Raw genomic sequence first — 70,750 nt, 5'->3', positions numbered from 1 at the left:
CTACACAGAGTCTGGATGGACCCCCCCCCCATCTACACAGAGTCTGGATAGACCCCCCCCCCATCTACACAGAGTCTGGATGGACCCCCCCCATCTACACAGAGTCTGGATGGATCCCCCCCCCCATCTACACAGAGTCTGGATGGACCCCCCCCCCCCATCTACACAGAGTCTGGATGGACCCCCCCCCCCCCCATCTACACAGAGTCTGGATGGACCCCCCCCCCCCATCTACACAGAGTCTGGATGGACCCCCCCCCCCATCTACACAGAGTCTGGATGGACCCCCCCCCCCCCATCTACACAGAGTCTGGATGGACCCCCCCCCCCATCTGCACAGAGTCTGGATAGACCCCCCCCCCATCTACACAGAGTCTGGATCCCCCCCCCCCCACCATCTACACAGAGTCTGGATGGACCATCTACACAGAGTCTGGATAGACCCCCCCCCCCCAATCTACACAGAGTCTGGATGGACCCCCCCCCATCTACACAGAGTCTGGATGGATCCCCGCCCCCACCTCTCTGTCTCCCTCTCTCTCTCTCTGCAGTTAGGTGGATGGCCGTGCTAAATTACCCCTTAGTGTCCAAAGATGTGTAGGTTAGGGTGGATTGGCCATGCTAAATTGCCCCTTAGTGTCCAAAGATGTGCAGGTTAGGGTGGATTGGCCGTGCTAAATTGTCCCTTAGTGTCCAAAGATGTGTAGGTTAGGGTGGATTGGCCGTGCTAAATTGTCCCTTAGTGTCCAAAGATGTGTAGGTTAGGGTGGATTGGCCATGCTAAATTGCCCCTTAGTGTCCAAAGATGTGCAGGTTAGGGTGGATTGGCCGTGCTAAATTGTCCCTTAGTGTCCAAAGATGTGTAGGTTAGGTGGATTGGCCGTGCTAAATTGTCCCTTAGTGTCCAAAGATGTGTAGGTTAGGGTGGATTGGCCGTGCTAAATTGTCCTTAGTGTCCAAAGATGTGTAGGTTAGGGTGGATTGGCCGTGCTAAATTGTCCCTTAGTGTCCAAAGATGTGTAGGTTAGGGTGGATTGGCCGTGCTAAATTGTCCCTTAGTGTCCAAAGATGTGTAGGTTAGGGTGGATTGGCCGTGCTAAATTGTCCCTTAGTGTCCAAAGATGTGTAGGTTTAGGGTGGATTGGCCGTGCTAAATTGTCCCTTAGTGTCCAAAGATGTGTAGGTTAGGGTGGATTGGCCGTGCTAAATTGTCCCTTAGTGTCCAAAGATGTGTAGGTTAGGGTGGATTGGCCGTGCTAAATTGTCCCTTAGTGTCCAAAGATGTGTAGGTTAGGGTGGATTGGCCGTGCTAAATTGTCCCTTAGTGTCCAAAGATGTGTAGGTTAGGGTGGATTGGCCGTGCTAAATTGTCCCTTAGTGTCCAAAGATGTGTAGGTTAGGGTGGATTGGCCATGCTAAATTGCCCCTTAGTGTCCAAAGATGTGCAGGTTAGGGTGGATTGGCCGTGCTAAATTGTCCCTTAGTGTCCAAAGATGTGTAGGTTAGGGGATGGATTGGCCGTGCTAAATTGTCCCTTACTGTCCAAAGATGTGTAGGTTAGGGTGGATTGGCCATGCTAAATTGTCCCTTAGTGTCCAAAGATGTGTAGGTTAGGGTGGATTGGCCATGCTAAATTGTCCCTTAGTGTCCAAAGATGTGTAGGTTAGGGTGGATTGGCCGTGCTAAATTGTCCCTTAGTGTCCAAAGATGTGCAGGTTAGGGTGGATTGGCCATGCTAAATTGTCCCTTAGTGTCCAAAGATGTGTAGGTTAGGGTGGATTGGCCGTGCTAAATTGCCCCTTAGTGTCCAAAGGTGTGCAGGTTAGGGTGGATTGGCCGTGCTAAATTGTCCCTTAGTGTCCCAAAGATGTGTAGGTTAGGGTGGATTGGCCGTGCTAAATTGTCCCTTAGTGTCCAAAGATGTGTAGGTTAGGGTGGATTGGCCATGCTAAATTGTCCCTTAGTGTCCAAAGATGTGTAGGTTAGGGTGGATTGGCCATGCTAAATTGTCCCTTAGTGTCCCAAAGATGTGTAGGTTAGGGTGGATTGGCCATGCTAAATTGTCCCTTAGTGTCCAAAGATGTGTAGGTTAGGGTGGATTGGCCATGCTAAATTGTCCCTTAGTGTCCAAAGATGTGTAGGTTAGGGTGGATTGGCTATGCTAAATTGTCCCTTAGTGTCCAAAGATGTGTAGGTTAGGGTGGATTGGCCGTGCTAAATTGTCCCTTAGTGTCCAAAGATGTGTAGGTTAGGGTGGATTGGCCGTGCTAAATTGTCCCTTAGTGTCCAAAGATGTGTAGGTTAGGGTGGATTGGCCGTGCTAAATTGTCCCTTAGTGTCCAAAGATGTGTAGGTTAGGGTGGATTGGCCGTGCTAAATTGTCCCTTAGTGTCAAAAGATGTGTAGGTTAGGGTGGATTGGCCGTGCTAAATTGCCCCCTTAGTGTCCAAAGATGTGTAGGTTAGGGTGGATTGGCCGTGCTAAATTGTCCCTTAGTGTCCAAAGATGTGTAGGTTAGGGTGGATTGGCCGTGCTAAATTGCCCCTTAGCGTCAGGTGGACGAGCTCGGGTAATGCATGGTGTTATGGAGATAGGGATTGTGGTCGGTGCAGACCCGATGGACTGAATGGCCTCCCTTTGCCCTGCAGGGATTCTCTGATCTATGATAGTTCTGGACTCCCCCCACCGTGGGGAACATTCTTTCTGAATCGACCCTGTCTAACCCTGTTCGAATTCGATAAGTTTCTATCAGATCCCCCTCTTCGAAACTCCCGTGAATAGAATCCGAACCCACTCAGTCTCTCCTCGTATTGACGGACCTGCCGTCCCGGGGATCAGCCTGGGAAACCCCTCGCTGTGCTCCCTCTGGAGCGAGGAACATCCTTCCTCAGATAATACGTTCTCTCTCTCTCTGTCTCTCTCTCCCTCTCTCTCTCCTCTCTCTGTCTCTGTGTGTCTCTCTGTCTCTGTCCCTCTCTCTGTTTAGTCCATCCATCACCTTGTCCCACACCCCCTGACAAGAACGTGCGATGGTCCGTCTGTTGCGCTGCACAATAGTACAAAAAAGTGTTTTGCTTTCTCTCACCTTGAACAAGGACAAGAAATGTAATTTAGATCAATGCGAGGTGAAGCATTTTGGAACTGGACAGGGCTTACTCAGTTAATGGTCGGGGAGAGTTACAGAACAGAGAGATCGAGGGGGACAGGTTCATAGCTCCGTGAAAGTGGTGGACAGAGTGGTGAAGAAGGCATTGGGCATGCTTGGTTTCATCGCTCAGAATACAGGAGTTGGGACGTCTTGTTGAAGTTGTATAAGACATTGGTAAGGCCACACTTGGAATACTGTGTACAGTTCTGGTCACCCTATTATAGAAAGGATATTATCAGAACATAAGAACATAAGAACATAAGAAATAGGAGCAGGAGTAGGCCATCTAGCCCTTCGAGCCTGCCCCGCCATTCAATAAGATCATGGCTGATCTGTCGTGGCTCAGTTCCACATTCCCGCCCTCTCCCCATAACCCTTAATCCCCTCTCTTATCAAAAACCCATCAACCCGCTTCTTGAAAATATTTAGCGAGGCAGCCTCCACCACTTCAACGGGCAGAGAATTCCAGAGATTCACCACCCTTTGAGTGAAGAAGTTCCTCCTCAACTCCGTTCTAAAACGCCCCCCCTTTATCTTGAGGCTGTGCCCCCTAGTCCTACTGTCTTTTTTGAGCGGGAAGAGTCTCTCCACCTCTATCCTATCCATCCCATTCATCATCTTATACGTCTCAATGAGATCTCCCCTCATTCTTCTAAACTCTAACGAGTACAAGCCTAGTTTATTCAGCCTCTCCTCATAGCTCAATCCCCTCAACTCCGGTATCAGCCTAGTAAACCTCCTCTGCACTCCCTCCAAGGCCAAAATATCTTTGCGCAGGTGCGGCGCCCAAAACTGCACACAGTACTCCAGCTGCGGCCTCACCAATGCCCTATACAGCTGCAGCAAGACCTCCCTACTTTTATATTCAATCCCCCTCGCTATGAAGGCCAGCATCCCATTCGCCTTCCTGACCACCTGCAGATTTACTAGGATGTTACGGGGACTTGATGGATTGAGGAGAGGCTGGGATAGACTGGGACTTTTTTCTCTGGAGCGTAGAGGGGTGATCTTATAGAGGTCTATAAAATAATGAGGGGCACAGATCAGCGAGATAGTCAATATCTTTTCCCCAAAGGTAGGGGAGTCTAAAACTAAAGGGCAGAGGTTTAAGGTGAGAGGGGAGAGATACAAAAGGGTCCAGAGGGGGCAATTTTTTCACCCAGAGGGTGGTGAGTGTCTGGAACGAGCTGCCAGAGGCAGTAGTAGAGGCAGGTACAATTTTATCTTTTAAAAAACATTTAGACAGCTGCGTGGCTACGATGGGCGAACTCAATTTGATTTGATTTGATTTATTATTGTCACGTGTGTCGGGATACAGTGAAAAGTATTGTTTCTTGCGCACTGTACAGACAAAGCATACCGTTCAGAGAGTACAGAGAAGGAAAAGGATTTGATTTATTATTGTCACGTGTATTGGGATACAGTGAAAAGTATTGTTTCTTGCGCACTGTACAAAGCATACCGTTCATAGAGAAGGAGAGGGTGCAGAATGTAGTGTTACAGTCACAGCGAGGGTGTAGAGAAAGATCAGCTTAATGCGAGGTTCAAAAGTCTGACGGCAGCAGGGAAGAGGCTGTTCTTGAGTACGTGACCTCAGACTTTTGTACCTTTTTCCCCGATGGAAGGAGAGAGAATGTCCGGGCGGGTTGGGGGTTGGGGGGTGGTTCCTTAATTATATTTACACGGGTAAGATGGATATTGAGGGATATGAGCCAAACTTGGGCAACTGGGATAAGCTTAACCTAGAAAGGGGACAGCATGGGCAAGTTGGGCAGAAGGGCCTGTTTGCTCATTGTCAACCTCTCTGACTCGAAGGAGCGAGTCCGAGATGATGTTCCGGCTGCCACACAGTCTCCGCGCTGGATGTGTCACGGATATCTGTGTCATCTCCAGCAACGTTTGCCTGGGTCTGTCTCGCTGCTCTTTGACCTGATGGTCTGGCTGGGTCTCTCAGAGTCCAGAGGCGTGACAGAGGGAACAAGGAGGAAGTGGCCTGTTCCCCAAAATAACATTTCCACTCACCCACTTCCCACAGAGAGTGAGTTCCACATTCTCGATGCCAACTGAGTTGAAGAAATCTCTTCTCCTTTTCTCACTCGGATTTTCGTAAGATAGCCCACTTCACCCGCTCTCCAATCCCCCTCCCTATCTCTGTCACCTCCTCCAGCCCCCCCTCCCTATCTCTGTAACCTCCTCCAGCCCCCCTCCCTATCTCTGTAACCTCCTCCAGCCCCCCTCCCTATCTCTGTAACCTCCTCCAGCCCCCCCCCTATCTCTGTAACCTCCTCCAGCTCCCCCTCCCAATCTCTGTAACCCCTTGCAGCCCCCTACACCCCCTCCCTATCTCTGTAACCTCCTCCAGGCCCCTACACCCCCTCCCTATCTCTGTAACCTCCCCCAGCCCCCTACACCCATCCCTATCTCTGTAACCTCCCCCAGCCCCCTACACCCCCTCCCTATCTCTGTAACCTCCCCCAGCCCCCTACACCCCCTCCCTATCTCTGTAACCTCCCCAGCCCCCTACACCTCCTCCTATCTACACCCTCGCTGTGACTGTAACACTACATTCTGCACTCTCTCCTTTCCTTCTCTATGAATGGTATGCTTTGTCTGTATAGCGTGCAAGAAACAATACTTTTCGCTGTATCCCGATACACGTGACAATAATAGATCAAATCCTTTTCCTTCTCCCCTCTGTACTCTAAGGACAGTATGCTTTGTCAAGAAACAATACTTTTCACTGTATCCTGATACACGCGACAATAATAAATCAAATCAAATATTAAGCTGATCTTTCTCTACACCCTCGCTGTGACTGTAACACTACATCCTACACTCTCCTTTCCTTCTCTATGAACGGTATGCTTTGTCTGTATAGTGGGCAAGAAACAATACTTTTCACTGTATCCCGATACACGTGACAATAATAAATCAAATCAAATATTAAGCTGATCTTTCTCTACACCCTCACTGTGACTGTAACACTACATCCTACACTCTCCTTTCCTTCTCTGTGAACGGTATGCTTTGTCTGTATAGTGGGCAAGAAACAATACTTTCACTGTATCCCGATACACGTGACGATAATAAATCAAATCAAAACCTTCTCTGCTGTACTCTATGAACGGTATGCTTTGTCTGTATAGTGCACAAGAAACAATACTTTTCACTGTATCCCGATACATGTGACAATAATAAATCAAATCAAATATAAGTTGATCTTTCTCTACACCCTCGCTGTGACTGTAACACTACATCCTACACTCTCCTTTCCTTCTCTATGAACGGTATGCTTTGTCTGTGTAGTGTGCAAGAGACAATACTTTTCACTGTATCCCGATACATGTGACGATAATAAATCAAATCAAAACCTTCTCTCCTGTACTCTATGAATGGTATGCTTTGTCTGTATAGTGCACAAGAAACAATACTTTTCACTGTATCCCAATACACGTGACAATAATAAATCAAATCCTTTCCTTCTCCCCTCTGTACTCTATGAACGGTATGTTTTGTCTGTATAGCGCACAAGAAACAATACTTTTCACTGTATCCCGATACACGTGACAATAATAAATCAAATCCTTTTCCTTCTCCCCTCTGTACTCTATGAACGGTATGTTTTGTCTGTATAGCGCACAAGAAACAATACTTTTCACTGTATCCCGATACACGTGACAATAATAAATCAAATCCTTTGTTGCGATTTTTGACCAGTTGACTAATTCCAATATTTTATCCCAGTGCCCTTATTTGCAAGATGGACAAAGGACAAACACATTCATTAATAATAACACTACTAACCCTTAAAGTACCCACATAAAACAAGAGGATCCCCCCAAAATCAGATATACTGCCCGCAAAGATGGTTTGGTTGAAGCTGCAGGCTCGATTCTCTGAGCCTCTCTGGTCCGGCGTCACGGAGGTGAGTCTCGATGGAAGTTCTCCCTCCCTTCCTTCTCTGGTCAGCCTTCCGAATGGCCAAGGGTCACCCTCCTTCACCGAGTCCTCCCTCCTGGTGTCTGCAAGCTCGTCCCCCTGCCTGCTCGCCTTTCCAGAAACTTCTCTGGCTCCCGGCCAACGGGGTCCCAGGTGGGGGTCCCGGTGGGTTTCTTGCTGTCCGCCTGACAGGACACCAGGGTCTGATCCCCAGGGGTGTCCATCCCCGTGCTGCTGCTTACATGGAACCTGGTATCAGATTAAGCTAAAAATATACTTTCCTCATAAAAACCTCAAATAAACCATCGCAAATCTACACGTCTTTGGCTTGCAAACAGTGCGGAATTAAACCTTTTTACAGTTCTATGTATAGAGTCATAACATTTCAAACCTTAAGACTATATCCAAGCCTCAAAAATGACCATGTGCCGTTCTTGCTCAGATTGGCACGCGGGTCGAGGGTGTTCTGCGGTTCCCGGGCCCTCGGTCTGCCCCTGTTAAAAGGCCTTACAGCATGACCTTGGTGACGGAAAGTCTGTCCCGATCCTGGGCTTCGAACAATAGGTTGGTGCAAATCGATGGGCAGCAGTGATCTCCTGCTCAATGTCAGTCGGGTGCCGGGGAGTCAGTCCCAGGCAGGTTTGTCTATTGGACAACTGGCCTGCCCGAGGTTTGACTGTGTTCGATTTTTAATTGAGGATATCTAGTTTTATCAAACTGGGCCCTGTCTGTGTTACACCTTTTCCTTCTCCCCTCTGTACTCTACGAACAGTATGCTTTGTCTGTACAGCGCGCAAGAAACTTTTGAACCTCGCGTTAAGCTGATCTTTCTCTACACCCTCGCTGTGACTGTAACACTACATTCTGCACCCTCTCCTTTCCTTCTCTATGAACGGTATGCTTTGTATAGCGCGCAAGAGACAATACTTTTCACTGTATCCCGATACACGTGACAATAATAAATCAAATCCTTTTCCTTCTCCCCTCTGTACTCTATGAACGGCATGCTTTATCTGTATAACGTGCAAGAAACAATACTTTTCACTGTATCCCGATACACGTGACAATAATAAATCAAATCCTTTTCCTTCTCCCCTCTGTACTCTATGAACGGTATGCTTTGTATAGCGCGCAAGAGACAATACTTTTCACTGTATCCCGATACATGTGACAATAATAAATCAAACCAAATTAATTCAAGACTAGTTACTGCCTGCCATCGCAGAGACGCCCCCTTCTCCTTTCCTCCCCGCTCACCAATCCCCTCTCGCTGCCAATAGCTCTCACCCTTCCCCTCCCCCCATTCCCCGCGACCTGACCCTTCTCCTGTCTTTCCCCCCTCTATCAGTCACCCACCAAACAGTTCAGAATTCCAAATATAACTGGTTTGTAGTTTCCCCTTTTCTATACACAGCTGCTTACATCTTCAACAGTGAAAGCAGCCAAAGGTATTTCCCTATTTGATCGAAAAAAAACAGAGGAGGTTTACCAGGATGCTGCCTGGTATGGAAGGACTGAGCTATAACATAAGAAATAGGAGCAGGAGTAGGACATCTAGCCCCTCGAGCCTGCCCCGCCATTCAATAAGATCATGGCTGATCTGATAGTGGATCAGTTCCACTTTCCCGCCCTCTCCCCATAACCCTTAATTCCCCTGTCTATCAGAAACCTATCTACCCGAGACTTAAATATATTTAGCGAGGCAGCCTCCACCACTTCAACGGGCAGAGAATTCCAGAGATTCACCACCCTTTGAGTGAAGAAGTTCCTCCTCAACTCCGATCTAAACCGCCCCCCCTTATCTTGAGGCTATGCCCTCTAATCCTGCTGTCCTTTCTAAGCGGGAAGAATCTCTCTACCTCTACCCTATCCATCCCCTTCATTATCTTATACGTCTCTGAGAGATTGGGCAAATTGGAGCTGTTCTCCTTAGAAAGACGGAGAATGAGGGGAGATCTGATAGAGGTGTATAAGATTATGAAGGGTATAGATAGAGTGAACAGTAGGTTGGATACAAAAATTACGAGGGGCCATGGGCTTAGGGTGGGGAGGGGGGGATTTAATGTTGGCAAGTGTGAGGTGGTCCACTTTGGTAGGAATAATGGTAGGAAGGATTATTACTTACATGGAGAAAAACTGCAGCAGGCGACGGTGCAGAGGGACCTGGGGGTCCTTGTGCATGAGTCGCAAAAACCCAGCCTGCAGGTGCAGCAGGTGGTCAGGAAGGCGAATGGGATGCTGGCCTTCATAGCGAGGGGGATTGAATATAAAAGTAGGGAGGTCTTGCTGCAGCTGTACAGGGCACTGGTGAGGCCGCAGCTGGAGTACTGTGTGCAGTTTTGGTCGCCGCACTTACGCAAGGATATTTTGGCCTTGGAGGGAGTGCAGAGGAGGTTCACTAGGCTGATATCAGAGTTGAGGGGGTTGAGCTATGAGGAGAGGCTGAATAAACTAGGCTTGCACTCGTTAGAGTTTAGAAGAATGAGGGGAGATCTCATTGAGACGTATAAGATGATGAATGGGATGGATAGGATAGAGGTGGAGAGACTCTTCCTGCTCAGAAAGGACAGTAGGACTAGGGGGCACAGCCTCAAGATAAAGGGGGTGCGGTTTAGAACAGAGTTGAGGAGGAACTTCTTCAAAGGGTGGTGAATCGCTGGAATTCTCTGCCCGTTGAAGTGGTGGAGGCTGCCTTGCTAAATATTTTTAAGACGCGGGTTGATGGGTTTTTGATAAGAGAGGGGATTAAGGGTTATGGGGAGAGGGCGGGAAAGTGGAACTGATCCACGACAGATCAGCCATGATCTTATTGAATGGCGGGGCAGGCTCGAAGGGCTAGATGGCCGACTCCTGCTCCTATTTCTTATGTTCTTATGTATAACTCGGATGTGAGGGGGATGTTTTTCACACAGAGGGTTGTGGGGGTATGGAGTGCGCTGCCAAGTAGGGTGGTGGAGGCAGGCACGCTGGAGTTGTTTAAGGCTTACGTAGGCAGGCACATGAGCGGGATGGAGATGGAGGGATACAGGAGATTGTTTTAAATAAGGATCAAGAGCTTTGGGACGTTCCTGGGAATCAACTGATTCCGATGGACCGTCCAACATATTTCATGGCTCTTACTTCTGTGCTTCTGGGGATTCCCTGACTGTTTGTATAAGCTGTGTATGTTTATTGATGGTTTCTCTTTTAATCCACAGGCGATTCAGTCCGCCTTGTTGTCCAACAAGGGGCATACACGCGGTGGGTCGTGCGAGGGCTGCTCTTGGACGTTGCTTCCAGAGTTGCCTAGTGTTTCACGTCGCTTAAACTGGACCATCTGACGGGCAAGACGACAGCTCAGTGACTATCGCTGCGCGGATACATGGATTTGGGCCGGTGTCTGCAGGAGTTGGCGCATTCTCCCCGTGTCTGCGTGGGTTTTCTCCGGGTGCTCCGGTTTCCTCCCACACCCCAAAGATGTGCCCTTAGGCTGATTGGTGTAACAAATTGTCCCTAAATTAGTCTTCCCCCTCAATCTTCCCCAATAGGCGTAGACAAGGGTCGTGGGTAGAGGAGGGAACTCACAGTGTTAAAATGGGCGGCGTGGGCTCGTTGGGCTGAAGGGCCTGTTTCCCGGGCTGTGTTGTTCTTTGTTCAATGAGCAGAATCTGGGCCTACCCCCAGCAGGTTGTCCTGTCTAATCATCCGCCTGTATCCCCGCCTGTTCATGGCTTATCCGGATAAGTCTCAAATGTGCTGGATGTATCTGCTTTAATCATAGAACATAAGAACATAAGAAATAGGAGCAGGAGTTGGCCATCTAGCCCTTCGAGCCTGCCCCGCCATTCAGTAAGATCATGGCTGATCTGTCGTGACTCAGTTCCACATTCCCGCCCTCTCCCCATAACCCTTAATCCCCTCTCTTATCAAAAACCCATCAACCCGTGTCTTAAAAATATTTAGCGAGGCAGCCTCCACCACTTCAACGGGCAGAGAATTCCAGAGATTCACCACCCTTTGAGTGAAGAAGTTCCTCCTCAACTCCGTTCTAAACCGTCCCCCCTTTATCTTGAGGCTGTGCCCCCTAGTCCTACTATCCTTTCTGAGCGGGAAGAGTCTCTCCACCTCTATCCTATCCATCCCTTTCATCATCTTATACGTCTCAATGAGATCTCCCCTCATTCTTCTAAACGCCAACGAGTACAAGCCTAGTTTATTCTGCCTCTCCTCATAGCTCAACCCCCTCAACTCCGGCATCAGCCTAGTAAACCTCCTCTGCACTCCCTCCAAGGCCAAAATATCCTTGCGTAAGTACGGCGACCAAAACTGCACACAGTACTCCAGCTGCGGCCTCACCAGTGCCCTATACAGCCGCAGCAAGACCTCCCTACTTTTATATTCAATCCCCCTCGCTATGAAGGCCAGCATCCCATTCGCCTTCCTGACCACCTGCTGCACCTGCAGACTGGGTTTTTGTGATTCATGCACAAGGACCCCGAGGTCCCTCTGCACCGTCGCCTGCTGCAGTTTTTCTCCACGTAAGTAATAATCCTTCCTACCATTATTCCTACCAAAGTGGACCACCTCGCACTTGCCAACATTCAATTCCATTTGCCAGTTCCTGGCCCATTCGCCCAAGATCTCTCTGTCCCTTCAAGTTCCTCAGAACCCCAGCTCTGTAATCCGCATTTTGTCAAAGAACAAAGAACAAAAAACAGCCCGGGAAACAGGCCCTTCGGCCCAACGAGCCCGCGCCGCCATTTTAACATTACCAGTCCCCCCTCTCCACCCATGACCCTTATCTAGTGTTTTGTGGCCATCCAGATTGAGGGAAACTAATTTAGGGACAATTTATTCCTGCCAATCAGCCTAAGAGCACATCTTTGGGGTGTGGGAGGAAACCGGAGCGCCCGGAGAAAACCCACGCAAGCACGGGGAGAATGCGCAAACTCCCACAGACACTGGCCCAAATCCATGTGTCTGCACAGCAATCAGTGATAGTCACTGAGCTGTCGTCTTGCCCAGTATCTGGTCCAGTTTAGGCACACACTAACGACATGAAGCACTGGGCCAATCTCGAACATTCAAGAGCAGCCCCAGTACGACCCATCGCGTGTCTGCCCCTCGTTGGACAACAAGGCGGACCGACTTAAAACCTGTGAATGAAAAGAGAAAAAACATTATTATCATACCATATCCATTTACCTTACCAGGGATGTCCCAGTGCTAATGAATCTTATTTAAAACAATCTCCTATATCCTCCCATCTCCAACCCACTCATGTGCCTGTCTAAGTTACTCTTAAACAACTCCAGCGTGCCTGCCTCCACCACCTTACTTGGCAGAGCATTCCATACCCCCACTACCCTCTGTGTGAAAAACATCCCTCTAATATCCGTGTTATACCTCTCCCCCCTCACCTTAAGCCCATGGCCCCTCGTACTGTGTGTCTCTAACATAGGAAATAGCTTACCTCTGTTTACTCTATCTATACCCTTCATAATCTTATATAACCTCTATTAGATCTCCCCTCAGTCGCCGTCTTTCAAGGGAAAACAGCCCCAATTTGCTCAATCTTTCCTCATACCCCAGTCCTTCCATACCAGGCAACATCCTGGTAAACCTCCTCTGCACTCTCTCCAGAGTCTCCACATCCTTCTGGTAGTAAGGTGACCAGAATGAATCACCTTATCAGGGTTAAACTCTGTCCGCCACTTGTTGGCCCAGCTCTGCATCCTATCGCTGTCTCTTTGCAGCCTACAAGAGCCCTGCCACCTCATCTACTATTTCTCCGCATTAAATCCCAACCTCATCAGACAATTTAGCACGGCCAATCCCCCCTAACCTGCACATCTTTGGACACTAAGGGACAATTTAGCATGGCCAATCCACCCTAACCTACACATCTTTGGACACTAAGGGACAATTTAGCATGGCCAATCCACCCTAACCTACACATCTTTGGACACTAAGGGACAATTTAGCACGGCCAATCCACCCTAACCTGCCCATCTTTGGACACTAAGGGACAATTTAGCACGGCCAATCCACCTAACCTGCCCATCTTTGGACACTAAGGGACAATTTAGCATGGCCAATCCACCCTAACCTACACATCTTTGGACACTAAGGGACAATTTAGCACGGCCAATCCACCCTAACCTACACATCTTTGGACACTAAGGGACAATTTAGCATGGCCAATCCACCCTAACCTACACATCTTTGGACACTAAGGGACAATTTAGCACGGCCAATCCACCCTAACCTACACATCTTTGGACACTAAGGGGCAATTTAGCACGGCCAATCCACCCTAACCTACACATCTTTGGACACTAAGGGGCAATTTAGCATGGCCAATCAGTTCTCATCAGGTTCTGATATTCTAATTGCTTCACCAAGCCTTCCCCCCCTATTCATAGATCATGACACTTCTGTAATAACTTTCAGGCTTACTGTCCTGTGTTTCGAGATTTCTAACCCACCCCACACAACTCACTCAGACACTTGCCAGCTGCCAGCATGCTCCCAAACACCACTGAGCTTTGAAAAAGTTTTCTACAAGCCTCAAAGTGCATAAGGAGGCCATTCAGCCCATTGAGTCTGCATTGACCACAATCCCACCTATCCCATAAGGATTTACCCCAGCTAGTCTCCCTGACACTAAGGAGTAATTCACCATGGCCAATCCACCCTAACCTACACATCTTTGGACACTAAGGGACAATTTAGCATGGCCAATCCACCCTAACCTACACATCTTTGGACACTAAGGGACAATTTAGCACGGCCAATCCACCCTAACCTACACATCTTTGGACACTAAGGGGCAATTTAGCAGGCCAATCCACCCTAACCTGCACACCTTTGGACACTAAGGGACAATTTAGCAGGCCAATCCACCTAACCCGCACATCTTTGGACACTAAGGGACAATTTTGTATGACCAATCCCCTAACCTGCACATCTTTCGGACTGTGGGAGGAAACCGGAGCACCCGGAGGAAACCCATGCAGACACGGGGAGAATGTGCAGACTCCACACAGACAGTGACCCGAGCTGGGAATCGAACCCGGGTCCCTGGCGCTGTGAGACAGCAGTGCTAACCCACTGTGCCACTGTGCCGTTTAGCGTTAATGAGTGTAAATGCTATTGTCAATGGCAGAACCCTGAGAAACATACAGAGGGATCTGGGTGTACAGATCCACAGTTCCCCAAAAGTGGCTACGCAAGTGGCAGAGATGATTAAGAAGGCCCGCTTGCCTTCATTGGCCGGGGCATCGAGTACAAGAGTTTGGAAATCATGTTGTAGCTATATAAACCCTTGGTTAGACCACATTTGGAGTATTGCATGCAGTTCTGGTCACCCACACTACCACAAGGAAGCTTTGGAGAGAGAGGGCGAAGAAGGTTCACCAGGATGTTGCCTGGTCTGGAGGGCGATGAGGAGAGGCTGGATAATCTGGGATTGTTTCCATTGAAAAGACGGAGACTGATGGGGAGAGACCTGGTCTACAAAATGATGAGATGCAGAGACACGGGAGGGATAAATCAGAGGCTTTTTCCCCAGGGTGGAAGTATCAATTTCACGGGGGGGGCACGGGTTCAATATGAGGGAAGGGCACTTTTGAAGGAGATGTGCAGGGGGGAGTTTTTCACACAGTGGAATGCAGGAGGTAGTGGAAGCAGGAACAGTTTGGATGAGTGCATGAACAGCGAGGGGATAGCGGGAGATGGATCGAGGAAGGGCAGAAGGGGTTTTTTTGTAGTTTAGTTAGGGCACCACGAACGGCACAGGCTTGGAGGGCTGAAGGGCCTGTTCCTGTGTGCACTGTTCTCCATTCTCCACTGACACGATAACCATCTCGTTCTCAGCATTGGCCTCCCTTCCATCGGAGGTGGGGATGTTGATCGATGACTATTAAGCATCATTCAGGGCTCCTTGGACTCGAACTGGGCTGGGTCCCACTTGGTCAATGGTAACCCGCAGGATGTTGATCGTGTGGGTGGGAGGGAGGTGGGTTTAAAGAACAACGCAGCTTAGAAAAACAGGCCCTCAAATGCATCCGTTTCTATCCCTCTATGCCCAGTCTGTCCATGTGGCTATTGAGGTGAGTCTTAAACGATCCGAGCGTGTCCGCCTCAACAACCTTGCTTGGTGGTTCATTCCAGGCCCCCCACCTGCGTAGAATACGTCCCCCCGCGTATCCGCAATGAACCTTGCACCCCCCCCCAGACACCTTCAACTTGTGACCCCTTGTGTTTGTCCTGGGGAAAAAGCTTCCGACTATCTCTGCCCTTCATAATCTTACCAACTTCCATTTGGTCGCCCCCTCAACCTCTGTCTTTCCGGAGAGGGCCCTAGTTTACTCAGTCTCACTCGTAGCTAATACCAGGGGCAACATCCTGGTAAATCTTTTCTGGGACCCTCTCCAAAGCCTCCGCCTCCTTCCGGTAGTGTGGCGACCAGCACTGGACGCCATATTCCAAATGTGGCCTCACCAGCGTCCTACGTAGCTACGGCATCACGTGCCCACTTGTGTACCCTGTCCAATAAAGGGGAGAGTGCCATACGCCACCTGTGTGCCCCCTCTCCTTATCCGGGGTCCAGATAGGCTGAGCGAGTGGGCGAGGACCTGGCAGATGGAGTATAATGTTAGCAAGTGTGAGGTTATCCACTTTGGCAGGAATAATAGTCGGAGGGATTATTATTTAAAGGGCGAAAAGCTGCAGCATGCGACGGTGCAGAGGGACCTGGGCGTCCTTGTGCATGAGTCGCAAAAACCCAGCTTGCAGGTGCAGCAGGTGGTCAGGAAGGCGAATGGGATGCTGGCCTTCATAGCGAGGGGGATTGAATATAAAAGCAGGGAGGTCTTGCTGCAACTGTACAGGGTACTGGTGAGGCCGCAGCTGGAGTACTGTGTGCAGTTTTGGGCGCCGCACTTACACAAGGATATATTGGCCTTGGAGGGAGTGCAGAGGAGGTTCACTCGGCTGATACCGGAGATGAGGGGGTTGGACTATGAAGAGAGATTGAATAGACTGGGTCTGTACTCGTTGGAGTTTAGAAGGATGAAGGGGGATCTTCTAGAGACGTATAAGATAATGAAGGGGATGGATAGGGTAGAGGTAGAGAGATTCTTCCCGCTTAGAAAGGACAGCAGGACTAGAGGGCACAGCCTCAAGATAAGGGGGGGCAGTTTAGATCAGAGTTGAGGAGGAACTTCTTCACTCAAAGGGTGGTGAATCTCTGGAATTCTCTGCCCGTTGAAGTGGTGGAGGCTGCCTCGCTAAATATATTTAAGACGCGGGTAGATAGGTTTCTGATAGACAGGGGAATTAAGGGTTATGGGGAGAAAGTGGGAAAGTGGAACTGATCCACGACAGATCAGCCATGATCTTATTGAATGGCGGGGCAGGCTCGAAGGGCTAGATGGCCTACTCCTGCTCCTATTTCTTACGTCCTTGCACGCCCAGATCCCTCTACGCTCTTGATGGTTCTGCCATTTATTGCGTAGCGCCCCCACCCACCCCGCGTTAGATCTAAAATCACTCCGCATTTATCCGGATTACATTCCATCTGCCGTTTCTCCGGCCAATTTTCCAGCCTATCTGTATCCTGCTGACACACTTCATCAGTCTCCAGCGATCGGAGACCATTGAATGTTAAGGGTGGGGTCTGGGGGGGGATGGTTAGATTTTGCCTTGGGGACGGGCATGTGTGTGTGGCAAAACACCACTCGTTCTGCCGAAGCCTGGACATGGTCCAGCTCTGGTTGGTGTCAGTATCTGCGGGACCTATGATGGAAGGGAGCTCATCCACGGAGAGCAGGGGATGTTTGGGGCCTGGGACACTCACCCCGAGAGTCTCCCCCAGGGCACAGAAACACAACCTCGTGCAGGAAGAGGGGTCCCCCCCCTCCCCCACCCGATTCCCAGTTTTGCTGGGAGGTCCTCAAGGGAAAACTCAGTGTCTGGGTCTCTCACTCCAAGCCTCCCCTCCGGAGCTCAGCCCCACAGTCCCCGTCTGGAACAAGGCTGTGATGGGGTCAGGGGCAGAGATGCAAGGTCAGGATTCAGAGACAGAGAGAGAGAGAGAGAGAGAGACAGAGAGAGAGAGAGAGAGAGACGGAGAGAGAGAGAGAGAGAGAGAGAGAGACAGAGAGAGACAGAGAGAGGGAGAGACAGACGGAAAGAGAGAGTGAGAGAGAGTTTTAGGCTTCTCAGTTCTGCTTCACTATGATCCGTTCTTTGGAAAGAGGAAATGATTAAATTTACGACCAGAACAACCACAAAAAAAACTTCACGAAATCCAACAGTGAGAAGCGGAACATAACTCACTGCTTACCCCTCCCACAACACTGTTCCCATCAAACACCCCCAGGGCAGAGAGAGAGAGAGAGAGAGGGAGTGTGGGGCGAGCTTTACTCTGTGTCTAACCCCGTGCTGTACCTGTCCTGGGAGTGTTTGATGGGGGACAGTGTAGAGGGAGCTTTACTCTGTATCTAACCCCATGCTGTACCTGTCCTGGGAGTGTTTGATGGGGGACAGTGTAGAGGGAGCTTTACTCTGTATCTAACCCCATGCTGTACCTGTCCTGGGAGTGTTTGATGGGGAACAGTGTAGAGGGAGCTTTACTCTGTATCTAACCCCGTGCTGTACCTGTCCTGGGAGTGTTTGATGGGGGGACAGTGTAGAGGGAGCTTTACTCTGTATCTAACCCCGTGCTGTACCTGTCCTGGGAGTGTTTGATGGGGACAGTGTAGAAGGAGCTTTACTCTGTATCTAACCCCGTGCTGTACCTGTCCTGGGAGTGTTTGATGGAGATAGTGTAGAGGGAGCTTTACTCTGTATCTAACCCTGTACTGTACCTGTCCTGGGAGTGTTTGATGGGGACAGTGTATAGGGAGCTTTACTCTGTATCTAACCCTGTGCTGTACCTGTCCTGGGAGTGTTTGATAGGGGGACAGTGTAGAGGGAGCTTTACTCTGTATCTAACCCCGTTCTGTACCTGTCCTGGGACTGTTTCTATACAGTGTACACTGTACAGTTTCTGTGCACCTTACAGTGTTTACGCAAGTCTAACACCAGCATCTCCACATCAAAGGCAGGAGCCAGAGAGTGGTTGTGGAGAACTGCTTCTCTGAGTGGAGGCCTGTGACAAGTGGTGTGCCGCAGGGATCGATGTTGGGTCCATTTGTCATCTGTATCAATGATCTGGATGATAATGTGGTCAATTGGGTCAGGAAATTTGCTGATGATACAAAGATTGGAAGTGTAGGGGACAGTGAGGAAGGGTTTCAAAGCTTGCAGAGGGTCTTGGACCAACTAGAAAAATGGGCTGAGAAATGGAATTTAACGCAGGCAAGTGTGAGGTATCGCTCTTTGGAAGGACAAAGCAAAGTAGAACGTAGAGGCTAAATGGTAGGACTCTGAAGAGTGCAGTTGAGCAGAGGGATCTGGGAATCCAGGTACAGAATTCCCTAAAAGTGGTGTCACATGTGGATAGGGTCGTAAAGAGGCACATTGGCCTTTATAAATTGGAGTATTGAGTATAAAAGTTGGAGTGTTATGGTGAGGTTGTATAAGACATTGGTGAGGCCAAATTTAGAGTATTGTGTACAGTTTTGGTCACCTAGTTACAGGAAGGATGTAAATAAGGTTGAAAGAGTGCAGAGAAGGATTTTGCTGGGATTTGAGAAGCTGAGTTGCAGAGAGGTTGAATAGGTTAGGGCTTTATTCCCTGGAGAACGAGGGGAGGTTTGATAGAGGTGCATAAGGTGAGATTGGTAAAGATAGAGTGAATGCAAGCTGAGGCTAAGGGGAGAGAAAAACCAGAGGGCATAGGTTAAGGGTGAAAGGAGAAAGGGACTATTGCTGGGGGGGGGAGCTTCTTCACGCAGAGAGTGGAATGAGCTGCTGGATAAAGTGGTAAATAACATTGAAGAAAAACTTGGACAGGTACATGGATGAGAGAGGTGTGGAGGGATATGGTTCAGGCACAGGTCAGTGGGGCTAGGCAGAAAAATGGTTCGGCACAGACAAGGAAGGCCTGTTTCTGAGCTGTAATTTTCTATGGTTCTAATCGAGGGATTGAGTTTAGGAGTCGGGAGTTAATGCTGCAACTTCATAAGACCCTTGTCAGACCTCACTTGGAGTACTGTGCGCAGTTCTGGTTGCCTCACTACAAGAAGGATGTGGAAGCTATTGAGAGGGTGCAGAGGAGATTTACAAGGATGTTGCCTGGATTGGGAGGCATGCCTTATGAGGATAGGTTGAGGGAGCTGGGAGTCTTCTCCCTGGAGAGACGAAGGTTGAGAGGGTGACCTGATAGAGGTTTATAAAATGTTGAGAGGAATAAATCAAGTGGATTCTCGGAGGCTATTTCCCAGGGCTGAAATGGTGGCTACGAGAGGGACACAGGTTTAAGGTGCTGGGGAGCAGGTACAGAGATGTCAGGGGTAAGTTTTTCACTCAGAGGGTGGTGAGTGAATGGAATCGGCTGCCGTCGGTGGAGGCGAACTTGCTGGGGTCTCTTAAAAGACTTCTGGATGAGTACATGGGATCTAATGGGATTGAGGGTTATAGATCGGTAGGTCGGGATATCATGGGTGCAACTTGTGGGCTGAAGGGCCTGTTTTGTGCTGTAGTTTTTCTATCTTTCCGGGGTCCTCCCTTGGGTCTTGTGTTCTCGGTCACTTCCCAACCATGGTTGAGTGAGCAGGTGCCTCTGCAACCCCGTTGAGATGCGTTCCGAATAAAACCCATCTCAAGGGAGGAACAGGCGAAAACCACACACTCTGTCCGGAGAGATCGACGGAACGTCACAGTAATCAGGTCAAGAGTTCACCGAGATCTTGGGGACAAAGCAGAACGTGATAAAATTCTATCCCCCGACAACGCTGCGGTTAAGAAAGCCCCACCTCCACTTTCTCAGGAGACTAAGGAGTCCGCTACGGACTCTCACCAACTTTTACAGATGCCCCATAGAAAGCATCCTTTCCCGGATGTATCACAGCTCGGTCTGGGCTCCTGCTCTGCCCAAGACCGCAAGGAACTACAAAAGGGTGGTGAATGTAGCCCCCAATCCCATCACACAAACCAGCGTCCCATCCATTGACTCTGTCTACACTTCCCGCTGCCTCGGGGAAAAGCAGCCGGTATAATCAAGGACCCCCCCCCCCACACACACCCCGGACATTCTCTCTTCCACCTTCTTCCGTCGGGGAAAAAGATACAAAAGTCTGAGGTCCCGTACCGACCGACTCAAGAACAGCTTCTTCCCTGCTGCTGTCAGACTTTTGAATGGACCTACCTCGCATTAAGCTGATCTTTCACTACACCCTCGCTGTGACTGTAACACCACATTCTGCATCCTCTTTCCTTCTCTATGAACGGTATGCTTTGTCTGTATAGCGCACAAGAAAGAATACTTTTCACTGTATCCCAATACACGTGACAATAATAAATCAAATCCTTTTCCTTCTCCCCTCTGTACTCTATGAACGGTATGCTTTGTCTGTACAGCGCGCGAGAAACAATACTTTTCACTGTATCCCGATACACGTGACAATAATAAATCAAATCCTTTTCTTTCTCCTCTCTGTACTCTATGAACGGTATGCTTTGTATAGCGCAAGAAACAGTACTTTTCACTGTATCCACGTATACAAGTGACAATAATAAATCAAATTGAAAATAAGGCATTAACAGAGAGAGAGAGACAGATTTAAACTCTGCTCATTTTTGGAGCGTTACTGCCATCTAGCAACCATAGGGCAACACTGCAAGTAGAAGTTTTGCTAAAGTGCATGCTTTAGAAATTTAATAGGGTGATAATCCCTTGGTTCGGCTCACACAGCTCAGAAGGCCCACATAACAATCCCGCCCTCTATCACTGTGCATGTCCTTCTGATACTCTCTCTCCCCCAAACCCCTAGATCAGATTCCAGTCTGTAACTCACTCCCGGGTATTTGTTATTCTATACATAAACCACCCCGAACCCCTCGATTAGATTCCAGTCTGTAACTCACTCCCGGGTATCTGTTATTCTATATATAAACCACCCCGAACCCCTCGATTAGATTCCAGTCTGTAACTCACTCCCGGGTATCTGTTATTCTATATATAAACCACCCCGAACCCCTCGATTAGATTCCAGTCTGTAACTCACTCCTGGGTATCTGTTATTCTACATATAAACCACCCCGAACCCCTCAATTAAATTCCAGTCTGTAACTCACTCCCGGGTATCTGTTATTCTATATATAAACCACCCCGAACCCCTCGATTAGATTCCAGTCTGTAACTCACTCCCGGGTATCTGTTATTCTATATATAAACCACCCCGAACCCCTCGATTAGATTCCAGTCTGTAACTCACTCCCGGGTATCTGTTATTCTCTATACAAACCACCCCGAACCCCTCGATTAGATTCCAGTCTGTAACTCACTCCCGGGTATCTGTTATTCTACATATAAACCACCCCGAACCCCTCGATTAAATTCCAGTCTGTAACTCACTCCCGGGTATCTGTTATTCTATATATAAACCACCCCGAACCCCTTGATTAGATTCCAGTCTGTAACTCACTCCCGGGTATCTGTTATTCTATATATAAACCACCCCGAACCCCTCGATTAGATTCCAGTCTGTAACTCACTCCCGGGTATCTGTTATTCTGTATATAAACCATCCCGAACCCCTCGATTAGATTCCAGTCTGTAACTCACTCCCGGGTATCTGTTATTCTGTATATAAACCACCCTGAACCCCTCGATTAGATTCCAGTCTGTAACTCACTCCCGGCTATCTGTTATTCTATGTATAAAGCACCTCCCCATTCACTTGGGTTCATCTTGGTTTGGGGGTGCTGGATGTGGGAATGGTAGAATGATGGTACAAGGTGTGTGTGTCTTATCTCATCGTTTATTGGGCTAAGTGTCTCGGGGATGTCCGTTCTCGTTCCTTGCTCTGGTTCGCACCCCGTTCAGTTTTCCTCTGGTGGGATTTCTATGTCCTGGTCTTTGGGGATCAATTTATTCTTGAGTCTGATCCCGAACCTCTCCTCCAGGACGCAGGGGATTTCTTCCTCGGTCAGATCCTTTGTGGTTTTGATCTCTCCTTCGGGGGTGTAACGGGTGGCGATCAGCCTCTTGCCCATGTAGGTCACCATGCCCCCGGGCAGGTGCAGGGAGCAGAAGCTCTTGCAGACGAAGATGGAGCACGGAGATGTCTGGTGGTACTGGCACATGGCCCGGAAGTCCTCCCTCCTCTGCCCCACCAGTGTGAAGGTGTAGAGGGTCACCTCCTCGTCGGCCGGCCCCCCCGCTGACCGCCGCAGCGCCCACTCGCCGCCCTCCCGCCGCAGGGCGAAGACCCCGTTCTCCTGCCGCTCCGCCCGCCCCTCCTCCAGCCGCAGCGGGACCCGGAAGGCGTTGCCGAACCCCACGTCGCACAGCCAGCTCTCCCCCTCCGCCATCTCCGCCAGGATGACCAGGTGGTCGAAGGGGGGCCCCAGGCGGCCCGTGAAGGAGTTGCGGACCCGGGCGGACAAGAGGCGCAGGCGAAAGCCTAGCTCCCCCAGCAGCCAGGAGAAGAGGCCATTCAGCTCGTAGCAGAAGCCGCCCCGCCGCTCCTCCACGATCTTCTGGTACAGGAGTGGCACCTCTGGGACGATGCACTCTCCGCAGTGGATGGACAGGCTACCAAAAGGCACCGATAGGACGTGGCACCTGTGGATGGCTGCCAAATTTTCCAACGTAGGCTCGATCGGACCCTCGTAGCCAATCCGGGCCAGGTATCTCCTCAAATCCATTGCCACCCTTGGGAACAAAGAACATAGAAGATTACAGCGCAGTACAGGCCCTTCGGCCCTCGATGTTGTGCTGACCAGTGGAACCAATCTAATGACCCTCCAACCTAAACTATTCCAATGTTATCCATATGCCTATCCACTGACCATTTGAACGCCCTTAAAGTTGGCGAGTCCACAACTGCTGCAGGCAGGGCATTCCACACCCTTACTACCCTCTGAGTAAAGAACCTACCTCTGACATCCGTCCTATAATTACCACCCCTTAATTTAAAGCTATGTCCCCTTGTGTTAGCCATCACCATCCGAGGACAATGGCTCTCACTCTCCACCCTAGCTAACTCTCTGATCATCTTGTATGCCTCAATTAGGTCACCTCTTAACCTTCTTCTCTCCAATGAAAACAACCTCAAGTCCCTCAGCCTTTCCTCGTAAGACCTTCCCACCATACCAGGCAACATCCTGGTAAACCTCCTCTGCACCCACTCCACATCTTTCTTATAATGTGGTGACCAGAACTGTACCCAATACTCCAAGTGCGGCCGCACCAGAGTTTTGTACAGTTGTAACATGACCTCACGGCTCCGAAATTCAATCCCTCTACCAATAAAATCTAACACGCCGTACGCCTTCTTAACAACCTTATCAACCTGGGTGCCAACTTTCAGGGATCTATGCACATGTACCCCGAGATCTCTCTGCTCGTCAACACTACCAGGAGTCTTTCCATTAGCCCTATATTCCGTACTCCTGTTACTCTTACCAAAGTGAATCACCTCACTCTTTTCCACATTAAACTCCATTTGCCACCTCTCGGCCCAGCTCTGCAGCTTATCTACGTCCCTCTGCAAACTGTAACATCCATCCTCACTATCTACAGCTCCTCCGACTTTGGTGTCATCAGCAAAGGAACAAGGCCCTTCGCCCCCCACCCCCCCAAACCTGCACTGCCCTCCTCTCATCCAGGTTTGTTTTGCTCACACTAGGTTTGGGGGGGGGAGGGTCCAGAGGGGCAATTTTTTTCGCATGGAGGGTCCGGAACGAGGTAGTCGGAGAGGCGGGTACAATTTTGTCTCTTAAAAAAGCACGAGATGGGGTGCGATGGGTGTAGAGGGGTGCGGGTAATTGGGACTAGCTGAGGTTTCAAAATTGGGATTAGTTTAGGTTTACAAAAAAGGGGCAGCATGGATAAGTTGGGCCGAAGGGCCTGTTTCCCTGCTGTAAACCCCTCTGGCCTGAAAGACCTTCACTCATCGGAGCCACACTTGTGCTCCCAAATAAACCTTATCGGACTCTAACCTGGTGTTGTGAGGCATCTTACTGTGTTTACCCCAGTCCAACGCCGGCATCTCCATATCACGGCCTCGTGTAGGCCCAGACCGAGGTCAGGACGGGCAGATTTCCTTCTCTAAAGGGAATCGGATGAGTTTTCTTGGCAACGGGTTATCAGGAGATCCTTAATTCTAGAATTTATTTAATTAAATTCAAGTTCTATCATCTGCTGTGGCGGGGATTTGAACCCGGGTCCCTAAGACATAGGGGCAGAACGAGGCCACTCGGCCCATCTGCTCCGCCATTCTATCATGGCTGATACTTTTCTCATCCCCATTCTCCTGCCTTTTCCCCCTGATCCCCATTCTCCTGCCTTTTCCCCCGATCCCCATCCCCATTCTCCTGCCTTTCCCCCTGATCCCCATTCCCATTCTCCTGCCTTTTCCCCCTGATCCCCATTCCCATTCTCCTGCCTTTCCCCCTGATCCCCATCCCCGTTCTCCTGCCTTTTCCCCCCGATCCCCATCCCCGTTCTCCTGCCTTTTCCCCCTGATCCCCATTCTCCTGCCTTTTCCCCCGATCCCCATCCCCGTTCTCCTGCCTTTTCCCCCGATCCCCATTCTCCTGCCTTTTCCCTGATCCCCATCCCCATTCTCCTGCCTTTTCCCCTGATCCCCATCCCCGTTCTCCTGCCTTTTCCCCCTGATCCCCATCCCCATTCTCCTGCCTTTTCCCCCTGATCCCCATCCTCCTGCCTTTTCCCCCTGATCCCCATCCCCGTTCTCCTGCCTTTTCCCCCCTGATCCCCATCCCCGTTCTCCTGCCTTTTCCCCTGATCCCCATCCCCGTTCTCCTGCCTTTTCCCCCTGATCCCCATCCCTGTTCTCCTGCCTTTCCCCCCCTGATCCCCATCCCCATTCTCCTGCCTTTTCCCCCTGATCCCCATCCCCATTCTCCTGCCTTTTCCCCCTGATCCCCATCCCCATCCTCCTGCCTTTTCCCCCCGATCCCCATTCTCCTGCCTTTCCCCCCGAACCCCTTATTAATCAGGAACCGATCTATCTCTGTCTTGAAGACACTCAGTGACCCGGCCTCCTCTGGGGCAAAGAGTTCCCACACATTCCCCACTCTCTGGGCTGAAGAAATCCCTCCCCATCTCTGTTTTAAAGGATCGTCTCTTTACCCTGAGGTTGTGCCCTCTCTGGTTCTAGTTTTTCCGATTTGTGGAAACATCCTCTCCACGTCCACTCTATCCTCACAGTATCCTGTAAGTTTCAATAAGATCCCCCCTCATCCTTCTAAACTCCAACGCGACCCAGAGTCCTCAACCTGTTCCTCAAACGACAAGCTCCTCAGGATATTAGCTGAGTTTCTGGATTAATAATTGGTACAAATACCACTTCTCCTTGTCAAGGACTTGAAATAAAACCCCCTACTGTTCCGGAGTGGGGTTGGGGGGGTGGGGGGGGGGGGGGGGGTCCATATCTCTCTACTTCTATCCTGTTCAAGTATTTAAAGTAAGTCCAAAGTGGGAGGCACGGTGGCACAGTGGGGTTCGCACTGCTGCCTCACACCGCCAGGGACCCGGGTTCAATTCCTGGCCTCGGGTCACGGTCTGTGTGGAGTCTGCACGTTCTCCCTCGTGTCTGTGTGGGTTTCCTCCGGGTGCTCCGGTTTCCTCCCACAGTCCGAAAGATGTGCAGGTTAGGGGGATTGGCCATGCTAAATTCTCTCTCTGTCTGTCTCTTTTTGTGTGTGTGTCTCTCTCTCTGTCTCTCCTTCTCTCTGCCTCTCTCCCTCCCTGTCTCTCTCTCTCTCCCTCCCTGTCTCTCTCTCCCTCTCTCTCTTCTGTCTCTCCCTCTCTCTTTCCCTCCCTCTCTGTCTCTCACTCTCTCTCTCCCTCCCTGTCTCTCTCCTTCTTCTGTCTCTCCCTCTCTGTCTGTCTCTCTCTGACTCTCTCTCTCCCTCCCTCTCTCTGTCTCTCTCTCTCCCTCCCTCTCTGTCTCTCGTCTCTCTCTCCCTCTCTCTTCTGTCTCTCTCTTTCTGTCTCTCTGTCTCTCTCTCTCTGCCTCTCTGTCTCCCCTCTCACTTCCGGGTTTCCTGTGTACGTTCTGCTCTCTGTTTTTCACTCACACGGGGATGTTTCTCTGTCACTCCCACACCCCTCTGCCTGGGTCTCAGATATCACACAGCTCCCAATGCCAGCCAGCCCTGCCGAGTGCCCCCACTCTCGCCCCCGTCCCATTCCCCAGTGCCCCGGGGACACTGAGAGCAGCAGTCTGAACTTACCCACTTCATGTGACTTCACTAAATAAACTGCTGCCTGCCTCACTTCCTCCTTCAGTCAGCGTCAGAGACTCAATTCATCATTACAACCCTGACACACTCATTCTTTCTCCTTGTCTCTCTCTGTCTCTCCTTGTCTCTCGCTCTCTCTCTCTGTGTCTCTCTCTCTCTCTCCCTGTCTCTCCTTCTGTCTGTCTGTCCCTGTCTCTCTATTTGTCTCTCCTTCTGTCTGTCTGTCTCTCTCTTTCCCTGTCTATTTGTCTCTCCTTCTGTCTGTCTCTCTCTCTCTCCCTGTCTCTCTCTTTCCCTCTCTATTTGTCTCTCCTTCTGTCTGTCTGTCTGTCTCTCCCTGTCTCTCTCTTTCCCTCTCCTTCTGTCTGTCTGTCTGTCTCTTTCCCTGTCTCTCTATTTGTCTCTCTCTCTCCCTGTCTCTCTCTCTCTCCCTGTCTCTCTCTTTCCCTGTCTCTCTATTTGTCTCTCCTTCTGTCTGTCTCTCTCTCCCTGTCCCTCTGTATCTGATTCTCTCTCTCTTTCTGTCTGTCTCTCTCCTTCTGTCTCTCTCTGTCTCACTCTCTCTCTGTCTCTCTCTCTCTCCCTGACTCTATTTCCCCTCACCATTGTGAACTTACCCTGTGTATTTTCACAGGCAGGGTCAGGTCGCTGTTTCTCATTCACCTTGGGGCACAGACTGCTGGGTACAGCCTGCGGGAGGAAGCAACAGGAACTGGTGGGGGACAAAGTCCAGGAGAGAGAAGCAGGGCCAGACTGAGATCCCGCCCTAACCACGTGTGTCCGATCAGATACAGGTTAGGGGGACTAACCATGAAAAATGGCCAATCCACCCTAACCTACACATCTTTGGACACTAAGGGACAATTTAGCATGGCCAATCCACCCTAACCTACACATCTTTGGACACTAAGGGACAATTTAGCACTGCCAATTCACCCTAACCTACACATCTTTGGACACTAAGGGACAATTTAGCACGGCCAATCCCCCCTAACCTACACATCTTTGGACACTAAGGGACAATTTAGCATGGCCAATCCCCCCTAACCTACACATCTTTGGACACTAAGGGACAATTTAGCACGGCCAATCCACCCTAACCTACACATCTTTGGACACTAAGGGACAATTTAGCACGGCCAATCCCCCCTAACCTACACATCTTTGGACACTAAGGGACAATTTAGCACGGCCAATCCCCCCTAACCTACACATCTTTGGACACTAAGGGACAATTTAGCACGGCCAATCCACCCTAACCTACACATCTTTGGACACTAAGGGACAATTTAGCACGGCCAATCCACCCTAACCTACACATCTTTGGACACTAAGAGACAATTTAGCACGGCCAATCCACCCTAACCTACACATCTTTGGACACTAAGGGACAATTTAGCACGGCCAATCCACCCTAACCTACACATCTTTGGACACGAAGGGGACAATTTAGCATGGCCAATCCACCCTAACCTACACATCTTTGGACACTAAGGGACAATTTAGCACGGCCAATCCAGCTGTAGGTGTTTTTCCGATAGCGATATATGAAGCTGGCTTCATGCCCTCAATCTCTTGTCATTAATTACAGCTCAGGAAATCCGAAGAACTCCTGGAGACAGGAATTTTGGTTGAAGACATATTTTATTGACCCCAGGCCTGGTTCCATCGAGAGCAGTTTGAGAACTATCCTGAGTTCCATTCCCACGGTGTTCACCAATCCTACTTTTCCAGGTAATATCTGTTCACCTACACTGTCCATCTTACCAGGATGGTCCAATCACGTTCATTAGTTCCCTTGGCCAATTGCATCCTACTCTGGCAGCTTGAGAATTCATTGCTCGGAAGAATCCGGAAGCTCCCGCCCACTGTCGCTTAGCAACACCAGTTGCGTAGGTCAAACGTCCCTTTCCCACTCTGTCTTAGTTAAGTAGGGGATAGTGTTGTGGAATTAGGGAGAATGGTTGTCAGATGGGGAAGGTGGGGCCTCTACAAGAGGGATGGACTGCACCTGAACCAGAGGGGTACTAATATCTTGGGGGGAAAATTTGCCAGTGATATTCAGGGGGGTTTAAACTGATTCAGAGGGGGGATGGGAACCTGAATTGTAGCTCCAATGTACAGGAGGATGAGAATAGGGAGGTCATGGATAAGGTTTCTAGGTCACAGCAGAGTATTGGCAGGAGGGAGGGTGGTTTGAAGTGTGTATACTTTAATGCGAGGAGCATACGCAATAAGGTGGACGAACTTGCAGCCTGGATTGGGACCTGGGACTTCGATGTTGTGGCCATTTAAGAGACATGGATAGAGCAGGGACAGGAATGGTTGTTGCAGGTTCCGGGGTTCAGATGTTTCAGTCAGAGCAGAGAAGGTGGTAGAAGAGGGGGAGGCGTGGCATTGTTAGTCAAGGACAGTATTACGGTGGCAGAAAGAACGTTTGATGTGGACCTGTCTATTGAGGTAGCATGGGCTGAGATTAGAAACAGGAAAGGAGAGGTCACCCTGCTGGGAGTTTTTTATACGCCTCCAAAAAGTTCCAGAGATGTAGAGGAAAGGATTGCAAAGATGATCCTGGATAGGTGCGAAAGTAACAGGGTAGTTGTTATGGGGGACTTTAACTTTACAAATATCGATTGGAAAAGCTACAGTTCAAGCGCGTTAGAGGGGTCAGTTTTTGTCCAATGTGTGCAGGAAGGTTTCATGACACAGTATGTAGATAGGCCAACAAGAGGTGAGGCCACATTGGATTTGGTACTGGGTAACGAACCAGACCAGGTGTTAGACTTGGAGGTAGGTGAGCACTTTGGTGATAGTGACCACAATTCAGTTACGTTTACCTTAGTGATGGAAAGGGATAGGTACATACCGAAGGGCAGAAGTTATAGCTGGGGGAAAGGTAATTATGAGGCTATAAGGCAAGATTTAGGATACATAGGGTGGAATAGGAAACTGCAGGGGCTGGGAGCAACTGAAATGTGGAGCTTGTTCAAGGACCAGCTACTGTGAATCCTTGATAAATATGTACCTGTCAGGCAGGGAGGAAGTGGTCGAGCAAGGGAACCGTGGTTTACTAAGGAGGTTGAATCTCTGGTGAAGAGGAAGAAGGAGGCTTATGTAAAAATGAGACATGAAGCTCAGTTAGGGCACTGGAGAGTTACAAATTAGCCAGGAAGGAACTAAAGAGAGTGTTAAGAAGAGCTAGAAGAGGACATGAGAAGTCTTTGGTGGATAGGACCAAGGAGAACCCTAAAACTTTTGTATAGATATGTCAAGAATAAAGGACTGGTTAGGGCAAGATTAGGGCCAGTTAGAGACAGTAGTGGGAAGTTGTGCATGGAGCATGAAGAGATAGGAGAGACACTAAATGAATATTTTTTGTCAGTACTCACGCAGGAAAAAGTCAATGTAGTCGCGGAGAAAACTGAGATACAGGATTTATACTAGACAGGATTGAGGTACTTAAGGAGGAGGTGTTAGCAATTCTTGAGGGTATGAAAATAGATAAGTCCCCTGGGCCAGATGGGATTTACCCTAGGATTCTCTGGGAGGCTAGGGAGGAGATTGCAGAGCCTTTGGCTTTGATCTTCATGTTGTCATTGGCTACAGGTATAGTGCCGGAAGACTGGAGGATAGCAAATGTTGTCCCCTTGTTCAAGAAGGGAAGTAGAGACCATCCTGGGAATTATAGACCGGTGAGCCTTACATCTGTTGTGGGCAAAGTTTTGGAAAGAATTATAAGAGATAGGATTTATAATCATCTAGAGAGAAATAAATTGATTGGGGATAGTCAACATGGTTTTGTGAAGGGTAGGTCGTGCCTCACAAACCTTATTGAGTTTTTTGAAAAGGTGACCAAAGAGGTGGATAAGGGTAAGGCAGTTGATTTGGTGTATGTGGATTTTAGCAAAGCGTTTGATAAGGTTCCCCATGGCAGGCTACTGCAGAAAATGCAGATGCGCGGGATTGAGGGTGATTTAGCAGTTTGGATCAGGAATTGGCTAGCTGATAGAAGACAGAGGGTGGCAGTTGATGGGAAATATTCAACCTGGAGTTCAGTTACAAGTGGTGTACCTCAGGGATCTGTTTTGGGGCCACTGCTGTTTGTCATTTTTAAAAATGACCTAGATGAGGGTGTAGTAGGATGGGTTAGTAAATTTGCTGACGACACCAAAGGCAGAGGAGTTGTAGATAGTGAGGATGGATGTTACAGTTTGCAGAGGGACATAGATAAGCTGCAGAGCTGGGCCGAGAGGTGGCAAATGGAGTTTAATGAAGACAAGTGTGAGGTGATTCACTTTGGTAAGAGTAACAGGAGTACAGAATATAGGGCTAATGGAAGAACTCTAGGTAGTGTCGACGAGATCTCGGTGTACATGTGCATAGATCCCTGAAAGTTGGAACCCAGGTTGATAAGGTTGTTAAGAAGGTGTATGGTGTGTTAGCTTTTATTGGTAGAGGGATTGAATTTCAGAGCCGTGAGGTCATGTTACAACTGTACAAAACTCTGGTGCGGCCGCACTTGGAGTATTGTGTACAGTTCTGGTCACCACATTATAAGAAGGATGTGGCGGCATTGGAAAGGGTGCAGGGGAGATTTACCAGGATGTTGCCTGGTATGGTGGGAAGGTCTTATGAGGAAAGGCTGAGGGACCTGAGGTTGTTTTCATCAGAAAGAAGAAGGTTAAGAAGTGACCTAATTGAGGCATACAAGATGATCAGAGGGTTAGATAGAGTGGACAGTGAGAGCCTTTTACCTCAGATGGTGATGGCTAACATGAGGGGGACATAGCTTTAAATTAAGGGGTGGTAATTATAGGACGGATGTCAGAGGTAGGTTCTTTACTCAGAGGGTAGTAAGGGTGTGGAATGCCCTGCCTGCAGCAGTTGTGGACTCGCCAACTTTAAGGGCGTTCAAATGGTCAGTGGATAGGCATATGGATAACATTGGAATAGTTTAGGATAGAGGGTCATTAGATTGGTTCCACTGGTCGGCACAACATCGAGGGCCGAAGGGCCTGTACTGCGCTGTAGTGTTCTATGTTCTATCCCAGTCCAACCCTGTCACTTCAGCAGTTCTTGTTCCACATCGTGTTTTCACCAACCTTCTCCCCGAGTCACTCACCATCAAACCCCCTGAACTGAACCTGGAACCCTCACCACCTCCCTCAATCATATTGGCAAAAGCAGCAGTGCCCGTGACCATGGGACAGTGAGGAAAGACACACAATCAGCCCCACAGCTCCAAACATCATCACAAAAACATTTCAGAAACTAACGAGATTGCCGCTGTGTCATTCTCAGATCAATCTCCTCATTGATTGACGAAGATCAGCAACCACTGATTGCTTCTCAGGGTAATCGTCACACAGACAACGCACAAAATCACGGAGAATCTTCTTCGCCTTTTTCTTAAGTCTGGTCTTCCTGAATACACGTGGGCTCTGAAAACCATACAATAAACAGAGTTAGATGACGCATAATCTCCCATAAACTCTAACAATCAAACGCTCCCAGGACAGGTACAGCACGGGGTTAGATACAGAGTAAATCTCCCTCTACACTGTCCCCATCAAACACTGCCAGGACAGGTACAGCACGGGGTTAGATACAGAGTAAATCTCCCTCTACACTGTCCCCATCAAACACTCCCAGGACAGGTACAGCATGGGGTTAGATACAGAGTAAAGCTCCCTCTACACTGTCCCCCATCAAACACTCCCAGGACAGGTACAGCACGGGGTTAGATACAGAGTAAAGCTCCCTCTACACTGTCCCCCCATCAAACACTCCCAGGACAGGTACAGCACGGGGTTAGATACAGAATAAGCTTCCCTGACTCTGTGTCATTCACAATGTAAATTATAACTATCTGAAGTACCTTCTCGTTGATGTATTGTTTAAACTCTTCCACCTTCTGCATCTTCAGTTCCTCCATCGCTCTGAGGAAGGCACCTTCGTAAGTCTTGTGGAACATTTGCTGTTCAATCTTTAACAATTTATCCAACTCATAAACCTGTGTAATTCGCTCGTCCTCATTCCCTCCCAGCAGCTTCAGAAAATCATCCTTCAGCTTGTCGGCTTCCTCCTCCAGGTGTTTCCGCATTGAATATGGACTGATGTTCAGGAGTTTGGGAAAATCCTCCAGTAGCAATTCCTGACAGAAAACAAACTGTCTTGGGTGGAAACCGATTAAACCACACTCGACACGGCCCAAGTCAAACTGACTGAAGAAAGTTACAACACGGAATTCCAAAGAGAGCAAATCTACTTCAACCGTGTCCCATCAAACACTCCCAGGACAGGTACAGCACGGGGTTAGATACAGAGTAAAGCTCCCTCTACACTGTCCCCCCATCAAACACTCCCAGGACAGGTACAGCTCGGGGTTAGATACAGAGTAAAGCTCCCTCTACACTGTCCCCCATTAAACACTCACAGGACAGGTACAGCTCGGGGTTTGATACAGAGTAAAGCTCCCTCTATACTGTCCACATCAAACACTCCCAGGACAGGTACAGCATGGGTTTAGATACAGAGGAAAGATCCCTCCACACTATCCCCATCAAACACTCCCAGGACAGATACAGCATGGGATTAGATACAGAATAACGCTCCCCCTACACCGTCCCCATCAAACGCTACCAGGACAGGTACAGCATGGGGTTAGATACAGAGTAAAACAGCCTCTATACTGTCCCCATCAAACACTCCCAGGACAGGTACAGCACGGGGTTAGATACAGAGTAAAGCTCCCTCCACACGGTCCCATCCAGCACTCCCAGGACAGGTACAGCAGGGGGTTAGATACAGAATAAGCTTCCCCGACTCTGTGTCATTCACAATGTAATTTATAACTATCTGGAGTACCTTCTCCTTGATGTATTGTTTAAACTTTTCCACCTTCTGCATCTTCAGTTCCTCCATCGCTCTGAGGAAGGTATGTTTGTAAGTCGTGTAGAACATCTGCTGTTGATTCTTTAACAATTTATCCAACTCATTAACCTGTGTTGTTCGCTTGTCCTCATTCCCTCCCAGCTGCTTCAGAAAATCTTCCTTCAGCTTCTCTGCTTCCTCCACCAGGTGTTTCCACATTGAATCTGGACTGATCTTCAGGAGTTTGGGAAAATCTTCCAGTAGCAATTCCTGACAGAAAACAAACAGACTTCTTTGGAAACCGATTAAACCACACTTGACACTGTCCGAGTCAAACAGACTGAAGAAAGTTACAACATGGAATTCAATAGAGAGCAAATCTACTTCAACCCTGTCCCATCAAACACTCCCAGGACAGGTACAGCTCGGGGTTAGATACAGAGTAAAGCTCCCTCGACACTGTCCCCCCATCAAACACTCCCAGGACAGGTACAGCACGGGGTTAGATACAGAGTAAAGCTCCCTCTACACTGTCCCCCCATCAAACACTCTCAGGACAGGGACAGCACGGGGTTAGATACAGAGTAAAGCTCCCTCTACACTGTCCCCCCATCAAACACTCCCAGGACAGGGACAGCACAGGGTTAGATACAGAGTAAAGCTCCCTCTACACTGTCTGCCCATCAAACACTCCCAGGACAGGTACAGCACAGGGTTAGATACAGAATAAGCTTCCCCGACTCTGTGTCATTCTCAATGTAATTTATAACTATCTGAAGTACCTTCTCCTTGATGTATTGTTTCAACATTTCCACCTTCTTCATCTTCAGATCCTCCATCGCTCTGAGGAAGGTCCTTTTGTAAGTCGTGTAGAATATCTGTTGTAGATAAAGCTCCCTCTACACTGTCCCCCATCAGACACTCCCAGGACAGGTACAGCACAGGGTTAGGTACAGAGTAAAGCTCCCTCTACACTGTCCCCCATCAAACACTCCCAGGACAGATACAGCACGGGGTTACATACAGAGTAAAGCTCCCTCTACACTGTCTGCCCATCAAACACTCCCAGGACAGCAACAGCACAGGGTGAGATACAGACTAAAGCTCCCACTATCCAACTCCTTTCAAAAGCACATTTTATTTTTAATTCAGGTACCTGTTGCTCGCAGTATTGCTCAAAATCTTTCAGCTTGCTTTCCTTCAAAGCATTTTCAAATAGGAGCTGGTAATCATTGCAGAAGTTGCGAACCACCTTCCGCAATCGCTCGTCAAACTCTTTAACATCTGAGGATGTTTCCTCTTCAGTTGCTGTCAGCTGCTTCTTAAAATCATTCTTCAGCTCAGAGATTTTCTTCTCCAGAAGACCCTGCATTGCTCGTGGACTGGTCTTCAAGAGTTGTTCAGTACCCTGTGTATCTCGCATCTGAAATATAAAACAGAGTCAGTTACAGAGTGAAGCCTTCCCCTACACTGTCCCCATCAAACACTCCCAGGACAGGTACAGCATGGGGTTAGATACAGAGTAAAGCTCCCTCTACACTGTCGCCATCAAACACTCCCAAGACAGGTACAGCACGGGGTTAGATACAGAGTAAAGCTCCCTCTATACTGTCCCCATCAAACACTCCCAGAACAGGTACAGCACGGGGTTAGATACAGATTAAAGCTCCCTCTACACTGTCCCCCCACCAAACACTCCCAGGACAGGTACAGCACAGGGTTAGATACAGAGTAAAGCTCCTTCTACACTGTCCCCCCATCAAACACTCCCAGGACAGGTACAGCACAGGGTTAGATACAGAGTAAAGCTCCTTCTACACTGTCCCCCCATCAAACACTCCCAGGACAGGTACAGCACGGGGTTAGATACAGAGTAAAGCTCCCTCTACACTGTCCCCATCAAACACTCGCAGGACAGGTACAGCACGGGGTTAGATACAGAATAAGCTTTCCTGACTCTGTGTCATTCACAATGTAATTTATAACTATCTGAAGTACCTTCTCCTTGATGTATTGTTTCAACACTTCCACCTTCTTCATCTTCAGATCCTCCATCGCTCTGAGGAAGGTCCTTTTGTAAGTCGTGTAGAATATCTGCTGTTGATTCTCTAACAATTTGTCCAACTCATTAACCTGTGTAGTTCGCTCGTCCGCATTCCCTCCCAGCTGCTTCAGAAAATCATCCTTCAGCTTCTCTGCTTCCTCCTCCAGGTGTTTCCACATTGAATCTGGACTGATCTTCAGGAGTTTGGGGAAATCCTCCAATAACAATTCCTGACAGAAAACAAACCGTCTTGTAGGGAAACCAGTTAAACCACACTCGACACTGTCCAAGTCAAACAGACTGAAGAAAGTTACAGCAAGGAATTCAACAGAGAGCATATCTACTTCAACCCTGTCCCATCAAACACTCCCAGGACAGGTACAGCACGGGGTTAGATACAGGGCAAAGCTCCCTCTACACTGTCCCCCATCAAACACTCCCAGGACAGGTACAGCATGGGGTTACATACAGAGTAAAGCTCCCTCTACACTGTCCCCATCAAACACTCCCAGGACAGGTACAGCACGGGGTTAGATACAGAGTAAAGCTCCCTCTACATTGTCCCCCATCAAACACTCCCAGGACAGGTACAGCACGGGGTTAGATACAGAGTAAAGCTCCCTCTACACTGTCCCCCATCAAACACTGCCAGGACAGGTACAGCACGGGGTTAGATACAGAGTAAAGCTCCCTCTACACTGTCCCCCATCAAACACTCCCAGGACAGGTACAGCACAGGGTTAGACACAGAGTAAAGCTCCCTCTACACTGTCCCCCATCAAACACTCCCAGGACAGGTACAGCACAGGGTTAGATACAGAGTAAAGCTCCCTCTACACTGTCCCCATCAAACACTCCCAGGACAGCGACAGCACGGGGTTAGATACAGACTAAAGCTCCCAATATGCAGCTCCATTCAAAAGCACATTTTATTTTTAATTTAGTGTACCTGTTGCTCGCAGTATTGCTCAAAATCTTTTAGCTTGCTTTCCTTCAAAGTATTTTCAAATAGGAGCTGGTAATAGGTGCAGAAGTTGTGAACTACTTTCCGCAAACGCTGGTCCAACTCTTTAACACATGAGGATGTTTCCTCCTCAGTCACTGTCAGCTGATTCTTAAAATCATTCTTCAGTTCAGAGATTTTACTCTCCAGAAGACCCTGCATTGCTCGTGGACTGGTCTTCAAGAGTTGTGCAGTATCCTGTGTATGTTGCATCTGAAATATAAAACAGAGTCAGTTACAAGTCAAGCTCCCTCTACACTGTCCCCATCAAACACTCCCAGGAAAGGAACAGCACGGCGTTAGATTCCCAGTAAAGATGCCTCTACGCTGTCCCCCATCAAACGCTCCCAGGACAGGTACAGGACGGGGTTAGATACAGAATAAGCTTCCCCGACTCTGTGTCATTCACAATGTAATTTATAACTGTCTGAAGTACCTTCTCCTTGATGTATTGTTTCAACACTTCCACATTCTTCATCTTCAGTTCCTCCATCGCTCTGAGAAAGGTCTGTTTGTAAGTCGTGCCGAATTTCTCCCATTGATTCTTTAACAATTTGTCCAACTCATTAACCTGTGTAGTTCGCTCGTCCTCATTCCCTCCCAGCTGCTTCAGAAAATCTTCCTTCAGCTTCTCTGCTTCCTCCTCCAGGCGTTTCCACATTGAATCTGGACTGACCTTCAGGAGTTTGGGAAAATCCTCCAGTAGCAATTCCTGACAGAAAACAAACAGTATCGTATGGAAACTGGTTAAACCACACTCGACACTGTCTGAGTCAAACTGACTGAAGGAAGTTACAACATGGAATTCAATAGAGAGCAAATCTACTTCAACCGTGTCCTATCAAACACTCCCGGGACAGGTACAGCACGGGGTTAGATACAGAGTAAAGCTCCCTCTACACTGTCCCCCCATCAAACACTCCCAGGACAGGTACAGCACGGGGTTAGATACAGAATAAAGCTCCCTCTACACTGTCCCCCATCAAACACTCCCAGGACACGTACAGCAGGGGGTTAGATACAGAATAAGCTTCCCTGACTCTGTGTCATTCCCAATGTAATTTATAACTATCTGAAGTACCTTCTCCTTGATGTATTTTTTAAACACTTCCACCTTCTTCATCTTCAGTTCCTCCATCGCTCTGAGGAAGGTCCTTTTGTAAGTCGTGTAGAACATCTGCCGTTGATTCTTCAACAATTTGTCCAACTCATTAACCTGTGCACTTCGCTCGTCCTCATTCCCTCCCAGCTGCTTCAGAAAATCATCCTTCAGCTTCTTGGCTTCCTCCACCAGGTGTTTCAACATTGAATCTGGACTGATCTTCAGGAGTTTGGGAAAATCCTTCAATAGCAATTCCTGACAGAAAACAAACAGTCTCGTATGGAAACCGATTAAATCACACTCGACACTGTCCGAGTCAAACTGACTGAAGGAAGTTACAAAATGGAATTCAATAGAGAGCAAATCTACTTCAACCGTGTCCCATGAAACACTCCCAGGACAGGTACAGCACGGGGTTAGATATCGAGTAAATCTCCCTCTACACTGTCCCCCATCAAACACTCCCAGGACAGGTGCAGCACGGGGTTAGATAGAGAGTAAAGGTCCAGTGTAAAGGCGGAGGTTATAGTGGATGCCCTAATGATTATTTTCCAAACCTTGCTGGATTCCGGGAAAGTGCCGGAAGATTGGAAAACGGCTAATGTTATGCCGCTCTTTAAAAAGGCTAGCAGGCAAAAGGCAGGGAATTATAGGCCGGTTAGTTTAACGTCTGTTGTCGGAAAAATGCTTGAATCCGTCATCAAAGAAGAAATAGCGAGGCATCTTGAGAAGAATTGTTTGATCGAGCAGGCGCAGCACGGATTCGTTAAAGGGAAGTCGTGTCTGAGGAATTTATTGGAATTCTATGAGGATGTCTCTAGTGCGATGGACAGAGGGGAACCGATGGATGTGGTGTTTCTCGATTTTCAAAAGGCGTTTGATAAGGTGCCGCACAAAAGGTTGTTACAGAAGGTTAGGGGGCATGGAGTTGGGGGTAAGGTGTTAGCGTGGATAGAAGATTGGCTGTCAAATAGGAGGCAGAGAGTGGGGGTCAATGGGTGCTATTTGGATTGGCGGTTGGTGACGAGTGGAGTGCTCCAGGGATCGGTGCTGGGGCCTCAGCTATTTACCATTTATATAGATGATCTGGAGGAGGGAGCTGAGTGTAGGGTGTCGAAATTTGCTGATGACACCAAGATAACTGGAAAAGCAAATTGTGCGGAGGGTGTAGAAAGTCTGCAGAGGGATCTGGATAGGCTGAGCGAGTGGGCGAGGACCTGGCAGATGGAATACAATGTTGGCAAGGGTGAGGTTATCCACTTCGGCAGGAATAATAGGAGGAGGGATTACTATTTAAAGGGCGAAAAGCTGCAGCATGCTACGGCACAGAGGGACCTGGGGGTCCTTGTGCATGAGTCGCAAAAACCCAGCCTACAGCTGCAGCAGGTGGTCAGGAAGGCAAATGGGATGCTGGCCTTCATAGCGAGGGGGATTGAATATAAAAGTAGGGAGGTCTTGCTGCAACTGTACAGGGCACTGGTGAGGCCGCAGCTGGAGTACTGTGTGCAGTTTCGGTCGCCGCACTTGCGGAAGGATATATTGGCCTTGGAGGGAGTGCAGAGGAGGTTCACTAGGCTGATACCGGAGTTGAGGGGGTTGAACTATGAAGAGAGGTTGAATAGACTGGGCTTGTACTAGTTGGAGTTTAGAAGGATGAGGGGGGATCCTATTGAGACGTATAAGATGATGAAGGGGATGGATAGGGTAGAGGTGGAGAGGTTCTTCCCGCTTAGAATGGACAGCAGGACTAGGGGGCACAGCCTCAAGATAAGGGCGGGGGGCAGTTTAGAACGGAGTTGAGGAGGAACTTCTTCACTCAAAGGGTGGTGAATTGCTGGAATTCTCTGCCCGTTGAAGTGGTGGAGGTTGCCTCGCTAAATATATTTAAGACGTGGGTAGATAGGTTTTTGGTAGGCAAGGGGATTAACGGTTATGGGGAGAAAGCAGGAAAGTGGACTGAGCCACTTCAGATCAGCCATGATCTTATTGAATGGCGGGGCAGGCTCAAGGGGCGAGATGGCCGACTCCTGCTCCTATTTCTTATGTTCTCTACACTGTCCCCCATCAAACATTCCCAGGACAGGTACAGCACGGGGTTAGATACAGAGTAAAGCTCCCTCTACACTGTCCCCATCAAACACTCCCAGGACAGGTACAACACGGGGTTAGATACAGAGGAAAGCTCCCTCTACACTGTCCCCATCAAACACTCCCAGGACAGGTACAGCACGGGGTTAGATACAGAGTAAAGCTCCCTCTACACTGTCCCCATCAAACACTCCCAGGACACCAACAGCAAGGGGTTAGATGTTGAGTAAAGCTCCCTCTACACTGTCTCCATCAAACACTCCCAGGACAGGTACAACACGGGGTTAGATCCAGAGTAAAGTTTCCTCTACATTGTCCTCATCAAACACTCCCAGGACAGGTCCAGCACAGGGTTCGATACAGAGTAAAGCTCTGTCCACACTGTCCCCCATCACACATTCCCAGGACAGGTACAACACGGGGTTAGATAGAGAGTAAAGCTCCCTCTGCACTGTCCCCTATCAAACACTCCCAGGACAGGTACAGCACGGGGTTAGATACAGAATAAGCTTCCCCGACTCTGTGTCATTCACAATGTAATTTATAACTATCTGAAGTACCTTCTCCTTGATGTATTGTTTAAACTCTTCCACCTTCTTCATCTTCAGTTCCTCCATCGCTCTGAGGAAGGCAGTTTTGTAAGTCTCGGAGAATGTCTGCCATTGATTCTTTAACAATTTGTCCAACTCATTAACCTGTGTTGTTCGCTCGTCTTCATTCACTCCCAGCTGCTTCAGAAAATCTTCCTTCAGCTTCTCTGCTTCCTCCTCCAGGCGTTTCCACATTGAATCTGGACTGATCGTCAGTAGTTTGGGAAAATCCTCCAGTAGCAATTCCTGACAGAAAACAAACAGTTTTCTATGGAAACCGATTAAACCACACTCGACACTGTCCGAGTCAAATAGACTGAAGAAAGTTACAACATGGAATTCAATAGAGAGCAAATCTACTTCAACCTTGTCCCATCAAACACTCCCAGGACAGGTACAGCACGGGGTTAGAAACAGAGTAAAGCTCTCTCTACACTGTCCCCCATCAAATACTCCCAGGACAGGGACAGCACAGGGTTAGATACAGAGTAAGGGTGAACAAAGTGGATGAGCTTAGGGTGTGGATTGCTGCTTGGAACTGTGATGTGGTGGCCATTACACAGACTTGGATGTCTCATGGACAGGACTGGATACTTCAAGTGCCGGGTTTCAGATGTTTCAGAAGGGACAGGGAGGGAGGCAACGGAGGTGAGGGATGGACACTGTTGATCAGAGATAGTGTCACAGCTGTAGAGAAGGTGGACGCCGTGGAGGGATTGTCTCTGGAGTCTCTGTGGGTGGAGGTTCAGAACAGGAAAGGGTCGATAACTTTACTGGGTGTTTTCTATTGGCCGCCCAATAGTAACAGTGATGTTGAGGAACAGATTGGGAAGCAGATCCTGGAAAGATGAAATAATAACAGAGTTGTCGTGATGGGAGATTTTAATTTCCCAAATATAGATTGGAATCTCCCTAAGGCCAGGGGTTTGGATGGGCAGGAGCTTGTTCGGTGTGTTTCTTGACACAGTATGTGGATAAGCCTACAAGAGGAGAGGCTGTCCTCGATTAGGTATTGGGAAATGAACCTGGTCTGGTGTCTGATCTCTCAGTGGGAGAGCATTTTGGGGATCGTGATCATAATTCTATCTCCTTTACACTAGCACTGGACAGAGAAAGGATCAGACAAACTAGCAAAGTGTTTAATTGGAGTGAGGGGAATTATGAGGCTATCGGGCAGGAAATTAGAGGCATAAATTGGAAAGAGGTTTTCTCAGGGAAATGTGCAGAAGAAATGTGGCAAATTTTCAAGGAATATTTGTCAGGAGTTCTGCACAGTAATGTTCCAATGAGACAGGGAAGTTATCGGAGGCTAAAGGAACCGTGGTGCATGAAAGCTGTAGTGAATTTCATGAAGAGGAAAAGAAAAGCTTCCAAAAGGTTCAGGGAGCTGAGCTTAAAAAGGAAATTAGGAGAGCCAGAAGGGGTCATGAGAAGGCTTAGCAGGCAGGATTAAGGAAAACCCCAAGGCATTCTACAAGTATGTGAAGAGCAAGAGGATAAGAAGGAATAGGACCTGTCAAGTGTGATGGTGGGAAGGTTTGAACAGGACCGGTAGAAATTGCAGAGGTGCTCAATGAATCATTTACTTCAGTATTCACAGTGGAAAAGGATCTTGGTGGTTGTAGTTCAGACTTACAGTGGACTGAAAAGCTTGGCCGTGTGAACATTAAGAAAGAGGATGTGTTGGAGCTTTTGAATAGCATCAGGGTAGATAAGTCACCGGGACCAGATGGGATGTGCCCCAGGTTACTGTGGGAGGCGAGGGAAGAGATTGCTGACCCTCTGGCGATGATCTTTGCGTCATCGATGGAGACAGGAGTTGTTCCAAAGGATTGCGGATGTGATTCCTTTGTTCAAGAAAGGGAGAAGAGATAGCCCTGGAAATTATAGACTGATGAGTCTAACCTCACTGGTTGGTAAGTTGATGGAGAAGATCCTGAGAGACAGGATTTATGAACATTTGGAGAGGTATAGTATGATTAGGAATAGTCAGCACGGCTTTGTCAAAGGCAGATCGTGCCTGACAAGCCTGATTGAATCTTTTGAGGATGTGACTAAACACTGATGAAGGAAGAGCAGTAGATGTGGTTTATATGGACTTCAGCAAGGCATTTGATAACGTGCTGCATGCAAGACTTATTGAGAAAGTGAGGGGGCATGGGATCCAAGGGGACATTGCTCTGTGGATCCAGAACTGCCTTGCCCGCAGAAGACAGAGAGTGGTTGTAGATGGGTCTTTTTCTGCATGGAGGTCAGTTACCAGTGGAGTGACCCAGGGATCTGTTCTAGGACCCTTGCTCTTTGTGATTTTTATAAATGACCTGGATGAGGAAGTGGAGGGATGGGTTAGTAAGTTTGCCGATGACACAGATGTTGGTGGTGTTGTGGATAGCGTGGAGGAATGTCAGAACTTGCAGCGTGATATAGATAGGATGCAAGACTGGGCGGAGAAGTGGCAGAAGGACTTCAACACGGATAAGTGTGTGGTGATTCATTTTGGCAGATCAAATCTGATGGTAGAATATAATATTAAGGGTAAGACTCTTGGCAGTGTGGAAGATCAGAAGGATCTTGGGGTCCGGGTTCAGAGGACGCTCAAAGCAGCTTCGCAGGTGGAGGATGTGGTCAAGAAGGCATATGGTGTGCTGGCCTTCATCAATCGAGGGATTGAGTTTAGGAGTCAGGAGATAATGACCCTGGTCAGACCACACTTGGAGTACTGTGCTCAGTTCTGGTCACCTCATTACAGGAGGGATGTGGAAGCCATAGAAAGGGTGCAGAGGAGATTTACAAGGATGATGCCTGGATTGGGAGGCATGCCTGATGAGGATAGGTTGAGAGAGCTCAGTCTATTCTCCTTGGAGAGACGAAGGATAAGGGGTGACCTGATAGAGGTGTATAAGAGGTGTTGATTGAGTGGATTCTCAGAGGTTTTTTCTCAGGGCTGGAATGGTTGCCACAAGAGGATCAGGTTTCAGGTGCTGGGGAGCAGGTACAGAGGAGACGTCAGGGATACGTTTTTCATTCAGAGGGCGGTGGGTGCGTGGAATGGGCTGCCGGCTGTGGTGGAGGCGGATTCGCTACGGTCTTTTAAGAAACTTCTGGATAAAAACATGGAAATTAGTAAGATGGAGGGTTATTGGTAAGACGAGTAGGGAGGGACATGTTCGGCACAGCTTGTGGGCCAAAGGGCCTGTTTGTGCCGTAGGTTTTCTCTGTTAATATGTTTAAAAGATCACTTCACATTGAGCCCCATCAAAAGCTCCCAGGATTGGGACAGGATGGGGTTAGGTACAGAGTAAGTCTCCCTCTACACTGTCCCCATCAAACACTCCCAGGACAGGTACAGCACAGGGTTAGATACAGAGTAAAGCTCCCTCTACACTGTCCCCATCAAACACTCCCAGGACAGGTACAGCACGGAGTTAGATACAGAGTAAAGCTCCCTCTGCACTGTCCCCCCATCAAACACTCCTAGGACAGGAACAGCACAGGGTGAGATACAAAGTAAAGCTCCCTCTACACTGTTCCCATCAAACACTCCCAGGACAGGTACAGCACGGGGTTAGATACAGAGTAAAGCTCCCTCTACACTGTTCCCATCAAACACTCCCAGGACAGGTACAGCACGGGGTTAGATACAGAGTAAAGCTCCCTCTACACTGTCCCCATCAAACACTCCCAGGACAGCGACAGCACAGGGTGAGATACAAAGTAAAGCTCCCATTATCCAGCTCCATTCAAAAGCACATTTTATTTTTAATTCAGGTACCTGTTGCTCGCAGTATTGCTCAAAATCTTTCAGCTTGCTTTCCTTCAAAGCATTCTCAAATCGGAGCTGGTAATCGCTGCAGAAGTTGTGAACTACCTTCCGCAATCGCTGGTCCAACTCTTTAACACATGAGGATGTTTCCTCCTCGGTCACTGTCAGCTGATTCTTAAAATCATTCTTGAGCACAGTGACTTCCTTCTCCAGAAGATCCTGCATTGCTCGTGGACTGGTCATCAAGAGTTGTGCAGTACCCTGTGTATCTCGCTTCTGAAATACAAAACAGAGTCAGTGTCTCCCATCAAACACTCCCAGGACATGGATAGCGTGGGGTTCGATACAGAGTAAAGCCCATTTACACTGTCCCCACCAAATACTCCCAGGACAGGTACAGCAGGGGGTTAGATGCAGAGTTAAGCTCCCTCTACACTGTCCCCCATCAAATACTCCCAGGAAAGGTACAGCACGGGGGTGAGATAAAGAGTAAAGCTCCCTCGACACTGTCCCCATCAAACACTCCCAGGACAGGAACAGCACGGGGTTAGATACAGAGTAAAGCTCCCTCTGCACTGTCCCCCATCAAACACTCCCAGGACAGGTACAGCACAGGGTTAGATACTGAGTAAAGCTCCCTCTACACTGTTCCCCATCAAACACTCCCAGGACAGGTACAGCACGGGGTTAGATACAGAGTAAAGCTCCCTCTACACTGTCCCGATCATACAGTCAGAGGACAGGTACAGCACAGGGTGAGTTACAGAGCAAAGCTTCCTCTACACTGTCCCCCATCAAACCCTCCCAGGACAGGTACAGCACTGAGTTTGATACAGAGTAAAGCTCCCTCTACACTGTCCCCCATCAAACACTCCCAGGACAGGTACAGCACAGGGTTAGACACAGAGTAAAGCTCCCTCTACACTGACCCCCCATCAAACACTCCCAGGACAGGTACAGCACGGGGTTAGATACAGAGTAAAGCTCCCTCTACACTGTCCCGATCATACAGTCAGAGGACAGGTACAGCACAGGGTGAGTTACAGAGCAAAGCTTCCTCTACACTGTCCCCGATCAAACCCTCCCAGGACAGGTACAGCACTGTGTTTGATACAGAGTAAAGCTCCCTCTACACTGTCCCCCATCAAACACTCCCAGGATTTGTATGGCACGAGGTTAGATACAGAGTAAAGCTCTCTCTCCCCAGCTCCATCCAAAAGCACATTTTATTTTTAATTTAGTGCACCTGTTGCTCGCAGTATTGCTCAAAATCTTTCAGCTTGCTTTCCTTCAAAGCATTCTCAAATAGGAGCATGTATTCGCTGCAGAAGTTGTGAACTACTTTCCGCAATCGCTGGTCCAACTCTTTAACATTTGAGGATTTTTCCTCCTCAGTCACTGTCAGCTGCTTCTTAAAATCATTCTTCAGCTCAGAGATTTTCTTCTCCAGAAGATCCTCCATTGCTTGTGGAGTGGTCTTCAAGAGTTGTGTAGTCCCCTGTGTATCTCGCATCTGAAATACAAAACAGAGTCAGTTACAGCGTGAAGCCTTCCCCTACACTGTCCCCATCAAACACTCCCAGGACAGGTACAGCATGGGGTTAGATACAGAGTAAAGCTCCCTCTACACTGTCGCCATCAAACACTCCCAAGACAGGTACAGCATGGGGTTAGATACAGAGTAAAGCTCCCTCTACACTGACCCCATCAAACACTCCCAGGACAGGTACAGCACAGGGTTAGATACAGATTAAAGCTCCCTCTACACTGTCCCCCATCAAACACTCCCAGGACAGGGACAGCACAGGGATTAGATACAGAGTAAAGCTCCCTCTACACTGCTGCATTCAAAAGCACTTTTGATTTTTAATTTAGCGTACCTGTTGCTCACAGTCCCGTTCAAAATCTTTCAGCCTGTTTTTCTTCAATTCCCGAACCGCAGTCTCAAATAGCCGCTGGTAATCACTGCAGAAGTCTTGAACTATCTTCTGCAATCGCTGGGCCAACTCTTTAACATCTGAGGATATTTCTTCCTCAGTCACTGTCAGATGCTTCTCAAAATCATTCTTCAGCTCAGTGACTTTCTTCTCCAGAAGATCCTGCATTGTTCGTGGACTGGTCTTCAATCGTTGTGTTGGAGGACCCTGTGTCTCTCGCATCTGAAACACAAAACAGGGTCAGTTACAGAGTGAAGCGCCGACTACACAGTGCCAGTCAAACACTCCCAGGACAGGTACAGCACGGGGTCAGATACAGAGTAAAGCTCCCTCTACACTGTCCCCCATCAAACACTCCCAGGACAGGTGCAGCACGGGGTTAGATACAGAGTAAATCTCCCTCTACACTGTCCCCATCAAACACTCCCAGGACAGGTACAGCACGGGGTTAGATATAGAGTAAAGCTTCCTCTACACTGACCCCATCAAATACTCCCAGGACAGGTACAGCACGGGGTTAGATACAGAGTAAATCTCCCTCTACACTGTCCCCATCAAACACTCCCAGTACAGGTACAGCACAGGGTTGGATACAGAGTAAAGCTCCCTGTACACTGTCCCCTAAAACACTCCCAGGACAGGTACAGCACAGGGTTAGATACAGAGTAAAGCTCCCTCGACACTGTCCCCCCATCAAACACTCCCAGGACAGGTACAGCACAGGGTTAGATACAGAGTAAAGCTCCCTCGACACTGTTCCCATCAAACACTGATGTGGAGATGCCGGCGTTGGACTGGGGTAAACACAGAAAGAAGTCTCACAACACCAGGTTTAAGTCCAATCTGTTTATTTGATTCTAATCCCAATAGCTTTCGGAAACAGTGTTCGTTCGTCAGGTGTTTGGAAGGTTCTGATCAGAGAACGGCATACAAAGTCACACACAGTTTACAGAGTACTGATTAGAATGCAAGACTTTGCAGCTAACCTGCTATTGAAGTCTTAAAGATGCAGACAATGTGAGTGAAGACAGCATTTGCATAGATTAAAGAGGTGTGTACTGTCCCCAGACAGGACAGTAAGTGAGGTTTTGCAAACCCAGGCAAGTCACGGGGGTTACAGATAGTGCGACATGAACCCAAGATCCTTGTTGAGACTGTCCTCATGTGTGTGGAACTTGGCTATCAGTCTCTGCTCAGCGACTCTGCGCTGTTGTGTGTTGTGAAGGCCTCCTTGGAGAATGTTTACCCGAAGATCAGAGGCTGAATGTCCGTGACCGCTTAAGTGTTCGCCAACAGGAAGGGAACAGTCTCGCCTGGTGATTGTCGAGCGATGTTCATTCATCCGTTGTCGTAGCGTCTGCATGGTCTCCCCAATGTACCATGCTTCAGGACATCCTTTCCTGCAGCGTATCAGGTAGACAATGTTGGCCGAGTTGCAAGAGTTTGTACCGTGTACCTGGTGGATGGTATTCTCACGTGTGATGATGTCATCCATGTCGATGATCCGGCATGTCTTGCAGAGGTTGCTGTGGCAGGGTTGTGTGGTGTTGCGGTCACTGCTCTCCTGAAGGCTGGGTAGTTTGCTGCGAACAACGTTCTGTTTGAGGTTGTGCGGTTGTTTGAAGGCAAGAAGTGGGGATGGCCCTGGCGAGATGTTCGTCTTTATCAATGATATGTTGAAGACTCCGTCGAAGATGTCATAGCTTCTCCGCTCCGGGGAAGTACTGTATGATGAAGGGTACTCTGTCCACCGTGTCCCGTGTTTGTCTTCTGAGGAGATCGGTGCGGTTTTTCGCTGTGGCGCATAGCAACTGTCGATCGATGAGTCGAGCGCCATAACCTGTTGTTAAGCAGGCATCTTTCAGCATCTGGAGGTATCTGTCACAATTCTCCTCATCTGAGCAGATCCTTGCATACGCATGGCTTGTCAATGGGCTTGTCTCCCACCAAACACTCCCAGGGCAGGTACAGCACGGGGTTAGGTACAGCACGGGGTTAGATACAGAGTAAAGCTCCCTCTACACTGTCCCCCCATCAAACACTCCCAGGACAGGTACAGCACAGGGTTAGATACAGAGTAAAGCTCCCTCTACACTGTCCCCCATCAAACACTCCCAGCACAGGTACAGCACAGGGTTAGATATAGAGTAAAGCTCCCTCTACACAGCTCCATTCAAAAGCACATTTTATTTTTAATTCAGGTACCTGTTGCTTGCAGTACTGCTCAAAATCTTTCAGCATGCTTCCCTTCAATTCCCGAACCGCACTCTGAAATAGCAGCTGGCATTCGGGGCAGAAGTGGTGAAAGACATGAGGCAATTGCAGGTCCAACTCTTTAACATATGAGGATGTTTCCTCCTCAGTCACTTTCCGCTGCTTCTGAAAATCACTCTTCAGCTCAGTGGCTTCCTCCTCCAGAAGATTCTGCATTGCTCGTGGACTGGTCTTCAATCCTTGTGTACTACCCTGTGTATCTCGTATCTGAAACACAAAACAGAGTCAGTTACAGAGTGAAGCCCACCCTGCACTGTCCCCATCAAACACTCCCAGGACAGGTATAGCATGGGGTTAGATACAGAGTAAAGCTCCCTCTACACTGTCCCCCCATCAAACACTCCCAGGACAGGTACAGGACGGGGTGAGATACAGAGTAAAGCTCCCTCTACACTGTCCCCCATCAAACACTCCCAGGACAGGTACAGCACGGGGTTAGATACAGAGTAAAGCTCCCTCTACACTGTCCCCCATCAAACACTCCCAGGACAGGTACAGCACGGGGTTAGATACAGAGTAAAGCTCCCTCTACACTGTCCCCCCATCAAACACTCCCAGGACAGGTACAGCACGGGGTTAGATACGGAGTAAAGCTCCCTCTACACTGTCCCCATCAAACACTCCCAGGACAGGTACAGCACGGGGTTAGATACAGAGTAAAGCTCCCTCTACACTGTCCCCATCAAACACTCCCAGGACAGGTACAGCACGGGGTTAGATACAGAGTAAAGCTCCTTCCACACTGTCCCCATCAAACACTCCCAGGACAGGTACAGCACAGGATGAGATACAGAGTAAAGCTCTCTCTACACTGTCCGCATCAAACACTCCCAGGACAGGTACAGCACAGGGTCAGATCGAGTAAAGCTCCCTCTACACTGTCCCCATCAAACACTCCCAGGACAGGTACAGCACGGGGTTAGATACAGAGTAAAGCTCCCTCTACACTGTCCCCCCATCAAACACTCCCAGCACAGGTACAGCACGGGGTTAGATACAGAGTAAAGCTCCCTCTACACTGTCCCCATCAAACACTCCCAGGACAGGTACAGCACGGGATTAGATACAGAGTAAAGCTCCCTCTACACAGCTCCATTGAAAAGCACATTTTATTTTTAATTCAGGTACCTGTTGCTTGCAGTATTGCTCAAAATCTTTCAGCTTGCTTTCCTTCAATTCCCGAACCGCAGTCTGAAATTGCAGACGGCATTCGGTGCAGAAGCGGTGAAAGACATGAGGCAATCGAGGATCCATCTCTTTAACATGTGAGGATGTTTCCCCCTCTGTCACTGTCAGCTGCTTCCTCAAATTATTCTTCAGCTCAGAAACTTTCTTCTCCAGAAAATCCTGCATTGCTCGTGGACTGGTCGTCAATCGTTGTGCAGTACCCTGTGTATCTCGTTTCTGAAATACAAAAGAGAGTCAGTTACAGAGTAAAGCTACCTCTACACTGTCCCCCATCAAACACTCCCAGGACAGGTACAGCACGGGGTTAGTTACAGAGTAAAGCTCCCTCTACACTGTCCCCCATCAAACACTCCCAGGACAGGTACAGCACGGGGTTAGATACAGAGTAAAGCTCCCTCTGCACTGTCCCCCCCCATCAAACACTCCCAGGACAGGTACAGCACGGGGTTAGTTACAGAGTAAAGCTCCCTCTACACTGTCCCCATTAAACACTCCCAGGACAGGTACAGCACGGGGTTAGATACAGAGTAAAGCTCCCTCTACACTGTCCCCATCAAACACTCCCGGGACAGGTACAGCACGGGATTAGATACAGAGTAAAGCTCCCTCTACACTGTCCCCATCAAACACTCCCAGGACAGGTGCAGCACAGGGTTAGAGACAGAGTAAATCTCCGTCTACACTGCCCCCCATCAATCACTCCCAGGACAGGTACAGCACGTGGTTAGACACAGAGAAAAGCTCCCTCTACACTGTCCCCATGAAACACTTCCAGGACAGGTATAGCATGGTGTTAGATATAGAGTGAAGTTCCTCTGCACTATCCCCCATCAAACACTCCCAGGACGGGTACAGCATGGGGTTAGATACAGAGGAAACCTCCCTCTCCACTGTCCCCCAACAAACACTCCCAGGACAGAAACAGCAAAGTGTTGGATACAGAGTAAAGCTCCCTCTACACTGTCCCGATCAAATACTCCCAGGACAGGGCCAGCACAGTGTTAGACACAGAGTAAAGCTCCCTCTACACTGTCCCCCATCAAACACTGCCAGGACAGGTGCAGCACGGGGTTAGATACAGAGTAAAGCTCCCTCTACACTGTCCCCCATCAAACACTCCCAGGACAGGTGCAGCACGGGGTTAGATACAGAGTAAAGCTCCCTCTACACTGTCCCCCATCAAACACTGCCAGGACAGGTGCAGCACGGGGTTAGATACAGAGTAAAGCTCCCTCTACACTGTCCCCCATCAAACACTCCCAGGACAGGTACAGCACGGGGTTAGATACAGAGTAAAGCTCCCTCTACACTGTCCCCCATCAAACACTCCCAGGACAGGTACAGCACGGGGTTAGATACAGAGTAAAGCTCCCTCTACACTGTCCCCGCATCAAACACTCCCAGGACAGGTACAGCACAGGGATAGATTCAGAGTAAAGCTGCCTTGACACTGTCCCTATTCTTGTGGGAAATTACCACTTCGGAGTCAGACTTGGGGTGCAACAATAGTTTTATTTAACGAAGTTTCGTGGAGAAAGGGCACTGGCACTCTGCAGTACTGGGCAGCTCCCTTCTCTCAATAATATCATAGGAGCAGTTTATTTTTAATTCTTTCAGACAATGGACAGTCTGGACATTAGCCATTTAACACATCGCTCCGGTTGAGTGGGATTGATCGTTGATAGTTCGGGGTAAGTTTTTTACTCAGAGGGTGGTGAGTGAATGGAATCGGCTGCCGTCAGTGGTGGTGGAGGTGAACTTGCTGGGGTCTTTTAAAAGACTTCTGGATGAGTATATGGGATTTAATGGGATTGGGGGTTATAGATAGGTCTATGGATTGGCAGGTATTGATGTGATTGGCGCAACTTGTGGGCCAAAGGGCCTGTTTGTGCTGTAGTGTTCTATGTTAACACACTGTTACAGCCAGATACAGAAATTGGCATTTAACATTGCATTGTTTCATGGAATGGATACATTTCCGCCTTCAGTGACTGTGATTGACTTTGTTTTGGTCTATACACACAGAAATTGGTTTTCCTGCATTGATGTATTCCCATTTACAGCTAATCTCCTTCTTGTTGTGGGTCTGTTTATATCTTAAAAGTGCCTCAAGCTCTGTATTGGCTTCCTGTAGTATCTGATTCCTGCACGTTTAACCTTAAAGAACTGTCTGTCCTGCATGTTTTTAATTTCAAGTAGCTGTCTGAGCTAAAAGTCAGTGCCTGCTTGATGTCCCTCTCCCAGGGAACCTTTTTTATGTGCCAGGCAGCCATCTTTGTGATTTTTCCCACCACAGTCCCCTCTTTTGGTCCGGATTATTATTATTTTTAATAATCCCTGGACTGACAGCTGCATCTTCACATGTGGAGGTCAATTTCCTTCTTTGTTTCTTTTGATGTCTTCGGGGATTTTCATCATGGGTTCTCCCTCGATGGATACACTGGCTCCTGGCACAATTCTCGTTACCATAACCTGGCAGCAGACTTTTCGGCAGCCAACAATTAGACAACAGGCAATTACAATTGTAATTATTATGACCAATCCATGTAATAAACAAGATTCCCAAGATCCCGCCTTCCATTCTAGCCAGTTACTTCCTTAATTGTGTCCCTGTCTGGAGCTATCAAGTTGTTCTCTGATGTTATTGATGACTTGTGCAATGTTATAAGACTCGTCTGTGACATGGGTATGCATTTATTCCCTATGATTGTACACACTCCCCCTTGTTGTGCTCACCGGTAGTCTGCTGCGTGTTGTGTTTGTTGTGCGTATCATCTCAGTTCAGCCATTTCTTGGTTAACAGCCTCCAGTGCTTTTGAAGTGCTGTTTCCCAGGACTGTTAATCCATAAACAATATGATTCCTATTGTTTGTACCAATCACTCCTGCTTTCCCCCATCCCACACCGCTCCCCCCCCACCCCCACCACCCCCTGCCCCACCCCCACCACCCCCCGCCCCAGAGATAAGGCTCCAAGGAACCCATATCTCAGTGAGGATCCCATTGTGCCCGGGGCTTCCCAATCAGCACAGAATTCTTTGCTGACAGCCCGGGTTACTATTCTCCTCCGAATATGCCCCTTCTGAGGGCATGGAACAGTCAGTGGAACTATTGTTCCTACTGCAGAACAGTTTGGGAGGTTTGGTGTATCTGTTGTGTAAGTACCACTGAAGAGGAACACATTTCCCTTCTTAGCCCAGTAACATTTAGTGTCCCGATTATGAGTTTGTTCATATTGCCAAATGTTCGGTTTACTTGACTCCCCATTTGATCCCACTACCTGGTAAGTGGGACTTTCTGATATCAGATGGGTCTGTCCATTTAGCTGAGGTTACGTGAGTTCCCTTACACTGTCCACAAATGAGCTGTCTTCCCGCAGTTATAGAAACATAGAAAAACTACAGCACAAACAGACCCTTCAGCCCACAAGTTGTGCTGAAAATATTCATTCCATTCAGATATTTCTGTTCATCACAGTGCAAATAAACTGTCCCTTATTAACCCTACAATGTTGATGGACACACTGCGTCTGCACGCAGGAATCATTCTTAAAAGGCACATCTCCATATGCCCTGTAAAACAAAGCAGATAGCTTGCAGTATCTGAACAAGCTTTTCCTTCCACCTGTTGGAACCCCCCGCTGCACACAGGGTCTGTGGGTTTACAAGTTCCACACATCCTCCCTGTATACCTCTTTCATATTTGCCGATTTGTCCCTTACAGGGTGCATCTGATGTATCTACAGTTTATAAGTCATGAGGGGTCCACCCAGGGGTGGCTACAAATAGGGCTTTTACCGATTGTGCTAACGGGTAACATACAGTTCGATTCCCGTGTAAATGTACGTGAGCTTTGTAAAATAGATCATCCTCCAACCCAGTCAAATTTACAGTCGCAACAAGGCAAAGTACAGTTACATACACGATTACATACATATTCACAACGATCAAATATCAAACTAACATATAATTTATATAATCTCCAAAAGTCAAATTAGAACAAAGAACAACACAGCACAGGAAACAGGCCCTTCGTCCCAACGAGCCCATGCCGCCATTTTAACATTGTGAGTGCTCTCTTCCACCTATGACCTTTGTCTACGCCTATTGGATTCCACAATAAAGGAACTGTAGCCAGATTGAGGGAAGACTAATTTAGGGACAATTTATTAACACCAATCAGCCTAAGAGCACGTTTTTTTGGGGTGTGGGAGGAAACCGGAGCACCCAGAGAAAACCCACGCAAGCATGGGGAGAATGTGCAAACTCCCGCAGACACTGGCCCAAATCCATGTATCTGCACAGCAAACAGTGATAGTCACTGAGCTGTCATGTTGCCCGTCAGATGGTCCAGTTTAAGCGTACACTAACGATGTGAAGCACTAGGCAACTCTCGAAGCAACATCCAAGAGCAGCCCTCGCACGACCCACCGCGTGTATGCCCCTTGTTGGACAACAAGGCGGACTGAATCACCTGTGGATTAAAAGAGAAAACATCAATAAACATACACAGCTTATACAAACATTCATGGAAGATCCCCAGAAGCACAGAAGTAAGACAAGTGAGCCATAAAATATGTTGGACGGTCCATAGGAATCAGTTGATTCCCAGGGACATCCCAAGGCTGTTGATCTTTATTTAGAACAGTCTCCTGTATCCCTCCATCTCTAGTCCGCTCATGTGCCTATCTAAGTAAACCTTAAACAACTCTAGCGTGCCTGCCTCCACCATCCTACTTGGCAGAGCATTCTAGGCCCCCACAACCCTCTGTGTGAAAAACCTCCCTCTAACATCCAAATTATACCTCCCCCCCGCACCGCCCCCCTCCTCCAACAAGCCTGTGGCCCCTCGTAATATTTGTATCCAACGTAGGAAAAAGCTTACCACTGTTCACTTTATCTGTACCTTTCATAATCTTATACACCTCTATTTGGACTATCACTATTTAGGGACAATTTGTTAACATCAGTCAGCCTAAGAGCACTTTTTTGGGTGTGGAAGGAAACCGGAGCACCCGGAGAAAACCAACGCAAAGATGGGGAGAATGTGCAAACTCCCACAGACACTGGCCCAAATCCATGTATTTGCACAGCAGACAGTGATAGTCATTGAGCTGTCGTATTGACCCGCACGCACCAGTTGTTCTTGCTTGCAGTCTTTGCCTGTGTTGAGGAAAGCAGTTCTGTTTGTTCACTCGTTTACTCACTCATTCATCCATACATTTCTTTGTGTAGTTTCAGCAGTGTCCAATGTTTCCATACACCTTTCCCTCTTATGTCTATACAGGCACCAGTGTCTCCACTAATGATAACTTCATATGGCCCATTCCATTTTGGTTCCAAGCCTGGTTTCTCGGGTAATGTTTTCACTAGGACGGGACTTCCCACTGTTGGGAGGTCAGGGAGCATTTCAAGCTCTCTCTCTGCGTCTCTTAGTTCCTGATTGCCTTTTACCAACTTGAGCATCCCTTTGAGTTGGGTGCTTAATTCCAAAACATATCTCCTGATTTTATCTTTTAGTGGACCTACATCAGTCCCACCTGTTATGATGCTTTTGGGTAATTGCATCACCCGTTCTGTCATTAGTTCATAAGGGGTTAAGCCGGTTTGTGGTAACTGTTAATCTCATTAGTATAGTGGGTAATACCTCTATCCACATTTTTCCCGATGTCTGTGTGGCTTTAGCTAGCGTGTTTTTGAGTGTTCTGTTCATACGTTCCACTTCCAGAACTCTGTGGGTGGTAAGGGATGTGGAATTTTTGTCTTATCCCCACTAATTGGCATGCTGTTTTTACCACCTTTCCAGTGAAGTGCGTCCCTTGGTCCAAATCCATTTGTAGGGGTATTCCCCATCTAGGGATTATCTCTTCTGCCAATATCCTAGCCACCGTGGTAGCAATACAATTTGTAGTAGGGAACGCTTTGCCCGCCTGGTGAACTGGTCTATAATAACCAGACAATAGGTTTTACTGTGGGATTGTGGTAGTGGCCCTGTGAAATCTGTTCCCAGATGTTCCCAGGGTCCCTTTGATCTCGGCTGGTGTCCCATTTTAATTTTTATGGGTTGAGCAGGGTTGTGTTGCACCTACATCACGCATCATAGAAGAACATAGAACATAGAACAATACAGCGCAGAACAGGCCCTTCGGCCCACGATGTTGCGCCGACCAGTTAAAAAAACAATGACCCTCTAACCTAAACCAAACCCTTTCCAACCATAAACCTATCCACGGATCTCTTAAACGCCCCCAAACTAGGCGCATTTACAACTGCAGCAGGCAGGGCATTCCAATCCCTCACCACCCTCTGGGTAAAGAACCTACCCCTGACATCCGTCCTATAACTACCACCCCTTAATTTAAAGCTATGCCCCCTTGTGCTAGCTTTCTCCATCCGAGGAAAAAGGCTATCACTGTCCACCCTATCCAAACCTCTAATCATCTTATATGTTTCAATAAGGTCCCCTCGCAGCCGCCTTCTTTCTAACGAAAACAACCTCAAATCCCTCAGTCTCTCCTCATAGGACCTCCCCTCCATACCAGGCAACATCCTGGTAAACCTCCTCTGCACCCTCTCCAAAGCCTCCACACCCTTCCTATAATGTGGGGACCAGAACTGCACACAATACTCCAAGTGCGGCCGCACCAGAGTTTTGTACAGTTGCAACATGACGCTGCGGCTCCTAAATTCAATCCCCCTACCAATAAACGCCAAGACACCGTATGCCTTCCTAACAACCCTACCTACTTGATTCCCAACTTTCAGGGATCTATGTACACATACACCTAGATCCCTCTGTTCATCCACACTATTCAGAGTCCTACCGTTAGCCCTATACTCTACACATCCATTATTCCTGCCAAAGTGAATCACCTCACACTTTTCCGCATTAAACTCCATCCTCCACCTCTCGGCCCAGCTCTGCAACTTGTCCAAGTCTCCCTGTAGACTAAGACACCCTTCCTCACTATCAACCACACCTCCGACTTTGGTGTCATCAGCAAATTTACTAATCCACCCAGCTATACCCTCATCCGGATCATTTATAAAAATTACAAACAGCAGTGGCCCCAGAACAGATCCTTGAGGCACACCACTCGTAACTGAACTCCATGTCGAATACTTACCATCAACCACCACCCTCTGTCTCCTATCCGCCAGCCAATTCCTAATCCAATTTCCTAAATCACCCAATCCAATTTCCTAAATCACCCATCGGTGACAGTGTTGGGCTATATCTCTTCCCATTCCTTTCCATCACCATTACTTTCCTATACTAGTTATCATGGCCTCTCTACACACGTGAGAGTCCATGGTGTAATTCCAATAGGATGTTTTACACCTTCATCTTCACGTCTCCAGATGTTATCAGTCCCTTTGCTCGCTCCCTGTCCTTCCCATTTCCCCTTTTCCTTTTTCGAGGTATCCTCATGTAAGTCCCGAATATCTATTTCGTCTCCTGTCTGTTCGCCGATTGTCTCCTGTCCTAAGGCTAACTGTGCTGCCCTATCTGTGGCTTTGTTCCCTTTGAAATTTAACCAGTTCGGGTTTCTCTTCCTGGTTCTTTCTGGTGTGCTTTAATTTGGATTACTGCAGCTTCTCTAGGTTTCTCACTAGTTCTCAACAATGCCTCAATTTTTTGCTGGGGCTTAATAGAGGTTCCTCCCGTGGTTATGAACACTCTTCTTCCCCAGGCTGTCACATAGTCATGTCTGACTCCGATTGTATAGCGACTATCTGTATAGATGTTCACTGTTTTACCTTCAGGCAACTCTAGTGCCTGTGTCAGTGCCACAAGTTCTGCCACTTGCACCGATAGACCTCCGTCAATCCTTCCTGACCTTACAGTCTCTAATTTGTCATTCACTACTGCCCACCCCGTCCGGGGTGATCCTTCCACATATTTGTGTGACCCATCTACAAAAAGGGTCTGCTCAGCTGTTATTAAGGGTCTATCCTTTATCCTACCCTCTCCTTTGTCCATATCTATATCCTCACAATTGTGTGGCTCTCCTGTGTCGAAAATCCCTTCTGCTGGGTTATTCCCTGTATCCCTTATTATTATCACGGACTTACTTGGAGGTAGGAGGACAGCTTCCCGCTTAGCCTTTCTCATGTTTGAGACTGACCTTAGTTTTCCCTTGCTCAACATCTCCACGAGGGTGTGTTTTGTGTGAAAGATTATATTCCCCATCATGATTACTGGCTCACTAACTGTTACAGCCCAGGCAGTACAATCCAAGGTAGCTATGTGCCTTGGCAGTCTGGTGACTACCGGCCCTTTCTGCGGTGGAATAATACCCTATGGGTCTCTTTCTGTCACCATGGTCCTGTGTTACCACTGCGGAATAGAACCCTCCCTCATTACTACAATGGATGTGGAAGTCCTTATTAGAATCGGGTAATCCTAGTCCAGGGGCTGGTATCAGTTCTGTTTTTAGTTTGTTGTAAGCCTCTTCCTGCTCGGGTCCCCATTCTATGGGATCTAAAGCTGGTTTTCCCCCTTTGACTAATCTTTGTGTGGGTTCAGCTAATTTTGCGAACCCTGGGATGAATCTCCGGCAATAGTTGAGTAATCTTAGCACCTTTCTGACCCCTCTTACAGTGACTGGCCACAGTATTTGTTGTACCGCCTTAACATAGAACATAGAACACTTCAGCACAAACAGGCCCTTCGGCCCACAAGTTGCGCCGATTATATCCATACCTCATATTGGTCATGTTTGACCAATCTATTCGAGTTTTTCGAGGAGGTTACCAGGAAAGTGGATGAAGGGAAGGCGGTGGATGTTGTCTACCTGGATTTCAGCAAGGCCTTTGACAAGGTCCCTCATGGGAGGCTAGTTAGGAAGGTTCAGTCGCTAGGTATACATGGGGAGGTAGTAAATTGGATTAGACACAGGCTCAATGGACGAAGCCAGAGAGTGGTTGTGGAAAATTGCTTCTCTGAGTGGAGGCCTGTGATGAGTGGTGTGCCGCAGGGATCGATGTTGGGTCCATTTGTCATCTATATCAATGACCTGGATGATAATGTGGTAAATTGGATCAGCAAATTTGCTGATGATACAAAGATTGGAGGTGTAGTGAACAGTGAGGAAGGTTTTCAAAGCTTGCAGAGGGATTTGGACCATCTAGAAAAACGTGCTGAAAAATGGCAAATGGAATTTAACGCAGACAAGTGTGAGGTATTGTTCCTTGGGAGGAACTGCCAAGTGGTACTTGAAAAGAAAAAGGACCTACCTTCTTTCAGACCATTGGCATTTCTTTAAGCCCTTGGGATATAAGGTGTACGAGGTACCGGACCTGTGTATTCCCGATTTGTACCTTTCTGGGGCTCACCTTTAACCCTACGGTTTTTAGTTCATTCAGTACTAAATATAAGGCTTCTTGATGTCCAGACTTGGAATCTGAAGCTATTACGATATCATTTACATATTGTAGGACCGTACTACCCTCTGGCAGTTCTCCCCTGTTCAGGATGTCACTCATTACTCGATGGAAGATAGCGGGGCTGTTGTGGAATCCCTGTGGTAAACGAGTCCAAGTGGACTGTTTGTCTCCCACTGTAAAGGTGAATTTGTTTGGGATTTGGGATCCAATGGTAAGGACCAGAATCTGTTGGCTATGTCCAATACTGTGAATATTTTGTGCTCCTGTGACAGTTCGTTCAGGATTGTTGAAGGACTTGCTCCAATGGGGTGCAACATAGACCTGACTTTATTGAGTCCGGTGTCATCTATTGTGAGCCGATAGCTTCCATCAGGCTTGTTCACTGGCCATGTTGGGGAGTTAGTGGTGCTTGTGGTTTCTCTCAGAATCCCCCTTTCCACTAACCCTTTCACTATCTCCACTACAGCTTTCTCTGCCTCTGGATTTATTGGGTATTGTCAGTGTGGCTTATGCTCTGGTCCCAGTACTGTTATTGGGTCCGTTTTCGTCAAACCAGTGTCTAACTTTGTTTTAGCCCATACCTCGGGAACGGAAACACAGATGGCTCTGAACTCTCCTGTCTCTAATTCCCAATTTCTGGTGGTGAATGTGGTCACCTTAATGGTTTTGAGGTGACTTGTGAGTTTCCCTATTCTAGTTTTCCAACCGTCCTGTCTTGGCCAGATGAATTCTCCTTTTCCAGTCTATCAGAATCTCATATTCTTTCATTAAATCATTTCCCATTATTGTACTCTCGTTATTCTTGCACACATAAAACCTCATTGGGAAACAGATTATTTATCTCTACCAACGTGCTCTCGCTCAGGTAGGTGGGTGTTTTGTTCCCTCCTATCCCGGTCAGGTAAATCATTTTATTTGTACTGGGTAAGGGTAGGTTGTTGACAGATATGGATGCTCCTGTGTCCACGAGCATCTCACACTGCCTGCCCCTTAATAGCGCAGACACATAAATCCTTCCCTGTTTCTTAACCTTACTCCTTCTGAATGGGGGCTGCAGAGCGTCAATCTTGCTGACCCCGGAGGTCCTGTGGTCCCTCCGGTTCTGCTGTGGTCATGGATCAGGTTCAGAGATAGGCACTACTTATCCTCTTGTCGGTCAGCACAAGTCACAGTTACTTATCACTATCAGCAGTTAGTACTTATCACCATACCATATACAACAATACTGATTACTACAAATACTCCTTAAGTTTAACCCCTTGCAAACTGTATTTTTGACCTTGACCAACTCTCACAGATTCAGTGATCTCTACTCAGGTTCCGATCGTGGCCAATTGATCTCACCAGTAATAGGGTCCTGCCGACTAAGCCAATTGTTGTGGGAAAATTACCACTTTGGAGTCAGACTGGGGGTGCAACAATACAGTTTTATTTAATGAAGCTTTGAGAAGAAAAGGCACTGGCACTCCGCAGTACTAGGCAGCTACCTTCTCTCAATGATACAATAGGAGCAGTCCATCTTTATACTTTTTACACAATAGATGGACCGGACATCATTAACACACCATTGTAATCAAGTAGGTGAACGATTGTTTGACACATTGTTATAGATAGATACAGACATGAGCATTTCAATATCACATTGTTCCATGAAAGAATACATTTCCTCTCTATCAATCACTTAATTTCAGTCTATTCATATAGTAATTGGTTTTCCTGTATTTATATATTCCCATTCCCATTCGTGGCTAACCTCTCTATCAGACCCCATTGTCTCAGGACTGTCTTTATCTTTAAGGTGCCTGGCTTCCTGCAGTATTTGTTCCCTGTATGTTTAATTTTAAATAACTGTCTGTCCTGTATGTTTAAATTTCAAGGAGCTGTCTGCATTGAAAGTCAGTGCTTGCTTAATGTCTTTTAACACTTCATGTGCCAGGCAGCTAATCAAACCAGGGATCCATCTTTATGGTTTTGCTTCACCTCACCTCTCTCTCTCTGTCTCTCTCAGGGAGATAACTGGACACTGACTGGTGTCTCTCAGTCCCTCTCTCTCAGGGAGATATCTGTACACTGATTGTTGTCTCTCAGCCCTCTCTCTCTCTCAGGGAGATATCTGTACACTACTGGTATCTCTCACTCCCCTCTCTCTCTCTCTCAGGGAGATATCTGTACACTGACTGGTGTCTCTCAGTCCCCCCTCTCTCTCTGTCTCAGGGAGATATTTGTACACTGACTGGTGTCTCTCAGTCCTCTCCCTCAGGGAGATATCTTACACTGACTGGTATCTCTCAGTCCCCTCCCTCTTTCAGGGAGATATCTGTACACTGACTGGTGTCTCTCAGTCCTCACTCTCTGAGGGAGATATCTGAACACTGACTGGGGTCACTCAGTCCTCTTTCTCTCTCTTATATTTTCTCATATCCCCACCAGCAAGGCATATTCTTGGTGTGAACCTGGCTGCTGAGTTCTTTGGGCGCCATTGCACTGGTGTTCCGACCTCTCATGCATTGTATATGCATAGTATACAGACCAGTGCACACATTAGGCTTACATTAACACTGCAGTGAAGTTACTGTGAAAATCCCCTAGTTGCCATATAGTATTCAATTCTTTTACGCCACACTACCAGAAGGAAGTGGAGGCTTTGGAGAGGGTACAGAAAAGATTTACCAGGATATTGCCTAGTATGGAGGGCATTAGCTATGAGGAGAGATTCGAGAAACTTGGTTTGATCTCACTGGAGCGAACGAGGTTTAGGGGAGGCCTGATAGAAGTCTACAAGATTATGAGAGGCATGGGCAGAGTGGAAAATCAGATGCTTTTTCCAGGGTGTAAGAGTCAATTACTAGGGGGGTACAGTTTTAAGGTGCCAAGGGCAAGGTTTAAAGGAGATGTATGAGGCAGATTTTTTACACAGAGGGTGGTGGGTGCCTGGAACTCGCTGTTGGGGGAGGTTGTGGAAGCAGATATGATAGTGACTTTTAAGGGGCGTCTGGACAAATGGGGGTGGCACAGTGGTTGGCATTGCTGCCTCACAGCGCCAGGGACCTGGGTTTGATTCCCGGCTCAGGTCAATGTCGGTGCAGAGTCTGCACGTTCTCCCTGTGTCTGTGTGGATTTCCTCCAGGTGCTCCGGTTTCCTCCCACAGTCTGAAAGACGTGCTGGTTAGGGAGGACTGGCTGTGCTAAATTCTCCGTCAGTGTAACCCGAACAAGCGCCTGAGGGTGGCGACTAGGGAAATCTCACAGGAAATTCATTGCAGTGTTAATGTTAGCCTACTTGTGACTAATAAATAAATATTTATAAATAGATTTTTTAACGTTTTAACACTGGACAGTGTTATAACATTTCTGTCCTTTGAGCTAATCTTCTGTCCTCCGAAAGTGAAACTGTATTCAGCCCAGAACAAAAAAACAAGCAGGAGAAAACATCAGCTGGGGTTTCCAGCCACGCTCTGCTTCTGCCCAGCTTTAATCAGTTGAAGCAAAGTAACAACACCCTCACGTTCTCCAAAGTCAGAAGAAGAATCTGCTTCTTAAGAGCTACCAGCTCATTGACGAGGCTTCAGTCTGATCCATGTCCAACTCTCTGTTCCACAATTCTTAAACAATGCTTAAAGTTTATTTATTAGTGTCACAAGTAGGCTCACATTAACACTGCAGTGAAGTTGCTGTGAAAATCCCTTCGTCACCACACTACTGTTTGGGTGCACCAAGGGATAATTTACTGTGGCGAATGCACGTAGCCAGCACGCCTTTCGGACTGTGGGAGGAAACCGGAGCACCCGGAGGAAATCTTGGATCACAGACAATTGAACCCGGGTCCCTGATGCTGTGAGGCAGCAGCGCTAACCCGCTGTGCCACCGTGCCACCCTTTTTAACTCGTCCTATCTCACAACGTGTACACAGCTCCTTTAAAAAAAATCTCGGGTTCCGATTCTTACAGCTGACACTCAACTTTCGTTGAGATCTGTCTGAGGGTTTTTGAAATATAAATCGAAAGAGAAAGGTGAAAACAATACTTCTGCCAACTTCAGTGGCAGAGGCAATGTGAGAACAGCCAAATGTTCTGCTCTGGATATAATGAGGCCTGAATAATAAACAGCGTGTGAGTGTAGCAATATAACATCCACAATATAATACAGAAGGTTATACATACAACAACCCACGATTGTGTTCGACTCCAGACCTTTGTACTGACTGCAGGACCACTGACCCACCAGTCCTTACACCCCCACACACTCATCCTATCAGAACTTGCTTCCACTAACCTACATCTGGCACATCATCCTCCAGTAAATTTCCATTGATGATTAACTTGAGTGTTTTGCAGATGAATGTAATGGCAACAGGACTTCCTCCTGAATGCAAAGTTGCGTTCTCTGCATTTGAAAAAACTCCGTCAATGATTTTGATTTGATTTGATTTATTATTGTCACGTGTATTGGGATACAGTGAAAAGTTTTGTTTCTTGCTTGCTACACAGGCAAAGCATACCGTTCATAGAGAAGGAAAGGAGAGAGTGCAGAATGTAGTGTTACAGTCACAGCGAGGGTGACGAGAAAGATCAGCTTAATGCGAGGTAGGTCCATTCAAAAGTCTGACAGCAGCAGGGAAGAAGCTGTTCTTGAGTCGGTCGATACGTGACCCCAGACTTTTGTATCTTTTTCCCCGACGGAAGAAGGTGGAAGAGACAATGTCCCGGGTGCATGTGGGGGGTCCTTGATTATGTCAGCTGCTTTTCCCCGAGGCAGCGGAAAGTGTAGACAGAGTCAATGGATGGGAGGCTGGTTTGCGTGATGGGTTGGGTTACATTCACCACCCTTTGTAGGTTTATGCAGTCTTGGCAGAGCAGGAGTCATATTTTGTGATGTGGGAAACGAAGGGTGTTACAACTGAGATGGGAGGGGCTCACTGTCTTGTCGCTAGTGGCGCTGCTCCTTGGGCCACAACAAAGAACGGTACAGCCCAGGAACAGGCCCTTCAGCCCTCCAAGCCTGTGCTGTACGTCAAAATGACTTCCCCGGCAAGCTACACAGCCAAAGCTGTGCCGTTACCATGAATCTCAGGCTGCTCAATGTCCATGTTTCTTCAATAACAAACAGAATTATTAGTTTATTCTGAAACCAGACTTGGAAAAAAGCAAAGCTGATAGACGATATAATATGACAGTATAGTAGTTACTTTTGAAATCCATATGCACTGAGAAAATTAAATGGACACATTCCTGTGAACACGTCAGCTCTGGTACTACGAGCTCTTGCTCTGCCTCACTGTGCTAGGGTCGGTGCTGAGGGAGCGCCGCACTGTGGGAGGGTCAGTGCTGAGGGAGTCCCGCACTGAGGGAGGGTCAGTGCTGAGGGAGTCCCGCACTGAGGGAGGGTCAGTGCTGAGGGAGCGCCGCACTGTGGGAGGGTCAGTGCCGAGGGAGCGCCGCACTGTGGGAGGGTCAGTGCTGAGGGAATCCTGGTTAACACACAATTGTAATCCGGCAGTGTAACTATTTATCTCTTCTTAATCCCCCCTCCTCCCACCAGTATGCCAACCTGAACGCGCGCGCGCGCGCACACACACACACACAAAGGACAGCACTGACCCTCCGACAGTGCTGCGCTCCCTCAGGAAAGGGTCCTTCTGCAGGAATGGGCTGTAGAGGATTGGAGTTATCTAATACATGATCAGGTTTGTAGGGTTTCAACGCTGTGATCTACAGTTCCCTCATGTGAGGACAGGCCAGTGTTCCCGGTGGACATTTGCTCGGGCACTTTGCTGTACAGAAGCATGGGTAATATTGGATTCTTGCCAAAATGGACATGTCGTCAGGTAATTTAACCACTGGATAAAGTGCCGTTCTGCATCAATCAACATTTTCATTGAGCAGAGAAATCCTGCCAATTCTTTCCTTCAATTTTATTGGTCAAAAGCCCAGAGGATGATCTGGTTATAGGCTAATGAACACACACAGTAGGATGGGGTGGGCATCGAGCCAGTGAGGGAGGGGGTAATTTTCTGCCCGCTTTTTTAATGGGTGGAAATGATGGAGGGAGAGAAGTCATGGATTGGCTTCCACACTGGTGGGATTTCTCTGCTCAATGAGAATGCTGATTGATGTGTTGTGGCACTTTATCCAGTGGTTAAAGTACATGACGACATTTCCACTTTGGCCACCCCACTCTTTCTCTTGCCATTTGTCAGCAGTACAGACTGCCAGTCACACTGTTGAATGTTCGCTCGCCTTGTCGAATCTCGACACTGCCATCATTCACTTTTCTAAACAAAGTTAATACTCAGACTGTGGCATTTCATAACGAGATGTGAGGAAGGGAACAGCTCTTTCTCACCGGCCTTCGATAAGCTTCCCATCTCCAAACGCAGCATGTGACATCTCTCTGCTGGATAAATTACGTTGCTGATCGACACACGGAGTCCGACATCTCCCTCTGTCTCTCACCTCCCTCTGTACCTCCCTCAATTCCCCAGTCCTTCAGATAGCCCTGTCCTTCACTCCCTGTCCCTTGCTCCCCTTGTCGCTCGCTCCCTGTCCCTTACTCCCCATCCCTCTCTCATCCCTCACTACCTCATCACTCAGTACCTCTGTTGTCACTGTCTGTTGTCACTCCCCCTGTCCTTCACTAACTCTGTCCCTCACTATCTCTCCTTCTCTCACAATCTCTCCCTCCCTCATGATCTCTCTCCCCCCACTATCTCCCTCACTCACTATCTCAGTCCCTCACTATCTCTCTCCCTCCCTCACTATCCTTCCCTCCCTATCTCTCTCCCACTATCTCTCCTTCCCTCACTCTCTCCCTCCCTCACTGTCTCTCCCTCCCTCCCTCCGTGTCTCTCTCTCCCACTATCTCTCTCCCTGTTTCTCTTCCCTCATTATCTCTCTCGTCCTCCCTTACTATCTCTTTCTCCCTCCCTCACTATCTCTCTCCATCACTATTCCTCTCCCTCACTATCACTTTCTCTCCCTCACTATCTCTCTCTCCCCTAACTCTCTCACTATCTCTTCTCCCTATCTCTCCCTCCCTCACTATTTCACTCCCTCACCATTTCACTTCCTCACCATTTCACTCCCTCACCATTTCTCTCCCTCACCATTTCTCTCCCTCACTATATCTCTCTCACCCTCATTATCTCTCTCCTCCCACTAACTCTCTCACTATCTCTTCTCCCCCTCACTATCTCTCTCCCTCATTATTTCTCTCCCCTCACTACTTCTCTCTGTCTCTCTCCCTCACTCTTTCTCTCCCTCACTCTTTCTCTCTCCTCACTCTTTCTCTCTCCTCACTATCACTCTCTCCCTCACTATCTCTCACCCCTTACTATCTCTCTGAAAAGGACACAAGAACATAAGAAATAGGAGCAGGAGTTGGCCATCTAGCCCTTCGAGCCTGCCCCGCCATTCAATAAGATCATGGCTGATCTGATAGTGGATCAGTTCCACATTCCCGCTTTGTCCCCATAACCCTTAATTCCCCTGTCTATCAGAAACCTATCTACCCGTGACTTAAATATATTCAGCGAGGCAGCCTCCACCACTTCAACGGGCAGAGAATTCCAGAGATTCACCACCCTTTGAGTGAAGAAGTTCCTCCTCAACTCCGTTCTAAACCGCCCCCCCCCTTATCTTGAGGCTGTGCCCTCTAGTTCTGCTGTCCTTTCTGAGCAGGAAGAATCTCTCTACCTCTACCCTATCCACCCCCTTCATTATCTTATACGTCTCTATAAGATCCCCCCCCCTCATCCTTCTAAACTCCAACGAGTACAGACCCAGTCTATTCAGTCTCTCTTCATAGTCCAACCCCCTCATCTCCGGTATCAGCCTAGTGAACCTCCTCTGCACTCCCTCCAAGGCCAATATATCCTTGCGTAAGTGCGGCGACCATCACTATCTCTCTCTCCCTCATTGTCTCTCTCTCCCTCACTACCTCTCTCTCCCTCACTATCTCTCCCTCACTATCTCTCTCCCTCACTATCTCTCTCCCTCACTATCTCTCTCTCCCTATCTCTCTCCCCCTCTCACTATCTCTCTCCCTCACTATCTCTCTCCTCACTACCTGTGTCCCTCACTGTCACTCTGCCTCAATCTCTCTCCCTCACTATCTCTCTCCCTCACTATCTCTCCCTCGTTATCTCTCTCCCTCACTATTTCCCTCTCTCCCTCACTATCTCTCTCCCTCATTATCTCTCTCCCTCACTATCTCTCCTCGTTATCTCTCCCTCACTATTTCCCTCTCTCCCTCACTATCTCTCTCCCCCTCACTATCTCTCTCCCCCTCACTATCTCTCTCCCTCACTATCTCTCTCTCTCCCTCACTATCTCTCTCTCTCCCTCACTATCTCACTCTCCCTCTCTAACTCACCCTCCCTCTCTATCTCTCTCCCTCACTATCTCTCTCTCTCCCTCACTATCTCACTCTCCCTCTCTAACTCACTCTCCCTCTCTATCTCTCTCCCTCACTATCTCTCTCCCTCACTATCTCTCTCCCCCTCACTATCTCCCTCCCTCACCTCTCACTCACTATCTCTCTCCCTCACTATCTCTCTCTCTCCCTCACTATCTCTCTCTCTCCCTCTCTAACTCACTCTCCCTCTCTATCTCTCTCCCTCACTATCTCTCTCCCTCACTATCTCTCTCTCTCCCTCACTATCTCACCCTCCCTCTCTATCTCTCTCCCTCACTATCTCTCTCTCCCTCACTATCTCTCTCTCCCTCTCTAACTCACTCTCCCTCAGTATCTCTCTCTCCCTCAGTATCTCACTCTCCCTCACTATCTCTCTCCCTCACTATCTCTCTCCCTCACTATCTCTCTCCCTCACTATCTCACTCTCCCTCTCTATCTCTCTCCCTCACTATCTCTCCCTCACTATCTCTCTCCCTCACTATCTCTCTCCCTCACTATCTCACTCTCCCTCTCTATCTCTCCCTCACTATCTCTCTCCCTCACTATCTCTCTCCCTCACTATCACTCTCTCCCTCTCTATCTCTCTCCCTCTCTATCTCTCTCCCTCACTATCTCTCTCTCCCTCACTATCTCACCCTCCCTCTCTATCTCTCTCCCTCACTATCTCTCTCTCCTCACTATCTCTCTCCCTCACCATCTCTCTCTCCCTCTCTAACTCACTCTCCCTCACTATCTCTTTCCCTCACTATCTCTCTCTCCCTCAGTATCTCACTCTCCCTCACTATCTCTCTCCCTCAGTATCTCTCTCCCTCACTATCTCTCTCCCTCACTATCTCACTCTCCCTCTCTATCTCTCTCCCTCACTATCTCTCTCCCTCACTAACTCTCTCCCTCACTATCTCACTCTCCCTCTCTATCTCTCTCCCTCACTATCTCTCTCTCCCTCACTATCTCTCTCCCTCACTATCTCACTCTCCCTCTCTATCTCTCTCCCTCACTATTCCTATCTCTCTCTCCAACGGTCAAAGCGCGAGCGGCGGAAAAGGGCGGGAAAACTGTGGGGGCGGGGCTGGAGCCCGGGGTCGGCTTGGAGAACGGGGGGCGGGGCTGGGACGTTGATACCTGGCGGGGAGAGCGGGGGGCGGGGTCGGTGCGCGGGGGGGCGGGGCAGGAGCCCAGGAGGGCGGTGTTGGAGGGAGGAGGGCGGAGCTCGATCTCAGGGGGCGGTGCTGGAGGGCAGCGGGGCGAGGAGGGAATGGAGCGCGGAGGGCGGGGCTGGAGCAGAGGAGGCGGGGCTCGAGCGCGGCAGAGGGCGGAGCGCTGGGGGGCGGGGCTGGAGTGCAGGGGCGGTGTTGTAGCGCAGGGCGGAGCTCAGCGCGGTGGGCAGCTCAGGAGCGCGGGAGAGGGCGGGGCTGGAGCGCGGGTGTCCGGAGCTGGAGCGCGGTGAGGTTGGGGCGGGGCCCGGACCGCGGGGAGGGCGGGGCAAGAGCGGAGGCTGCAGGGCTGGAGCGCGGGAGGCGGGGCTGGAGCGCGGGAGGCGGGGCTGGAGCGTGGGAGGCGGGGCTGGAAGGAAGAGGGTGACGAAGTCCAGGGGAGGGAGGCAGGGCCGGACTGAGATCCCGCCCCAACCACGTGAGTCTGATCAGGTTAGGGGACTAACCATGAAAAATGGCCAATCCCCCCTAACCTGCACATCTTTGGACACTAAGGGACAATTTAGCACGGCCAATCCACCCTAACCTACACATCTTTGGACACTAAGGGACAATTTAGCACGGCCAATCCACCCTAACCTACACATCTTTAGACACTAAGGGACAATTTAGCACGGCCAATCCACCCTAACCTACACATCTTTGGACACTAAGGGACAATTTAGCACGGCCAATCCACCCTAACCTACACATCTTTGGACACTAAGGGACAATTTAGCACGGCCAATCCACCTAACCTACACATCTTTGGACACTAAGGGACAATTTAGCACGGCCAATCCACCCTAACCTACACATCTTTGGACACTAAGGGACAATTTAGCACGGCCAATCCACCCTAACCTGCACATCTTTGGACATTAAGGGACAATTTAGCATGGCCAATCCACCCTAACCTACACATCTTTGGACACTAAGGGACAATTTAGCACGGCCAATCCACCCTAACCTGCACATCTTTGGACACTAAGGGACAATTTAGCACGGCCAATCCACCCTAACCTACACATCTTTGGACACTAAGGGACAATTTAGCAAGGCCAACCCAGCCGTAGGTGTTTTTCCGATAGCGATATATTAAGCTGGCTTCACGCGCTCAATCTCTTGTCATTAATTACAGCTCAGGAAATCCGCAAAACTCGCTGGAGACAGGAATTTTGGTTGACGACATATTTTATTGACCCCAGGCCTGGTTCCATCGAGAGCAGTTTGAGAACTATCCTGAGTTACATCCCCATGGTGTTCACCAATCCTACTTTTCCAGGTAATATCTGTTCACCTACACTGTCCATCTTACCAGGATGGCCCAATCACGTTCATTAGTTCCCTTGGCCAATCACGTACTTCTCTGGCAGCTTGAGAATTCATTGCTCGGAAGAATCTGGAAGCTCCCGCCCACTGTCGCTTAGCAACACCAGTTGCGTAGGTCATCTAGGTCAAACGTTCCTTTCCCATTTTGTCTTAGTTATGTAGGGAATAGTGTTGTGGAGTTAGGGAGAATGGTTATCAGATTGGGAGGTAGAAAGGTAGGGTTTGGTGCTTGTAATGTTGTAAAATGTTTGGGGGAGGGGGACGGGGGGGAGGCCGCATTGCATGGTCCGTTTAAAAGGCGGTGTTTTCTCTGTGCTTAGAGATGTCAAAAATGCGAGTACACTGAGAGCCCAGACTGAAACGTTCATATTGAAGGCCGAGCGGCAGGGTGACCGTGGCAACTTGGATTTAGCCAATCAACTTGAATCAGGCATTTCGATACCAAGAACCCATTAAATTTAAATCCGACGGTTTTGACAACCCAGTCCAATTGTGGGGAAATATTGATAGGTCACCGCGGGTAGAAAAGAAGGGAGGGCAACGGGACAAAGAGAGATTGACTGCCACCTGCCAGAGCTAACAACTCACAGCTCTCAATTCGCTCTCTCCCTCTCGCGAGAGAGAGAGAATCGCTAGTTCTTGTAGCTTCATCCATGTTTTAGAGAAAGCACCATCTACATCGCAAAGGTACCAAAGAAGGAAGAAGTCCCAGTCAGAAGAATCAACAGAGAAGGCTCTGAACATTCTGGAAGACACAAAACCTGGTTGTAATTTAGAGATTGTCTAAATTTTATTTTGTGCGACTTGTACTTATTTGAACAGCATTCCATTCGAATCTTGTTTTATCGGGGAATAGTTAATAGTTAGAAAGGATTTAATCGGTTTAATAGTCTAGTTAATTTTGCTCACTGTTGGTTAGATAAATAAATTGTTAGGTGTTTACTTCAGAGACAGTGTCCGGGAGTTATTTCAATTTAAGCACTAGAGGTCGCTAAGGAGCAGGTCACACCACTTCACACACACTCTTTACAGATTGTAAGGTGAGGTACCCCACTTTGGGATATTTTGGTGTTAGTTCTCGGCGGGGGTGGGGTATCTACCTCTGTTT

General features: G+C 48.5%; 3 protein-coding genes across 4 annotated transcripts; all 3 read right to left on the bottom strand.

Moving 5' to 3' along the window:
* Window positions 1-21,981: 21,981 nt before the first annotated feature.
* LOC145340109 (arylamine N-acetyltransferase 2-like) lies at window positions 21,982-27,372 on the bottom strand. Of its 2 annotated transcripts, none has more exons than XM_080184535.1 (2): window positions 27,073-27,372; window positions 21,982-22,895 (listed from the first exon to the last, which is right to left on the bottom strand). In XM_080184535.1, exon 2 carries the CDS (start codon window positions 22,886-22,888, stop codon window positions 22,061-22,063), a length of 828 nt encoding a protein of 275 aa, XP_080040661.1. In that variant the 5' UTR covers window positions 22,889-22,895; window positions 27,073-27,372; the 3' UTR covers window positions 21,982-22,060. The 2 variants fall into 2 exon arrangements, with proteins under 2 accessions (XP_080040661.1, XP_080040662.1); XM_080184536.1 differs by lacking the exon at window positions 27,073-27,372 and adding an exon at window positions 26,447-26,475.
* Window positions 27,373-31,426: 4,054 nt separating this feature from the next.
* On the bottom strand, window positions 31,427-33,172 carry LOC145340111 (uncharacterized). Its single transcript, XM_080184538.1, has 2 exons — window positions 32,334-33,172; window positions 31,427-31,896 (listed from the first exon to the last, which is right to left on the bottom strand). The coding sequence occupies exons 1-2, from the start codon at window positions 32,556-32,558 to the stop codon at window positions 31,753-31,755; spliced, it is 369 nt and encodes a 122-aa protein (XP_080040664.1). The 5' UTR covers window positions 32,559-33,172; the 3' UTR covers window positions 31,427-31,752.
* On the bottom strand, window positions 32,671-62,938 carry LOC145340110 (uncharacterized). The gene is made up of 13 exons (XM_080184537.1): window positions 62,866-62,938; window positions 49,258-49,533; window positions 48,061-48,336; window positions 45,799-46,077; window positions 45,165-45,431; window positions 43,928-44,194; window positions 40,126-40,401; window positions 36,812-37,087; window positions 36,322-36,588; window positions 35,327-35,602; window positions 34,440-34,751; window positions 33,323-33,598; window positions 32,671-32,679 (listed from the first exon to the last, which is right to left on the bottom strand). The coding sequence occupies exons 2-13, from the start codon at window positions 49,480-49,482 to the stop codon at window positions 32,671-32,673; spliced, it is 3,006 nt and encodes a 1,001-aa protein (XP_080040663.1). The 5' UTR covers window positions 49,483-49,533; window positions 62,866-62,938.
* Window positions 62,939-70,750: the final 7,812 nt, after the last annotated feature.

This window comes from Carcharhinus amblyrhynchos, unplaced genomic scaffold (assembly GCF_965287045.1).
Source record: "Carcharhinus amblyrhynchos unplaced genomic scaffold, sCarAmb.v2.hapA scaffold_784, whole genome shotgun sequence".
Lineage (NCBI taxonomy): Eukaryota > Metazoa > Chordata > Chondrichthyes > Carcharhiniformes > Carcharhinidae > Carcharhinus > Carcharhinus amblyrhynchos.
This window is presented reverse-complemented; position numbering and strand designations above follow the sequence as displayed.

Excerpts from the sequence above, each read along its gene's own strand:
- LOC145340109 (XM_080184535.1), bottom strand. The coding sequence starts at position 22,888 with ATGGATTTGAGGAGATACCTGGCCCGGATTGGCTACGAGGGTCCGATC.
- LOC145340111 (XM_080184538.1), bottom strand. The coding sequence starts at position 32,558 with ATGCGGAAACACCTGGAGGAGGAAGCCGACAAGCTGAAGGATGATTTT. Across the intron at positions 31,897-32,333 it reads AACAATACATCAACGAGAAG|AGCCCACGTGTATTCAGGAA; the intron begins GTACTTCAGATA and ends TATGGTTTTCAG.
- LOC145340110 (XM_080184537.1), bottom strand. The coding sequence starts at position 49,482 with ATGCAGGATTTTCTGGAGAAGAAAGTTTCTGAGCTGAAGAATAATTTG. Across the intron at positions 48,337-49,257 it reads AGCAATACTGCAAGCAACAG|ATACGAGATACACAGGGTAG; the intron begins GTACCTGAATTA and ends TTTGTGTTTCAG. Across the intron at positions 40,402-43,927 it reads AGCAATACTGCGAGCAACAG|GAATTGCTACTGGAGGATTT; the intron begins GTACCTGAATTA and ends GTTTTCTGTCAG.